The 72,089-nt window shown below is 32.2% G+C and overlaps 1 protein-coding gene and 1 long non-coding RNA gene across 3 annotated transcripts in view; one reads left to right on the top strand and one right to left on the bottom strand.

Annotated features, from left to right (window-relative positions):
• Positions 1 to 856, top strand: part of LOC127722464 (uncharacterized) — a 936-nt gene extending 80 nt beyond the window's left edge. Inside the window, exons 2-3 of one of the 2 annotated variants that reach the window (XR_007991748.1) lie at positions 323 to 475; positions 786 to 856. This is a non-coding gene — a long non-coding RNA (uncharacterized LOC127722464). Of the gene's footprint in view, positions 476 to 785 lie in introns of both variants that reach the window. The other variant, XR_007991747.1, reaches the window with a different exon arrangement.
• Positions 857 to 38,509: 37,653 nt separating this feature from the next.
• On the bottom strand, positions 38,510 to 70,430 carry LOC127721137 (ficolin-1-like). Its single transcript, XM_052227812.1, has 7 exons — positions 70,368 to 70,430; positions 69,720 to 69,849; positions 68,121 to 68,257; positions 67,144 to 67,240; positions 65,542 to 65,706; positions 63,546 to 63,716; positions 38,510 to 38,568 (listed from the first exon to the last, which is right to left on the bottom strand). The coding sequence occupies exons 1-7, from the start codon at positions 70,428 to 70,430 to the stop codon at positions 38,510 to 38,512; spliced, it is 822 nt and encodes a 273-aa protein (XP_052083772.1).
• Positions 70,431 to 72,089: the final 1,659 nt, after the last annotated feature.

Below are 72,089 nucleotides of genomic sequence, written 5' to 3'. Positions count from 1 at the left end.
TGTCCTCGGCAAAACTTTGGCAAAACAAAATCTGTATTTGAATAGTTTGTAGGAGTAAATATCACAAAAAGTTGAAGACGCTACTTCTTTAAATTATATGTATGCAGTGTTATAATTAAACATTAGGATATCATGGAAAAGTGAAAAAGATATATTTTAAACAAAATGAAATGGCATGTATATGTGAAAAAAGGGGGTAAAATGTGAAAAAAATATCATACGGAAAAAGTCTATACAAATTTGCAGACAGATTCGTGTATAAATTACTTGAAGTAGAGTTTCTTTTTAATATACATTTTTACATTCTCATATAAATTTATAGATCTGGTATTTGAGAACTACAGAAGACAAATTAAAGCAGAGTGCAAAAGGAATTTTAATAATCATTGAAAATATTCTGGCTTCAAAATGCATGGAAATGGAGATGGGACAAAATGCATTCTACCATTTGATAGCCCAGAATGAATTACTTTAAGTAAGTAACATAATAGCCAACCTTTCTGCTACATCGGATTTGAAATTCGCAGATATATATGCATAAAATGTTTAATATTACTGTCAATGCTAAGTGTCACTTTGATTTAGATTTGACTTTGTATTCTTTATTTAGTTAGAACGTTTTTTGACATAGTTCTGTTTCCTGAATCTGTATCATATTCAAAATAACGGCATACCTGTAATCTAATTATTATAATACAATTTTTTTCATAATGTTTGACTTGATATCGGCGTAAAAGCTTAAATCTCAATTGAGTTTAAACATTTATGTATTATTTCTTCTTCAGAAGGCTAACAAGAAGAGGAGGCTCGCAGTAGAAGATGCAGACTCAGAATAATTAATAAAATGTTAAAATGCTATTCAGGAAAATTCAATATTCATTGACAGTCGTCCTGTCATATGAATAAGCTATTCTATCAATGCTTTTGTGTTGGCAGTATACAATGTCATGCTTTGACTGCTCTTAATTGTTTGAAAGAGTTTGAAAAATATCAAACAAAAATTCAAATTTCCACAAGTCGGAGAAAAACAATCGCATTGCAAAACAAAATAAAAAAATAAACAGTCTACATTACACTACATGTAATGATAGAACAAGAAACAGGTGCCCTGGAGGAGAGCTGATAAATGTTAGTCTAAATATGCATGATATATTTGCAAGCTGAGAGTTGGCCTGAACATAAAACGTTTTTTGAATATTTATATAATGTTTTTTACAAACATTTAACCAAGATGTTTTAAGAATATTGGGAAGACATCCATTAAACGTTGTTGAAATATTTAATTTACATTTTCAAGAGATATTTCTACCTAAACTTGCCTCTGATATTTTAAAAACATTTGGTAGAGATCCATAAAACATATTTTAGACATGAAAAGGATATTTTTGGATAACGTTTGATATATATCGTGTCTGGATATTTTCAATTGACACTGAATGATATCAAAGTTATGTTATTTAAATATAAAATCAAAATATTTTAAAAAAAATGTTCTTTAAACATTCAGAACAAATATCAGCTGAAAATATGCTATTCACATTAGTACAGCCATACATTTCACTTCAAAACAATATTTCTGAATGATATTTTTGTGACATTTTGCAATATATTTTAAAAATATCAATAAAATGTTTTTATGCTACCTGGGATATACCTATTGGTCGTGCTAAAGCCAACCCATTTACTCCTACCCCATAGCTTAGACAACACTGGCCTCCAGGTGGTCGTGTCAGTGTTCGAACATTGGTCCGTCGACTTCATAGAGGCTTCCGAAGAGCACGTCGTGTTGTCAAAAGACGTGCCCTAACAGCCAGGCACCGTATAATCAGGTTTCAAAGGGCTAATGACCATCGACGATGGAACATGAGAACCTGGCAAAATATTCCTTGGTCAGATGAGAGTTGGTTTCTGTTACGACCAATAGACGGCAGAATACGAGTTTGGTGGGGAAATAAAACTGTCCATCACCAAAACAACAATTGCCCAACGACAGCAATCGTTGATGGTGGTGTTACAGTATTGGGTTTCTTCTCATACTGTTGTAAGCTGGGTATGCATATTTTGCAGGGTAACATGAACAGATAGACATACAGGGATTTAGTGCTTAGAAACATTGTAGTTCCTCATTTTGAGAATCCCCAACTTGCTTCAAGACCCTCGTACATAGACGACAACGCTAGACCACACTGAACCCTATCGAACATGTCTGGGATGCCCGCATGATTGGCAGAAATCTCAATCGCAGAGATCCACCTTTGCAAAATCTTGGCGATTTAAGAGGGGCAATTGTTGATGAATGGAATAAATTTGCTCAACTAAAGTTCAGAAGGCTTGTACAGAGTATGAGACGCCGTGTTATGGAACTGTACCGGAAGAGAGGTGGTTACACATCCTATTGACTTAAATATTGACATTAAATTTGCCGAACATACCAAAGATTATTTGTAGAGACTTTTAATGATTTTGGGTGATTAATTGTTGTAAAAAATTAAAATCAAAGTAAAACTTAAATTCCGTTTCTGATTTGTGTAATTTTCACTATTTCTATGAACGCAAAATTCAAATGCATAGAACCTGCATCAGTGACCAAACTTAAGTTTATGGTTTGTTTATGGCATATGTTAGCAAAATTGCTACATGAATATTTTTCTCTTTTTCGAGGATAAACTGGTTTTTTTAAATGAAAAAAAATTCAATGCAACAAAGATAGGTGGTGCTTAACTTTTGGCGGACTGTATATATTTACTGATCCGACTTAAACACGCCGGGAAAATCGCAAAATTATTACGGTACCACAGCTGCATGATACACTAACTGCAAGTTTTTCTTGACCAACTGACGTTTATCAAAAAGTTGAAGTACTTTCACTGCAGACAAAACAAATTCGTACAACTGAGTTTTATTACCCTACACCTAAGACATCGCCGGTGACACTTACCTTATATTGCATCTGAGGTTCAACTTTCACTGCAAATAATAAAACTAGCCATTTGTCAAATAAGGCTTGCGTCATTATTTTCTCTGTACACAAAAACACAAAGTTATAGTCAAGTTGACCAGAGTTTAATATTTTGAAAAACATTCAAATTGAAATATTACAAGATGTGCAACAGATTTATTTGAGGGGGGGGGTTGAACTTCTATATTTCACAGATATCCTGTAGCTTAAATATTAATATTTTAATGATCAAAAGCTGCTTTTTATCAAGATATCGATATTGCCTCTACGGATGAAGAGTACAGAACCACGTACACGGAATAATCTTGAAACTTCTCCAACAACAAAAAAGTAAAATAGTAAATAAGTTATATAAATTTGATGAAAAAAAATGAGTTCATAGGAAAACAAGAACCAATATGTATAGGTACAAAATGTAAACCAAATTAAGAACAGGATATAAACACCGGTGATTTAGAAATTACCTCCTTTCCAAGTTTTTATTATATAATCCATAACCTCGAAAAAAGTAAAAATTCAAAAAGTGTATCAGTCCCTTTTCTTGTCCTTATTTTATAATCCCACAACAATTTATGGAACAACAGTGAATATTCCGAATAAACAGAACTACAATGCCAAAATTCCGAAAATTTTCTAAATAATCAGATTCGAGACGGTCATGTTTTCAGTAAAACATATTACTTATCTAATAACAAGCTTTTTAAAAAAGCTTTAAACTTGCACTATTACCTTCAACCGCTAATTGAATATAATGATTTACGTCAGACTGTATAAAACTGCAATGCCAAAAGAAGACAATTTTTCATATCATAAGCCTTTATTTATGACGGTCTGCCCTTTAGAAAAAGAAAATGTACAACTTGTTCAGTTTTATGCTTAAAAAAATTCTGATTCCCAACTTTGAAGAAATAAATATTTTGATCAGAGAAAAGGAAAGTATAAATTTTCTGGTTGAGAGTCTATGACATTGAATTAAATGTTCAGCTCTTAAAACAATGTTGGTGCTGTGCTCGACAAAAAAAAATAATTTGATTCTTGCGTGGTACGAAAAAAAAAGTTTAAGAATGAAAAAAAGAAAAAAACCAAAACCCTTCCCCTCAAAGTTAAATTGTCGTTTGAAACGAAAGTCGGAAAATGTCGTGACTAGAAAATTGAAAAAGCCCGGACGACACTGGAAATGTCTGGGTTATGGCGGAATGAATATATGTTTAGTACGAAGATACACCAGACACTATGAAGATGTGCAAGTTTATTTCGGTGACAATATTGATTTCAATCAGCGTTATAAGTTTAAGAATACAATTAAGACATACTTTAAATCAATGCAAAATAAATGAAAAGGGACGCGTACTATAAGTAGGTCGTTTTCTTAAAAATATACATCTAGAAGTGAAAATAATCAATTTACATTTCTCTTGTAAGATAATTTATCCTTTAACTTCACTTTCCGCTTTATAGATGATATTTTCTTACTAAATAATTCAAAATTTTTTTAATATGTTGAACGCATCTTTCCCATGGAACTTGAAATAAAGGATAAAACAGATACAGTTAAGTCTACCTCGTATCTTGACTTGCATCTGGAAATTGACAATGCGGGTCGGCTGAGATTAAAACTTTAGACAAAAGAGATGATTAGAGCCTCCCAATTGTGAACTTTCCATTTCTATGTAGCAACATTCCAGCAGCGCCTGCATATGGAGTATATATCTCCCAGTTGATACGATATTCCATGGCTTTTGTTGCCTATCATGATTTCCTTGATGGAGGGTTGCAGCTCACAAGGAAGCTATTAAACCAAAAGTTCTAAGTGATGAAGTTGAAATCATCCCTTCGAAAATTTTACAGACTTCATCACGAGTTGGTTGACCGTTATGGAATATGTTTCCCAGATGACGACGGATATGTTCCAATCGTCGTAACCACAATCTTGTCCTCCTTTTCCACGAATGCGACCTACCAAATTAGACTTGTCACCAGATTTGTTCTTAAATGAACAACACGACGGGTGCCACATATGGAGCAGGACCTGATTACCCTTCCGGAGAACATGAGATCACCCCGGTTTTTGGTGGGGTTTGTGTTGCTCAGTCTTTAGTTTTTCTATTTTGTTTTTTTGTATACTGTTGTTTGTCTTTTTGTCTTTTTCTTTTTTTGACATGGCGTTGTCAGTTATAATTTTTCTACTTATTAGTTTGAATGTCCCTTTGGTATCGGTCGCCTCTCTTTTACCATATCCGAAACGTGATATTTTACTTTCAGGAACGAATTCTAAAAATCAATGTGATTTTGGCTTTTTTAAATAATTATTTTTATATTTGCTAAGATAACTGTCTTTACTGCGTTTCTTGCTGTGACTATCAATGAACCAAAAGAACAAAAAAACAAAAGCAACACTCGTCAACATATTTAAATACAAAACTATCCACTCCCCCATCCCCCATCCCAACCATCAAAGAAAACAAAACCTAAACCAAGACAAGGAAAAAGGGGTTAACATGAAGTGAAATAAATATGTAACATGAGCAAGTGATATCAACGTACACGAAAAATTATAGGGGCATACAAATTGATCATAGTTTTAACAAGATGACCATCATCCTTGTTAAGTAACTGATCTTGATCTTGGTACCAACCTGAGGAAAAGCTTTATACATGTATATTCTTTCAAATTCTAAAATGTGACATATTTCAGTGTAATTACATGCATTGACCGATATGAAAAGAATAGGTTTTATCAATACATTGAAAGTATATTGACAGAGGACACAGCACGAATCTTTTAAATGTTCATGGGTCGACGAAATATATATGGACAGATATAAACAGTAGCCATTTTTGTTAGCCCTAATTGCCACAAAGAGCTAAAATCAATGCTCAATTCTGATTTTCCTTATTAACCTAGAATGAACTGATTAGTAATTTTACAAATTCCCTGAAACAATTAAGATTTTTTTACAGGTTCACTGACTTAATTCCGGGAATTTGTAAAATAATCAACCTATTTGTGTAAATAATTCAGCCAAAAAAGACAAAATCCTACAGCATAAATACTGAATATGGTTGGGTTAAATTGTCTCATTAAATTAATACAAGTTGAGTTTTCAAATAACTGAGGGAAATTTATAATGTAGTAAATGGAAACGGGAAAAGTATGAGGATATTGTGGATAATTTTTTTCTCATATTGTTCGAAACTTGAAGGGATTAATGTTTAGTGCTGCCGTTTGTAATTGATGATAGAACATGAATAAAAGAAATTATCTATTACAAAGGCAGCACATTGAATTGAATCAGTAAGTTACCTACGTAAGAGGAGAAAAAGACACATGCAAGGAGTAAGAAATTGATTGGTTTAGGCCATGTCTTTTAGTGGCAAGTATAACAGAAATATCAGGATAGGCATATATTAATATGAACACTGTGTTGTGCTAGACCGACACGCTGAACCGGAATATTCACATGCTTGTTAACATTGTAAAAGTCTACAGGCAGAAATGTCAGCCTACATGAACGGTATATTTCTGACATAAACTCTGGACACAAGCCAAATATCATTATCGTAGATTTTTAACGATCGGTAAAAAGGAAATAAAAAAATCAAACAAGTGTTGTTTTATTAATATGCCACATATAAAAAAAGTTCTATCCACAAAAATAGAAAAGACAAAAAATAGAATGTCAACAAATACTTGGTATTGATCCAGGATTTCAATTGATAGGCAACAAACCAGGCAAAAGATGGCCATCTTTACCATTTTTCATGCTTTGTATATATTTAAGACACTGTGATATATATCCATGCTATCACATACAGATTCATAATTTTTGTTCACCCTTTAGATCAAAAGCAAATGAAAAGTAAATTTTGTTTTATTTTATAAATACTGTCATGGTATTTTTGAATATTTGGTATGCAGTTCTTCAATGTAGTCTTTATATCTGTATATCTTTCATTCATAGACACGTAAATTGTGTAAACCAGTATAATGTCTGTTAAAGAATAATGATCTATCTAAATTTAAAAAAATCAATATCAGATATTAATTTCAAACTTGTAACTAGGGATTTTGTAAAATAACAATATTTCCAGTTATTTTATTAAATTCCTAACAATTTCAGGGGTTTTACATAGTCAATAAGATTTATTAAGTTATTTAAATCACTAGTTTTCATATCTAATTAGCATACTTAATCTGAATCTATTACAAGCTTAAAACAACTAGTGGGCAGAACTCGTTAGTCCTTCAATTTGGCGCCAAATTTTTTATAAAAAAACATTAGAAATACAACGTATAGAAAAACTACGTTATTAAAGACCAATAGAACAAGAAAAATACCCACTTACTCTCATTACAAAATATAACTAAATGGTGAAAATTTTTATTAAAATTATAAGAAAAAAGTAAAATCACAAAAATACTGAACTCCGAGGAAAATTCAATCGGAAAGTCCCTAATCACATGGCAAAATCAAATGACAAAACACATCAAACGAATGGACAACAACTGTCATATTCCTGACTTGGTACAGGCATTTTCAAATGTAGAAAATGGTGGATTGAACCTGGTTTTATAGCGCTAAACCTCTCACTTGTACGACAGTCTTATCAAATTCCGTTATATTTACAACGATGCGTGAACAAAACAGACATTATAAATAAAATAGTCAAAATGGAAACATTGGAACAATCTGCAAAAAGACAAACAATGCAGTGAAATGTTTACCCAAGTGCCTATTATAGAATATAAGGGTCATTATAAAAAAAAACCATGCAAATATATGTTATTTGGTCTTTTTAAGTCACAGACATGAAAATATATCAAAATAACACTTGTATATGTTAGATATGAATGTTTTGTGATACACTACATACAGTTTATAGTATGAAATGTTATAAAAACATCCTTAATGTTTTGTGAAACCCTTGGATATAACCAGAATTAACTGTTATTTTTTTCTATAGTACGTTTCAGACCTGAAATAGGACTATTATTCATATTCTTTGTTATTAGGATTTATCAATATTATTGCATTTTGATATATATAAACATTTGTAATGATTTGGAAAGTGTACGTTGGTTTTATGATAAAAGAATTCAACAAAAAGAAGAGTCTCATTTTTTAAGTCACTGGTGTAACCAAAAGACAAATTGGTTGGGTAAGAGTTACCCTTCTCAAGATTTCAGCATTTACATAGTTTCTCCTCTAGCAATGTTACCTGTAAGCATGTAATGCAGACGACAAAAAAAATCTATGTTGGAAATTAGTGAAAAAATCTTTGAAGTAAGTAAAAGCTATATCGTAAATGAAATTAGTGTCAATGGTGTACCCTTATAAAAATCATTTTCCGAAAGATTTCCAAAAAGAGGGACGAAAGATACCAGAGGGACAGTCAAACTCATAGATCGAAAACAAACTGACAACGCCATGGCTAAAAATAAAAAGACAAACAGACAAATAATAGTACAGATGACACAACATAGAAAACTAAAGACTAAGCAACACGAACCCCACCAAAACTGGGGGTGATCTCAGGTGCTCCGGAAGGGTAAGCAGATCCTGCTCCACATGTGGCATCTGTCGTGTTGCTTATGTTATTACAAATCCGGTAAACAATCTAATTCGGTAGGTCACATTCGTGAAAAGGGAAGGGTTTTGTTGTTACGACATAAGGAACATATCCGATATCATCTGTGAAACGGTTATTCCATAATGGTCAACCAACTCGTGATGGCGTCCGTAAAATTTACGAAGGGATGATTTATGAAAAGATATTGATTGTAGAAACATGCACCAGGAACAACATATAAAATAGGGGAATGGAGCACTTATTTTGCAACTAAATCTAAAAACACACCTGTACGTCATTGGTGTTACTATCAATGATGAGACCACTTTAATAAAGTAACACCATTGACCAGTTAAGTAACACCAGTGAATATAATATGACAATCAGCAATTTTTTGTGTTTTTTTTTTTTTTTCATGTTTAACAATCGAAACATCATATTATTTATGAAATATAATACTCATTTAACAATGTTTTAACAATATAATGTATTACCTATACCAAGTTTTCACAAACTGGTGTATGCTGGTAACACCATTGACAGTGTTTAGTAAGTTAACACTATTGACATTTTTAGTTATTGATGTTATATTATATAATTTGGGATTTTTTAGCATAAGAATATTTTTTTATTTTTCTTTTGCTTAGTGTTCTTTGTTTTGTGTTCAGTACTTAATAAAAGTAAAATTTGAACTTTGTTGTCAATGGTGATACTTTTGTGTCATTGTAGTTACTGAAGGGTCAGTGGTGTTACTATATAAAAATGCAATAATTTTTATTTTTTATTAACAAATGCAAGTTTTTTTAGACCGTATACGAAGGATTAGGCATTATCTAATCCTTCAGTCTTACACATTTTACATATATTCAGTTTTAGCGTATACTTTAATATTAACAACAGCCATAATTAGGACAGCTATGTTTTTTACAACAATTTATTCTGAAATTTATGTTTAAATAGAATGCATACCTATAAAAATAATGTCAATAAGTAGTAATTTAACCCTTAAGAACAAATTGGAACAGTTGTTTGGTATTTAAAAATATTTTAAATAACTAAATGCATGTTTTTATATTGGTAACACCATTGACATGATTCTATCAAAGGATGACCTAAAATTATTAAAATTGAAGGAACTCCTAATTTTCCCCATTGCATATTTCTGAATATAGTTGCTACCATATTTCAGAATAGCAGGACATATTATAATTTTTAAAACAATGACATCAGTTTCCCGAAATTTCCCTCATCGAAATATGCATGTTTTTTTATAAATGACCCATAAATGTAACAAAAATATAAAAGATTACCTGGCAAAATCAGGGTAACAGTTGAAAGACTTTTGAAAAGGGACCCACGCTTAAATAGTTTTAAGCAAAAAATCCCGATACACTGTTAGTAACAATCTTAATTATGGGCAGTAAATTTATGAATATGAGTTTGCAAAAAACGATGTTAAATCTTGAAATTTATTACGAATGTTGGTTGAAGGAGCCGCATTTCATTATCATGACGAGAGTTCGGGAGGCCAAGATATTTATCTGTTGAATTATTCATCTCATGAATATTCACTAGTAATGTGCATATTTATCTCAGTGTGTGTTTTTGAAATCTCGGTGTGTAATTAACAATTCTCAGTAAGTGTTTTTCAATTTATTTCATCTCAGTGTTTCTTTTTAAAATCTCAGTGTGTAATTTTAAATTCTCAGTGTGTGTTTTTCTTTTTTTTAAATCTCAGTGTGTAATTTGGATTTCTCAGGGTGTTATTTTAGGTTTTTAAATCTCAGTATGGCTTTTTTAATTCTCAATGTGTAATTTTTTTCGAAAAAAAGGTTAAAACATAGTTTTGACGAGAACGGCTTGCCATAGCTTTTGTTAAATAAGTTTGGAGATAAATATTTGTACTGGGCTTTAACCAGAAAGCCACTTGGTCTTTTGAGACCTGTCTACTTCTATTTATAGAGAGGAAATGACAATTTTAGCATTTTATTAAAAGCTTACTGGTCATGCACAGACCTGACCGTTTACATTATAGAGAAGATGACATTTTTTTTTGCATTTTAATGCATCTAGACAAAATGTCACTCTTCTGATATGCATTATTATGCATCTCGACAAAGCTTAGAATGACAAATTGAATTTTGTTACTTTTATGTGAAATTTTACGTGCTTTACATTTAAATGTTTTTATCTTTACAAATAGTTGATATTTGTCAAATTATAATTCACTAATAAACTATGAAAACTTGCTAGTGTTAAGTTCTGCAAAGCCAAGTATGAAGGATCACAGACTCAGGTTCCGCGTTCGAACTCTTTAAGTAAAGAGTTGAATAAAAGATGTCGAAAATGACACAGAAAATACAAAACGTAAAAACCCCTCCTGTTACATACCAAACTATTCAGTGCCAATTAAAACGTTCTTGTTTTGTCAACCTTAATAGGCAAACTAATCATAGTATGTGTCGAAATCAAACCATGAATGGATTATTCTACGATCTAAATATAGCAAAAAGCGATTTAAAAGATTTCGTTTCTTACCGAAGAGTAATTAAGTAAGCGGCGAATACATGTATGTTAAAATCTCTCATTAAGCATGGGGATCATGTCTTTACCCAATTTCTTTTCCTAGGAAAATAGAAGATGTCATTTAGTTTACCAACATAGTGAAACGTCGTGACAAAACCACTCCAATATCTCAACTATTCTCCATGAACATAACCATTCTTTAAAACGAAATATATGGTTATATCACTCACACCTTCACAAAGTGGATACCTGGTGAAAAATTTGACAGCTGTAATGACTGGAAGACCAGCTTATGCTAAGATAAAATACTTCTTTTATACGGATTTTATGTGACAACAATTATACATTCTACAGTGCATGTACACAAGTGTTGTTAAGCATTATTAAAGCAAATATCGGTCATAATTATACATTTCTTAATTTGTAAAATGCAATTTCCTAATTTGTAACATGAATTGTTTCCATCCGTTACATGCATTTCTACCGATATTTCTTGATTTGCGAAATGTAACTTCGTATAATGTGTATACATGCAATTTTTTTAATTTATTAACGTAATTACTATTTTCTTCGTTCGTTACACGAACTTCTACAGTTCTCAATTTGTGAATTGATATTTCTTTATTGTTCAATAAAATTTCTTAATTCTAAATCGTAATTATGACATTATAAATTTCTTAATTTGTAAAATGGAATTTCTAGGTTTGTATCATGTGTATAGGACATACATTTTTTCAATCGAAACATTAAATCTCTCTATCTGTGAAATGTAAATTCTTGGTTTGATTCACGTTTTTGGAAAATGTGTCAATGTAATTGCTACCGCTGACAGCCAATAAGACGTTCCATTTCTCAAGAAAAACTACAAGTTACAAAATGGAACAGAAATGGAAAATGGAATTTAACATCAGCAAATTAAACGTGATGCAGCTAACACGATATAAAAATCCGATAATAGAACCTTATTACATGTATGGTAATTAACTAGAGGTAGTCACGGATACCAAATACCTAGGAATTACCATCAAAGATGACATAAGCTGGAAACTACAGATTAACAACATTGTAGGCAGTGCAAACCAAGAACAGTGGATGCTCAGACGAAACATAAAAACGCTCAACAGCAAACAAAAATCAATACTGTTAGCGCACTAGTAAGACCAATATAAATAAGAAGATGTGGTATGAGTGCCAATGTGACAACTCTCCATCCAAGTCACAATGAATAAAAAGTTAACAATTATAGGTCAAAGTACGTCTTCAACACGGAGCCTCGTCCCACACCAAACAGCAAGCTACATTGTGTATAAAGGGCCCAAAAATGACTAGTGTAAAACAATTCAAACAGGAAAACCAACAATCTAAACTATATAAAAAACAATACTAGAATATAGCGCAGCCATATGGGACCCCTATACGCAGGAAGAGCAGGTCGCTATATAGTCAACGAGAACAGTAAAGTATGGAGTGGCACTAGCAATATAAGCTAGCGTAACGAGATACCTCTATACCAACGAAGAGTTAACATAAGATTATGTGTAATCTACAAAATTGTTAATGAACTCGTAGCCATGCGAACAAAAACCTACTTGATCCCACTATACAGACAATCAAGACACTACAATACTATGATATACACTATCTTCAGGCCAAGACATGACTACTTCAAATTCTCATTCTTCCCAAGAACAGAAATAACCAAGAATAAATTACCAGACTCGACAGTGAAAGCTCCCACTATGGAAGCTCTCAAGACACTGAATGCGTAGATGAAGGAATGTTTTTATCCTGCACCACCCGTACAGCATGCACCATATGTTTGTTTTGATCTTTTATTGTAAATAGACATTACCAGCACCTACGCACACACAAAGTATTAAATGCTAATTTACGAGTTTAACTACTATATCAAAGAAGAAGCATATACCATTCTAAATGAATTCCTATGCGTCCAATACTTAGGTTAATTATAAATTATGCACACGTAATGTTGCAAGAACGGACGTCTCGAGTGTGTTTTATGACAGGTGAAAATCTGTTTGCTACAAGGTAATCACTTTTTGTATTGATTCGACATTAAACTCATTTGTTTGCAGTAAGATGACTTAGCCTCCTGTCCAATAGTTACTGGACATGACAAGTGTTCAATTGCGAATCTGTACCTTTGGAAACTTTCCCATCTAATCAGGAAGTAGAAAGAAAAACTATGGTGAAGATTTACTAATCGAGTACTCGTTGAATTTACCGAGCGATACTCGAGTACTCGCTCGGAAAAACATCTTCAAACTGGAAACACAAAATTATACCCATTTTACGTATTGTGGGTCGTTGTCTTATGGACGTAAAACCCTCAACATTATTACCTAGGACTAGATAATAGTCCCAGGAATTTTATACCATAATTAATAGATATAAGAAGATGTGGTATGAGTGCCAATGAGACAACTCTCCATCCAAGTCAAAATTTATAAAAGTAAACCATTATAGGTCAAAGTACGGTCTTCAACACGGAGCCTTGGCTCACACCAAACAGCAAGCTATTAAGGGCCCCAAAAAATAATAGTGTAAAACCATTCAAACGGGAAAACCAACGGTCTAATCTATATAAAAAACGAGAAACGAGAAACACTTGTGAACCACATCAACAAACGACAACTACTGAACATCAGATTCCTGACTTAAGACAGTAGCATAGCGCATTTACTTCATGTACTAATTATGTAAACTGGCAATAATCTAATCAATTAATTAATAAACATCTATAGAAAAATGATTACTGAAACAACAGTATTTTGGAATCGTAAAGAAACACATGTAATGATCAACACAGCGGTGTGGTTAGAACTTACTGATGCCTTTAACCATTCTCTGAGGGTAGACACAGGGTGCTGCGAACGAATTTGTTCTTATTTAGAAACATAATATCGTCAACGTTTTCTGGGATGAGTCGATTTCTCAACTTTGTTACGTAACTAACAGTCCTACTGATGAAAATATTTGATTTGCTCTGACGGTAAAGAGGTGGTGGAAAAACTAAGACACAATTAGCTAAAAATGTAAGCCTTGGAAAGGTGCTCTTGTTCATAGCCTACCTCTGTTCGAGGGAATTTTTACGCGCAAACATTCGAAACGTATTTTAATTTTGATTAATATTTAATTTCCCAGGAGGCACTTTTAATAAAAATATTTTTTCTTTAAGAAGGCAACAACATTCTAACAGGAAACCGATTACTCGAGTATCATTTTGGTATTCGATACTAGGTACTACCGAGCGATACTCGAGTACTCGAGTACTCGTTGACCTCTCTAATTTATATACAAACTGTATATATATACTTCGTCTCAAATTTAGCCCAACAATTTAAGATTTGCAATTTGGCTAACGCAAATTGTCGTTTTTCCCTGAGAGGGATTTGAACCCCCGCATCTGAGACATTATGGCAACACCGCCTGCACTGAGTTAAAGTAAAGGGTATGTGTATTCCTATGAAATCTCTAGTAGTGAATAAAGCATGATGCGTTATGTTATAAATATAGGTGATTATTCATGAGACAGCAAATTGTTGTATTTAATATCAAGGGTTTACTAGTATTTGAAATGCATCCATATATAATATCTTAACATCGTCAGCATGTAAAGTTCGGGGGTCACTTACTATATAATGAGTGGTAGGGATGAGTCGCTGACACAGGTCACTACTTCATGTATAACTACTATTTAAATTTCAATACCATCGCAAGGTATACTCATAAAAAGCCACCGAGTCTAAAACAAAACCAACCAATCAACAAACATACAGACAGCTTCAATGAAACAAAGACAGTTTTAGATTTCCATTCTTTAGCGAAAACAATCAAAGACTGGAATAAATTACTACCCGAAATCGGAAACCAAAATTCGACAGACAACTTCACTCATGAAGTCCTCCTTAAAACATTCTCTCGCCTAAACTACAGTGAGGTTTATATTTAAAAAAAAACATACAAATTGAAATATTACAATATGTGCAACAGATTTTTTTGGGGGGGTTTAACTTATATTTCAAAGATAAACCCTGTAGCTTAAATGTTATTATCTTAATGATCAAACTCCATTGCTTTTTATCAAGATATCGATATTGACTCTACGGATGCAGATTACAGAACCAGGTACATGGAATAATCTTGAAACTTTTTCAACAACAAAAAAGTAAATCAGTTATACATATTTGATACAAAAAAGTTCATAGGAAAAGGATAAAAACACCGGTGATTTAGAAATAGCACCCTTTCCACGTTTTTATTATATAATCCATAACCTCGAAAAAATTATAACCTCAAAAAGTGTATCAGTCCCTTTTCTTGTCCTCATTTTGTAATCCCACTACAATTTATGGAACAACAGTGAATATTCCGAATAGATAAAACTATACAATGGCCAAAATTCCGAAATTTTTCTAAATGATCAGATTTGAGAACGGTCATCTTTTCAGTAAAACACATTACTTATCTTATAACAAGATTTAAAAAAAAAAAGCTTTAAACTTGCACTATTACCTTCGACCGCTAATTGAATCTAATGATTTACGCCAGACTACATGAAACTGCAATGCCAAAAGAAGACAATTGTTCATATCATAAGCTTTTAGACTGTCTGCCCTTTAGAAAAAGAAAACCTACTACTTATTCATTTACATGCTTTTTATAAAAGCTACTAGGTTTCTAGTTGCAATTAAGCTACTTACAAAAGCTTTTATTTTTAATTGGGTACTTTTACTTTACCCACTATCAGCGCTACCCACATTACAAGGCATTGCATGCTACTATATACAAGAAAACGACGATTCTGAGTTCGGGGAGGGGAGGGGGGGTAATGGTTTTATGCTTAAAAAAATTTCTGATTCCCAACTTTGAAGAAATAAATATTTTGATCAGGGAGAAGGAAAGTATAAATTTTCTGGTTGAGGGCCTATGCCATTAAGTCAAATGTTAAGTTCTTAAAACATTGTTGGTGCTGTGCTCGACAAAAAAAAAATTCTTGTGTGGTACTTAAAAATGGAAAAAAGGAAAAAAGGAAAAAACCACAACCCTTCACCTCAAAGTTCAATTGTCGTTTGAAACGAAAGTCGGAAAATGTCATGACTAGGAAATTGAAAAAAACTAGGACGAAACTGGAAATGTCTGGGTTATGGCGGAATGGATATGTGTTTAATACGAAGATATACCAGACACTGAAGATTTGCAAGTTTATTAGGTAGATAGTAATGATTTCAATCAGCGTTATAAGTTGAAGACATACTTTAAATGAATGCAAAATGAATGAAAATGGATGCGTAATAAGAAGGTTGTTTTCTTAAAATATACATCTAGCAGTTAAAATAACCAATTAACATTTCTATTGAAAGATAATTTATCCTTTAACTTCACATTCTAAAATTAATTTGCTTTCACTATATTTGCATGCTTTTTCATTTATATTTATTAGTATTTGCATGATGCTGCATGACTTTTATGTGATAGTCGGTTAAAGAGCTCACCAGAGCTCATGTTTTGTCTGTTATTATGTATATATATGCCGACTCTAAATAAAATTTACTTACTACATACTTACTTACTTACTATATATAGATGATGTCCTCTCACTAAATAATTCAAAGCTTGACAAAGGTGACTATGTCGAACGCATCAATCCAATCTAACTTGAAATTAAGGATACAACAGATACAGTTAAGTCTACCTCGTATCTTGACTTTCATCTAGAAATTGACAATGACGGTCGGTTGAAAACAAAACTTTACGACAAAAGAGATGATTAGAGCTTCTCAATTGTGAACTTTGCATTTCTATGCAGCAACATTCCAGCAGCGCCTGTATATCGAATATATATCTCCCAGTTGCTACGATATTCAAGGGCTTTTGTTGCCTATCAATGCATCATGATTTCCTTGATGGAGGGTTGCAGCTCACAAGGAAGCTATTTAACCAAAAGTTTTAAGTGATGAAGTTAAAATCATCCCTTCAAATATTTTACCGTTAGGGAATATCTGTTTCCCAGATGAAGACGGATATGTTCCAATCGTCGTAACCACAATCCCGTTCTCCTTTTCCACGAATGTGACCTACCGAATTAGACTTATCACCGGGTTTTTAATTGAACGAGCAACACGACGGGTGCCACATGTAGAGCAGGATCTGCTTACCCTTTCGGAGCACCTGAGATCATCCCCGGTTTTCGGTGAGGTTCGTATTACTCAGTCTTAAGTTTTCTATTTTGTCTTTTTCTTTTTTTGCCATGGCGTTGTCAGTTATAATTTTCGACTTGCTTGAATGTAACTTTGGTATCTTTCGCTTTTCTTTTACTATATCCGAAACGTGATATTAAAATTTCTGGAAACGAATTCTAAAAAATCAATATGATTTTGGCTGTGTAAAATAATTTTTTTTACATTTGCTATTTGTATTTACTGCGTTTCTTGTTATTTCTATAAATGAACCAATGAAAAAAATAAAAAAAATAACCCAACAAAAGAAACACTCATAAACATATTTATCATAAAACCAGTTGTTGGCATGACACGGGTTATGTTCTTCTCATATATTTTATGATGGTATAATACTAAACCCCTAACAGGATGGATTGTGCCTGATATTCATATGATGAAGACATAATCTTTCAATCAGTTAAATTGAGGTCTGGAGCTAGCATGTCAGTAACTGCTAGTAGTCTGTTGTTATTTATGTATTATTGTCATTTTGTTTATTTTCTTTTGTTTCCTATTCTGACATCGGACTCTTCTACATTGGCTAGAGGTATAGGGGGAGGGTTGAGATCTCAAAAAACATGTTTAACCCCGCCGTATTTTTGCGCCTGTCCCAAGCCAGGAGCCTCTGGCCTTTGTTAGTCTTGTATCATTTTTAATTTTAGTTTCTTGTGTATAATTTGGAGTTTAGTATGACGTCCATTATCACTGAACTAGTATACATATTTGTTTAGGGGCTAGCTGAAGGACGCCTCCGGGTGCGGGAGTTTCTCGCTGCATTGAAGACCCATTGGTGGCCTTCGGCTGTTGTCTGCTCTATGGTCGGGTTGTTGTCTCTTTGACACATTCCCCATTTCCATTCTCAATTTTATGAAATACAAAACTATCCACTCACCCCAACCCCAACCCACCCATAAAAAAAAAAAACAAAACAAATTAAGACAAGGCAAAAGGGGTAAACATGAAGCGAAATAGATATGTAACATGAACAAATGACATAAAATTACACGAAAAATTAAAGGGGCATACAAATTGATCATAAGTTTCAACAAGATGATCATCATCCTTGTTAAGTAACCTATCTTGATCTTGGCACCATTTTAAGGAATAGATTTATATATTCTTTCAAATTTTAAAATGTGACACATTTCAGTGTAATAACATGCATTGGTCGATATAAAAAGGCTAGGTTTTATTAACACATTCAAAGTACATTGACAGAGGACACACCACGAATCTTTTATATGTTCATGGGTCGAAGAAATATGTATGGACCGATATATGAACAGTTGCCATTTTTTGTTAGCCCAGATTGCCTCAAAGAGCCAAAATCAATGCTCAATTCTGATTGGCTAAATATTCTTATTAAACTACAATGAACTGATTAGTAATTTATAAAAGCCCCGAAATAATTAAGACTTTTTTACAGGTTTACTGACTTAATTAAGGAAATTTGTAAAATAATCAACCTTTTTGTGTAAATATCTAAAAAAAAAAAAAACAAAGACAAAAGCCTACAGCAGAAATATTGAATATGGTTGGGTTAAATAGTCTCATTAAATTAATAAAAGTTGAGCAGTATCTTTACCTTTAAAAACTTTCCCATCAGAGATACCATTAAAACCACAATCGTAACGTCACAGTATCCAAGTTGCACCCATTTATAAAAAAAAGCAGCAGAAATCTTACCATGTACAAGTTTTGTCAGAGACTAATCAATTTGTATTTTTATAAATTGTCACGAAGCACGTCTTTAAACAATAGCTAAATATATTTATATATACACAAAACTGTCACATCTTATATCAAAAGATGAAGTATCAAGTGAAAAAGAAAAATATACGGAAACATCGCATGCGACGCCAACAAAACGTCAACTCTTAAAAACATATGTCACAGGCATGTATTTCGTACAATGAATAGTAAGCATGTACTTTATATATATGTGGTAAAATTGTTGTAAATATTTAGAGAAATAAAACAAAACATCAGTTATTCGATATGTAAGGATGTGAATAATAAGCATGGATAGAATTTAAAATTTTTTGTTATTTGGAGGTCGGTTCAACTAATTTTTCTATAATTCAGTATGAATTCAAAATAAAATTTGTGGAACTATATAGAAAATAAGGATACATCGGGGTTATACTAAGCTATGCCACTTTTAATAAAATAAAATCTGTAAAGTATGACAATAGCATTACGGACGTTTAATGGAATGAGTCGGACGTGATTTTGATAGGAAGCAACAGACGGTTTACGTCCGTGGTACTATAAATCATACAAGTGGGAAGTTTAGCTAGCTATAAAATCAGGTTAGCTGACCAGTTTCTTCGGAAAATACATGTACCGCGTGCGGAATATGACAGTAGTTTTACTTTCGTTCCGTTGCTTGATAAAGTTCAACATTCGATTTTGTCAGTTTTACAGACTTCCCCTTTTAAAATTTACCTTGGAGTTCGGTATTTTGTTAAACTTTTAAGTCATCGGTCATAAATTAATGATTTACCGCACTAGATAAGACAGAAAATTGACTGAATAATTGAACATTTCTGGATAATGTATTGTTTTATCTTTTAAGAGATTTGAAATTCAAAATGACAGTTTCAGTTCAAAAGGAGTCTTCTATGGTTTATTCTATATACGAATAGAGTAGTGTAACTTATTTTATGAAAATATTTGCAACAAGTTAATTGATTTCCCTCTCCTGTTTTGCAAATGCAAAGAAACACAACACATAAAGCGATTACTTTAATAGAGATCGAAGCAAGTTCCTAAATGTTTACAATAGTTAGAAATAATGCATTAAAGAAATTAGTTAGAAAATGCATGTAATATCAAATAGGAATTTGATGGATAAAACATTTACTTTAAATAAAATTTTAAAGAATGTTAAGGCTTTAAATGAGACAATCCAAACATATTTAGTATTATTTCGATAGATTTGACATTCCCTTTTTTGACTGTCAACGTTAAAAATGAGTACATTTAATTGGCAAAAATTACTAGGATTTACTTGTTTTCCGAAATTTCCAGTGGTCTCTAAATCTTCTGTAGCTTTTGATTGACTTTTAGTTATAAATAGTGTCTCATAATTCATTTCATCGTTGTCGCTGCTATCAGCGACAATATCTTTCGGAATATCTACAATTTCCCATTTTTCGCAGTAATTCTCAAATAATTGTTTAAGTTCTTCGAATAGTAAAAAATGATCGCTTTTAAAGTCAAATATGTCGTCGGATTTAAACAAATATCGTCGCAGAAGAAGAGGTATTAATCCACCCACTAACGTTGCAATGGCTTGATAAGTTCCAGAAATTCATTGTGTTTTACCAAAAGCTAATACAATTATTACCACAAATATTAAAAAAAAAGGATGATAAGAAAATTAAAAGCAGCCTTTTTGTAATTTTCCAATAAGGATCTAGGCGCTCGCAGTACCTTCATAAAACACATTCTGAAGAATGCCTTTTCGTTCAAATATGGCTTACTACTTTCATCAAAGAACAAACAAGGGTAATTTGATTTTAGTAACAGTCTGTTGCATGTTTCGTCAAATTCAATTTGTATATGTGAGTTAATTGAACCTTCATTTAATATTTTGAATTGAAATGCAGAGTATTTTATTTCTTTTTTATTCTTAAAGGTTTCCATAACTTGTTTCTGCATGTCAAATACGGAAAAATCAATGACAGCTTGACTAAATGCATTATACTTTTTCTTCACATTACGTAGAGTATCATAAACATAAAATAAAAGCATACCCCCAAAAGTAACATATGTTAAAACACTAGATGCATTCAATAGTATACATATCGTGAAATACATACATATCTGGAGAAAAAAGATTACAACCTCCAAGGAAATAACCATTGACGACCCAACGGCCATGAACACCATAATTAAAAAAACTGAACGGACAAAAAGCCACAATGCATCTATACACTTCCATGTTTTTCGATTTATCTTTAAACATCTTCCAAAAGGCTTTCGTTATGCCATACAACAAGGTCCACTAGAGGTGAAATCAACATGAAGTAGAAAGGACTTATTAAACATCCAACCAAACCTAGTTTTCTACATGGTAGGACAAGGAACTGAATCAATTTCATTGATTCTGAACTTGATTGTCTATTGTCATTTAAACCTGATCTTTGCATCGCCCATTTTACAAATATTTTACAAAAAGGAACAAAGGCAATAAACCCATAAATGCATATAAAAAATAAATGATTTGGTTTAAGCGAATATGTTAAACTCCATTGTAAATAATTTAGATATTCCAAATTTATTTTTTGTGCGAATCTCTCCCTGTTTGTTCTATCTTCTGACTCAAATACATAATAAAATATTATTCTGACAACCCATGGTATAAGGAGAAACAACAGAAGTATATGCTGCATAAGCGGTAGCAAACATTTATGCCAAACAAGACAATTACAAAATCGAAATTTGCAAATGTCTGTATGACAGCAATCTTTCACATATTCGTGTTCTTTCACATGGCATTTTATAAAAGTTCTATATAGATAATGGAATATCCCTGCGGGTACGTAGTCCGTTGAAACTGTGTTCATTTCTAGAACTTTAAGGTTTATTTCTTTTACTTTCAAAGGAGAATTGCATTGGCTTCTTAATAATTGAACCGTTTTTTGCTCTGTTTCTATTTGATTTTCTTTATAAAACTCATCACTCAGCTTTAAATTGAAGGTACGTTCGATTCTAAGTGTTATTCCATGAATATCCGCCTTATACCATGATGTTGGTATCAACAAAGGTGAATATAAGAATACAATTACATAACAAATGTTCATACCAACAAGAAGGACATCCACAGATTTGTCTCTAATCTGTTGCAAACGAACTCGTCATTGTTTTCTACGGTACAACAGTTGTAGTTTGCAATTTTTAAGAAGCGTATGCTGGAGTTCCATTTGTTTGAAACATTCTAACGCCATTACTCGTAATGGAATATTGACGTGTTCTACTCCGAACATCAACGTCCTTATCGGAAATTGTTCAAATTGAGGATGCATTGCTAAAAGTTCATTTCCAAATCCACCCGCTGTACTATTTACTTACCACCTGTCACAGATTTACCTAACAGTAATTTTCGTATATTGTTTTATAATGAATGATCTACCACTGATTGTCCATCCATGTTGTGATTCGAGTGTTACTGATTATTCTTGTTTAGATGCTACTTGTCGTCTGAGTTTTTTATACACTTGACATGTAGCTGACTTTTTACAATTATAATGTAATGATTTTTCATTATCATTTTTCCATATATCCGTTGTAACATTGTAAAGATTTAGCAACTAGATTGGAAATCTATTAAAACTTATTTTTATTTTTGTGTTGCTTATTTCTGTAAGATAATAAACTATGATAATTAATGTAGAAAGAAAAGCCATCATCAACATCGTCAAAAACCATCAATGGAATTTCGTTGAATCAATCTACCATGGAACACGAATTGCTCATAAATAGAAAGAAAAATCAATATTCCAGTAGCGTTAAAATCACGTGGTCTTTTTCAGAATATTTATTCGTGTCATTTATAAACACCAATCAACAAATACAAATAAAACAAAAACAATCGGTAAATGCCAGTGACTTAATAGCACACGACGAAAGCCTAATGTTCACAAGATATTTAATACATAATAAGGAATAAAGAACAGGCATACAATTTGTGTATATAAATTGTCATCACTTTCACTGTAATAAACTAAAATAACACATTCGATTCATAATCACTTTCATCGTCGTTGGTATGACATTCGCTTTTAGTCAGGAACTCGTCCTCTTTAACTAAGTCATCAATAAGTGATTTGCCATCCAACAACAATCCGGGATAATTGACCGTATCAGAGCATTGGGTGGTGCAGTGTTAGACGTCTTACAGATTTCAATCTGAACATTTGTCCTCTTATGTTTTAGGCAAGAAATACTTGTTACAAGGAGGAAATATACTTACACCAATATTTTGGTGGAATCAATTTTTTTTCTTGGTGTAGAGCAACCATTGTCTTTTTTATTTCATTTTCACCGATTAAGTGTTTCCTATAACACATTAAAGAGGTGATGTAATCAAGCTGTTATAGAAAAAAGTAAAATTACAAAAATACCGAACTCCAAGTGAAATTCAAAGTACTTTAAAAAATGGCAAAAGCAAAAGCACAAACACCTCTTAATGTCATATTCCTGACTTGGTACCAGATCCTCTGAACAATCTCATTTCATTCACAAATTCAATAAATGCATGGGAACCCAGTAAGATAGTGGAGTATTCACGACCATATTTTACAAGTTTAATTACTAGTGAAGCAGTTGTTTTGTTTTGTTTCGTAATCCGCTTTCACTGATCAATAATCCATAATACAATGAATAAAACAGATGCTTCTATCTGCATTTTGACCCTGCCGACATTTTCCCAGGACATTTTAATAGTCAATCGTCAACATGTAAGCATACTGAAATCCAAATCATCCCTCGGAGAATTTTGTTTTTACATTATCCCAGAGGCAACGTAAGATTTGTATTAACTGTCCCCCCTCCTTCCCCCCCTTTCCAATGTTTTTTAGTACTCCGGTCACTTCTTTGTTTTATTTTAACTTCATTGCCTTCACTTATCGATCAATATCTAATTTTTTGTGTAGTGTTTTAACAGTCCACACCAGCTCATGTTGACTTCGTTTTTTCACAACCTATCAAAAGTACTAGTAGTCAAAGAAGTGCTCCGTAACAATCTGTTGAGTTAGGCCATTTGCAAATGTTTTTTTTACAGTTTGTTCTTGTGTTGTGTTGTTAAAGCACTATTTAAGTTAAGAGAGTTATGTGCTCACACATATGTTGAACTCCGCCACATTCTTTTCGTGCATGTCATAAGTGAAAGAATAAGGCCATGAGTTTTTGTGATTGTCATTTTGGACCTTTACTAGCTGACTATACGGTATTGGTTTTGCTTATTGTTGAAGGACGTAACGTACGATGACCTGTATTTGCTTTCATACATGTTATTTGGAATTTGGTGGATAGTTTACAATCAAACCACACCTTTCTAATATTTAAAGTAAGTAATTATGTCGGGAAATTTAAAACTCATTACTCTACAATATTGAAATAATGTTGGTTCAAACTTATTTGTGTTTCAAACAAACAGTGAAGATAGTAATCTTTATGAAATTAAAGATCATTAAAAGAGCAGAAACACTTACAAAGATAGAAAAACGAATATTATGCAATATTCATTGAATCTTAAAACAAAGGTATTATTGTGAAATGAAAAAGATATGTAAATGATTTTCTTTTGAAAAAAAAAAAAAAAACACTGCAGTTTTTGTAACTTTTGTAACCACATAATTTTTTAAGATTAAATTCACATATTGATATCGTGTTCATACGTAAAAAATGATGGATAAATTTGAATCATTGTTTGTTTTTTTAATTATTTCACATTAATGACAGCATAATCTAAAAATGTATTGTCTAGTGAAAAAGCTTTACAGAATGACCAGAAAACGATGACATACAATCAAAGGATTGTTAAGAAAACTGGTATGATTCTTCGTTATCAGACCAGACATGTATCCTCAACAAAATAAAACTGTCGTCTAGTAAAAATAACTTCGGTGGCAGTAATTACCATATCATACAATGAATAATGAATAATTTCAATACCAATACACTAGCCAAAATGCTAGTTTCACTTAAAGAATATCAGAATTCAAACATATCAATAGTACCCCTTCTCTCCTTTCAAATCATGTCATGGAGGCATCTACCAACACGACATCATTAAGAACATGAAAATCCTAGTGACTGGGATAGTGGCAAGCGAGAAGTTCGGGAATGTTTCTTGATAAAAGAATTAAATTTACTCCATCCAAATAGCATCAGCAGGAAGATCTAGCCGTTTTCGTTGATAGAGTTGTTTTATATACATTTACATTAACTACTACATGTTGACATTTTGGGATGTATATGTGCCCAGCCAAGTCGTCATTATATTGAGTTTTGTTTTGCTTTAAATGAGGTATATGATTTCATATTAAATCAATAGTTTAAAATATACCTGTACAAGTGAAAATACATCACCTATTATATTGCATTTCATAAAAATTTTGGCACTGAAGAAGGCCATTTGTTGAGCCGAAATCTTGTTTATACGATTTTTGTTTACATCTTGTTCGTATATTAGTATCATATGTCAGTATCGTTGCAAACAATTAAAACTTGTATATAGTCTTTTATGTTACAAAAAGTTTATTTTGTTATGGACAACAAAAATGTATTTGATTTATTTGATTTTCAAACATATTTCAAACTAAAAACAAGTCTTCTTCAATCACTTGTTTTATATGCTCATACTATGTTATATTTACGTAAAGCCTATACACACAAGTATATACACACATAAGAATACAAAAAGACAAGTGCAGAATATTAATGAACGAAAACACAAAGGTTTTGCAAATTTGTGATTTTTTTATACTAGTAATTGAACTTAGTATTGAAAGTACACACGCAAACCGCATTTTAAATGGCCAAAATAAAAATGTAACGTTATAGTACTTATTTGACCACTTATGTAAACACATGACCTGGTTATGGAATATTTGGTACTTAATTCAATACAACAACAATAGATGCAACATTAAAGATTTTCATAGTTTGAGTACCTGGTAGCAAGATTTTTTCCATCTATACAACTTCACAATGGTTTTGTTCGTCACAAGTGTCTGAGTAGAATTAAAGTTGACGACCCAAGGTTATGCCAAAGAACGTCTCGTCCTTTTTCTACAAATGTTCATTGGAAGATACCAAGACCTTGTTGATATATATTCCGTATCAACTTCACAAATTATACATGATGGTCCTGAAGTATATATTCTAGGTACTGACGTTTTATCATCGTAATTACGTGGTAAAGTTCCCCTTTTTTGTCCTTGTATATTTTCCCTCTTTACTGAGAAGTCCATATTTGATTATACTTATGACATGGCTCGGTACTTATAAATCTTGCCATTGTGTTATTGTGCTATGGTCAATTTTGAATTCTTGTCTTTCATTTTTGCTTAATATGTACTTTGTCTACTAGTATATGCCATTTTGTGTTTCTTTGTTGAAACAGTTATTTGTTTTTATAGTGATTAAGATTATATTACAATGTTGACTGTTGTACCCAAATTTTTGACTTTTTTACCTATCATTTTTTTTTTTTTTTGCTTACACATTGTTGTCAATATAATGGAATTCACTGAAACTGTCTTACAAGTGAGAAGTTTAGCTAGCTATTAATCCAGGTTTAATCAACCATTTTACTACGTAAGGAAATGCCTGTACCAAATTAGGAATATGACAGTTGTTTTCCATTTGTTAGATGTGTTTGAGCTTTTGATTTTGCCTTTTTATAAGGGACTTTTCGTATTGAGTTTCCCTTGGAGTTTGGTATTGTTGTTATTTTACTTTTTGTGTAAATGTATGGTCCTATACAGTCTTGGAATGTAATTTATAAAGTGTTCTAATTTTTTTCCATTGCTATGCTTTGCTAAGTAATACATAATAGATTCATTCTTTGAATATGTGAGTACAATTAGTATGAATACATCAGCAAAATGTACGACATAATTCCCCTTGAGTATTAATAGTTTTATTTTATCCAAGGCGGCTTTGACAATAATGATCATGTGATTAAAAGTATCACGTATGAAATTTAATTTTCACTTACGGTGTCATCGAAAGTGATTAAAAAGAACAAATATAACGTAGCCATATTGCATCAATTGACACAATGTCATAATCAAAACTTCAACATGTTCATTACTTATCAATTATTCCGAAGTCTATACGCTATATATGGACCTGTTCAGATTATATTGACCGGGGACGAAGTCCGAGTGTTGATATATTCTGACAGGTCCATATATGATAATAACGTATTGACTGAGTGACATGATGGCGAAAGATACCAAAGGGACATTCAAACTCATAAGTCGAAAATAAACTGACAACGCCATGGCTAAAAAAAGTAAAGGATGAACAGACAAACAACAGTACACAAAACATAACATAGAAATCTAAAAACTGAGCAACCCTACCAAAACCTTGGGGTAATATCAGGTGTTTCGGAAGGGTAAGAATATCCTGCTAAATAGGTGGGACCATCGTATTGCTCATGTTAGTACACACCCGGTGATCAGTCTATTTCGGAAGGTTACATTCGGTTTTAAAGCGACGGGGTTATCGTTACGACAATTGAAACATATCCGTTGTCATCTGTGAAACGGATATTCCATAACACTCAAACAACTCGTGATGGCGTCCGTAAAATTAACGAAGGGATGAATTAAACTTCACCACTTGAAACCCTAAGCTTGTGAGCAGCAATCCTCCATTTAAGAAATCATGAAAGGAAATACAAGCCCTGGAATACTGGAATATAGTATCAACTGGGGATATATACTCCGTATGCAGGCGCTACCAGAATGTTGCTACATAGAAATGGAAACTTCACAATTGGGAAGCTGAAATCATCTATTTTGTCGTAAAGGTTTGATTTCAACCGACCTTCATATTATATTTCTAGATGAAAGTCAAGATATGAGGCAGACTTGACTGTATCTGTTGTATCCTTTATCTCAAGTTTGATAGGATAGATGCGTTCAACATAGTCAATACATTTTGCATTATTTAGGGAGAGAACATCATCTATATAGCGGAAAGGATACTGTTTACTTCTTTTTTTTCTTCCTCAGAAGTTCCTGTATGAAGTCAGCTTCATATGAATCAAGGAATAAGTCGGCAAAAAGAGGAGCACAGTTTGTTCCCATGGAAATGCCTATTATTTGTTGAAAAAAAAGCCCTCAAAACGTAACAAATATGTTGTCCATCAAGAAATCAATCATCTTGATAATATCAGTTTCAGAAAATTTGTTTTTGAGTCAGAGTGATTTTTATTACAAAATACGATTTATCCCTCCCTAAGAAAGTCAATAATTTAGATACATGCATTACATAATGCAAATAGTGTGTTATAGAAATGTGATTTTCTGTCTGTGTATCTTACATTGTATTTTGCGAGACCCTAGATAAAGTCTACGGGGAAATGCATTACATCGGCCATCGACGAAAGCTATATTTTTTATGTAGCCTAGGTGGTCGAGTGGTCTAGGGCGCTGGACACTGTGCAAGTGGTGTAGCCACGATGTCACAGAAGCAATTTGAAGATCTAACATTGTTTGGCTAAATTTGAGACGAATTATATTTTTTTTATTATGGTGTTAGCCCTGTATAACCACGTGTAATTCGATGGAGAGAATGGCTGTCATAAAGTTGTCACATGTTATGTGGCGGCATGGTATTTAACGTTATCAGCCTTCAAGGCAGACCAAAATAGCTGATCTGAAAGGTACACCATCTGCTTGCCACTATACATCATGTACTGTGTTACAACCCTAGATAAATCCGATAAGGAAAGGCATTACATCGACCACCGAAAGCTATACTTTTATGTAGCACAGGTAGTCGAGTGGTCTAAGGCGCTTGACACGGTGCAGGCAGTGTTGCCACGATGTCACAGAAGCAAGGGTTTGAATCCCGATGAGGGAAGAACATATATATATTTATATACAAATATTAAAAAGAGATGTGGTTGTTGTTTTAATGCTGTAATTTAATTCTAATGAAGAATGCCATAATGGCAGAAACGTATCGAATCTTGTGTTATATTTTTTAAATTAATACCAGAAGATACCCGCGAAATCGTGGTACAATTGGGCAAGTGTTGAAACAAAGAGTGTCAAGGGTGCTTGTGTTTTAAACTTAAAAAGGGGGAGGGGTCTAGACGTCGGGTGCCTGTGTTTACACATAAAAAGGAGAGAGGATAACTTCGACACGTTCAACGCCCATTTCATTTTTGGACAGTTCTGCACCTAAGTAAAAAGGGTGGATGTTGTTTAATTTAGCAAAATGATACACTTACGATACAATGCAGGATCCTTATAGGCCTGACTATGCTATTTTCTATCCTTTTTTCTTACTTTTACTTGGATTTCGCGGGCAGTACGTCGACTGAGCATGCGCGACAGCATATAAGACACTGATCGATAACGGTCTCCGAATTTGATTATTTTCTAAAAAATTGGCGTTTTCTGTGGAAAAAAAGGATGTTTCAAAGACAAATTTAGGAAGTACGCAATACTAAATTTATACGTCATATCACAAATACTCCCGACTTTGTATGGTTTCAGAGGAGTTGCGGCTCAATGAAATCGGTCTCTTCTTTTAGTAGTATAGATATCATACCACCAGGCACCGTGATACTGAAAAAGAAACATAGCGTCCATATACTTGAAAATAGCTTTAGATATACGGAATACCCTTTGAATCACGTGATCGTAATAACCAATTAAAAAAGAAGAATGCTACACCATATGTAATAATTGTTCATGTCCTCTTCGTTTGGTTTCTGGCGAACAGTTGTCTCATATGCAATCATACTAAGCATCCGTATGTTTACAGTCAATGTGTATGTGTAAAGGAGGAAGGAAAATGCAACTAACAAAATATCATGGTTATTTTCATTCTTGAATATCTCAAGCCCTTCGTATCATCATCGTTGTTGATTTAAGTGAGTAGTAATAGCTGCTGTGGAAAGTGTACCAAATGATGCCTAAACCATATGGACAGTCAGCTGTAAGGAAATACTTCCCATTTAGGTTTGAGTCATGACATATTTCATACCACCAGACACCGTGATACAGATTGGCACAATTCGCGTGGCCGTTAGGGTTATTATCTCTGTCATATGTCGTGAATTTTCGTCCGTTATGCCTGGTAAGAGAATCACCTGAAATGAAAAATCAACATTATTTTCAATCGGTAAGCTCATAGCTATTGTCAAAATATTGTGTTAATCTATGGCTGAATTGGTCAGTATTTAATTTTTAGTTTTTTGAAACCCAAATGTTGTCTTTTATCACTGTACAAGAATTGAATCATGCTTGATCAATATTCAGGCAATAAACGTACTACCAATTTCAATATACTTCTTTTCTTTTGACTATAGAGATTTCCCTGCGTTAAATATAGCTATAAATATTCAGACTGGTTAGAGAAGTTGTAAAACGGGTTATTGTTATTTTTGATTTAGATGTATTGAATATAGAGGCACATGAAATACTTTGGCGGTTTAAAGGGTAGGGTTACGTTATATTATATATAGAAATTGTTGAGTTGTCAGTTCATCGAATGTGCTTACAGTAACTAAAACGTACAGTTTACCGTTTATTGTCATATTTATGAATATGGATCATATAGAGTTTAAGTTCATTTACATATAATGATGTGCTGGATAATTTTGTTGTATGCAAATGATAATTTGAAGATCGTTATTAAGTTATATCAGATTATTATGTTTTCCCTTTAAAAATTTAATATAGGTGATATGTTGAATAAATATATGCACCATTAATCATAGAGAACTAAAGTTTGTTGATATGAAGTCTTTGGTCCATTTGGAGGATATTGAGGTCAAGGTCCAAGGTCAAGGTCATATTCTTAATTTTGAACTTTGCTTGTTATCTTTATTCCAAAGAAACCGTATAAGTTAATGATACAATGCGTTTGCCAATTGATTGATTACGACATGAAAAAGCTTTAACGCATTTGAGTTGAAGTGTTTTGGTGACGCTATATAGGAGTTTTCTCCCCTTATATATTAGAAATCAGTAAAACTCCTCAACCATACAAGTGGATGACCTGGGATCTTTCAATGTGAGATCACTTACCTGTGATCTTGAAATTGAGATCAAGGTCAAAGGTCAATTTGACGTTCTAGATTTAGACCTTTGCTAAACTTATACTGGTTCATTATAAAACCATTAGGTCTTTAGCATTTGGTTGGTAAACGTGACCTTCATAAAAGATTAACCGGAAGTAACATTATTTTAACCGGAAGTAGACATTTTTACACTTTTTTTAATGAAAAACTACCTAGAAACCTTATTTTATTAGAATCAGTTTGTAGTCACCAATCATATGAACCCGAAGTGACATCTTCTAACAATGTTTTTTAATCTAATGCTTTATAATCGAAAGTTGAGTTTGTTTTTTAAGTATTATTTTTGTTTCTTCCGAACCTTTTAATTTTTGAAAGAAAATTTTGTTTCGCAAGATGTTGCTAAGATAATTGGTATATGAAACTTGTTAGTTACGATATGTCGCAACATATATACTTTGGTTGAGAGGGTACGTTGACATTTAATAGGAGTTTTCTTTCCTCTTATATTTAAAATTAGTTGTATGGTAATATAACTCATTAACAATACAAGGGAGGGACCAACGGTCATTTGTTTTGATGTCCCTGATGTCCCTGAAATTAAAGTCAAGGTCAAACGTAAATTTGATGTTCTAGATTTTGACCTTTGCTATAATTTCATATTTATACATGATATGTTTAATTTTGATCGAAACGTTATTGATATTCCACATGATAGTTATTTCCCCTTATGTATTTAATATAAGTGAAATATATTTGTTACTGGCAAACAATATGTAGTAGAGATCAAAGGTATTTTGATTTGAGGTCATTGGATAAGATTACAATCCAAACCAATAAAAAAGTAGTAGTTGAACGTACCTGTCACGAGCGGGATTCGAGCTAACAACCGTAACGTTGAAAGAATAGTGATGCAGTAGATGAAATGCTTAGACAATTTGGCCACGTAGACCTCAACATTATTAATAAACAGCTGCTCCGTGAGCGCATGATAGGCCTGTCGCTCTTTTAGCGCGTCTTTATGCTTAAAATGAATTTATATGATCCACTAGAAATACAGTGAGCACTGCTCAAATAGACCCCCCCCCCCAAAAAAAAAAAACTAACATGCACACACACAGTGGTACCATACACACAAAACATAAATAATTCGACACTAGTATTAAGACTACCTCAAGTTTAACTAAGATTGTGGCCTCGTTTTTTTTAAGAAAAAAAATCGATAACCGTCAAAAGTTTCATGAATACTGCTCAAAGCATTTTCCGAAAATGGAAAATCCCCCTTTTATGAATAAAGTCCCCAAACGCTTAAGTCAATGGATATAAACAATTAATCAAACTTTCTTGAAACTAGGTAAAAATGCTTCCAAGTTATTGTCCGAAGTGTTGACTACGAACGGACAACGGTATATAATAATACATTCCGTTAACTGGCGTATAAAAGATGTGCCTTGCAATCGTATACATAGCTGAAAGCAGTACATGATTTTTGTATGAATTATTCTCAACTTGCAATAAGAGTGAAAACGTTTACTATAATGTCATCGACATTTCCAGCATTTTAATATTTTAAACAATCTAAATATTTGAAAAACAAAATAGTTGTTACATTCAATATCGATCATCTCCAATTTGGTCACTTGACTAAAGACCCCTCGTCACTTTTATCCTCTCATTCTATGACAGCCTGACGGTGCAGTGAATATAAAAACACTGACAGGGTGTATAAGCCCATATCTGACACCTGTGGAATCCAGAATAACATATAATATATATGGCAAATGAATCTCTTAATCAAATAACAGATGTATAACATATGTATTAATAAGGTACCTGCATCTCCACTGTAACGTCCAAGAGAAAGTTTATAGCCATTTGTCTCATTTGATATACTGAAACTGTCATAGTTTGCGTGTTTCGTAACGCTTGAAAAATCTGTCATCATAATCTGCAATATGTGGTTTCCATTTGATGTTATCTGATGTATTATATCGTTTCCTAATAAAACAGTTCTTAAACCATCAATCTACTATCATTGCTTGTGTCAAAATAGTTACTGATATAGTTTACAAAAATTAAGCACGACTTTGAATTGAGCAGTTTTACGGTAAATGAGTAATCCATTTAATTAACAATACGTAGATGCTAGAACAAAATAAATAAAAAATAAAACAAAACAAATAGTTATTATTCTTATATGATTTGCATATCTACAAATAATTGAATTGGATTGATCCGTTATCATATTGTCCCTTGGTTTACACTTCGATAGACCATGTTGCCGAAACTATTTTCGTATCTTCATTGTGATCTATTCATGCGCTATACAGATGCATAGGATCAAGGGGTTCAAGCAAATTGAGATTGAAAAAATAAATACATAACTGTTATTTCTATTCAAATGAATTTATAAAAGAAATAATGAAGTAAAGCTTGGAAAATGTATAAACTTACAATAAAATAGAATTTTGCAAAATTTCATGTGTGAGCTTGTCTCATTAACGTCATGGGAAAGCTTGACGTCATACGAATGGAAACTCTCAAAATGAAGAATATTCCGCTTCTTGTACGCTTCAACTTTAAATAATATCTCATTAAAATGAAGTTTTTGAGGCAGGTGTTTTTTTTTTCATTTTAGATTCTATTTCAGTAATCGAACATTAAGGATTTAAGAAAGTAAATATGGCGGCTTACTCGTTAGTTACGAAATGTCAATTGTGCATTTGGTGGTAAATAGTAGCCAATGAACCAAAAATTGTTAATCAAAAATTGCAAATGTTTTAGTTAAGAATTATAAGGATTAAACATATTCTTTCTATTGATGTGTAAACTGGGTCGCTGAATCACAAACTTTACATAAAACTTTTATTCAGTTAGTGAGTTAATCGCCCCAGTTTACACATTAATCACCTATAGAAAAAATGTATTTAATCCTATAATCACTGTTCTAATTAATGCACAATATATCTAAACGTAAGTTCTAACAAATATCGAAAAATCCCGTATTTTTTAAGAAATTCTTGAGACGTTTAGCCAGTCAATGCATCCGTTCTCACTCCATTTTGGGCGTTCATACGACTCCTTCTGATTTTGTGGTATTGCTTTATATAGTCTGATAAGATTTCTACAATTTGCTTATGCGTTATGATTTATGCTTTTTCATAATTAAAGGTGGTCTTTTGCCACTTATTGACCATTTGTACGAAATAATTTAACCCGAGATAAGTGGAAACATTTTGTTTAATATACAAATAAGGAGATGTGGTATGATTGCCAATGAAACAACTATCCACCACAGTTCAAATGAAGTAGCTGTAAGAAATTATAGGCAACTGTACGGCCTTCGACAATGAGAAAAACCCATACCGTATGGTCGGCTATAAAGTAAATTTTACTTCTTTACTTGTACTATTAATAAATTTTTGTAGCTTTCAGAAATACATACCAATCCAATATTCGCCTTGTGCATTACCAAAACCATTTTTGTAGTCAGTCCAGTTTCTAAAAAAATCAACGGTTCCATCGATTCTTCTGTGTATATCCTTGCAATGGACGGTGTAATTAATAGTACACATATATCATGTATATACACTTTTTCTAAAAGGTAACCAATTCAACACTGTATTAAGATCTTTGAATATTGTTTTAATGTGTAAAAATATTCATTTTGCTATAAGAAAATTGAAATCATACTAAATACAGAAATACTTTTGTTAAACACATATGCACTTTCACGGTACTAAAATCTGTCGATACCTTTATTTGGCATTGCGCAAGGTCATGTTTTTCTCTGATTGTTAATGACGTCTTTACACTAAATCCATTGGATGTGTGTACTGATTGATATTTTAGTCTTAGATACAGTTTTTTATTAGTTGTTATTGGCTGTGAACGAGCTGTCAGTTACTACGACTACTCTCAGATCTGTACTTTTTTGTTAGGGATTAGGGATTAATAAATACCTGGCACGTCCTGTCTGTGTTTATGTTTGATGTTTTTCTGCTTTGTATAGATCTGATGAGTTAAGTCTTTTTCAACTGATTTTTATAGTTTTTCTTATGTTGTACTGTTGCACCGCTGTCCTAGGTTAGAGGAGGGTTGAGCACTCACAAACATGTTCAACCCCGCCACATCCTTTATGTGCCTGTCCCAAGTCAGGAGCCTGTAGGTCAGTGGTTGTCGTTGGTTCATGTCTGTCATATTTGTTTTTCGTTAATTGTGTTGTTATAAATTAGGCCGTTAGTTTTCTCAAATTGAATTGTTTTATATTTTTCATGCGGGGGCCTTTTATAGCCGACTTTACGGTATGGGGTTTTTCTCATTGTTGAAGGCCGTGTGATTGCCTATAATTGCTAACATCCACTTTATTTGAACTTTGGTGAATAGTTGTCATATTGGCAATCATACCTCATCTTCTTTTTTTTATATTGTAAAAAAAAGAAGTTATAGAAAAAAAAGAAATGCAATAACTAAAAGGTAGATTGTCAGTTTTTATTTTGGATGATGCAATGACCAAAGCGGTGATATTCATTAATTATTAACTCGTCACTGTTATTGCGATATAGAACACGAATATAAATTTTGTGCATACGAATCGCTTTTCTGGATTAATCTTTATCAAGAACACTGAAACCCAAATATTTGTGAACCCAAGGATAAATATATAATTATCTAAAAACGTGAGGAGCAATATAATCGAAGGGATAAAGCACAATTCATCTAATATCAACTTTTTCTTAGGGTGTTAATCTAGTTTTCTTAATGATTTTTAATTTGACGATTGCAATAATAAGGTATTTAAATACATGAAACAATTTCAGCTTTAAGCAATTGTCATATTAAGCAATAACACGTACATTATTTTAAGGAATGTTCGGTATATTTCATTTTTTTAAAATTCTATCGATCAATGATTACGTTTGACTTTTGCAATCTCCAGAAGTACATCGCTATTTTCGCATGGCGGTAAATCATTTAAAATGTTGAAAAAACTAAAAAAAAACAATGATTTAAAGTCAAATTCCATGTCTTATGATCAAATACCAGTAATTATGGTGCAAGAACTCAATCCAGAAATCTTGAAATTTTATAATTCTACAATATCAGTACTTTTATCAGGATCTGCTTACCCTTACGGAGCACCTCAGTTCACCCCAATTTTATGTAAGGTTGGTGTTGCTCAGTTTTATTTTTTGTGTTTTGTGAACTGTTGTTTGTCTTTTCTTTTTTTTATCCATTACGTTGTAAGTTTATTTTCGACTTATGAGTTTGAAAGTCCCTTTGGTATCTTTCGTCTCTCTTTTAAAGCATCCTTGTGTATAATATATAAAGCTCACCGTCCAGATATTTCCATTCCCATCCACTTCACAGAATACAGAAATAAAAAATGTTGGTTTTCCAAATGGATAAATAGTATATACTCCACTTTTTAAGATCCTGTTAATGTCCGAACATTCTCTTGGAAATGATGAATCTAAAAACAAATAAACAAAATACAATAATTATCAAATTGGGTTTTAAAATTGATTGAAAAAAAAAATCAAAAGCTTGGAAAGGCAAGACGCAAATTACTAATCATCTGATTAAAAACAATAAGTACTTTATTAAAATAACTAATATTGCGAAAGAATAAACTTTAAGGTGATTTAATCTTAGTTTTAGCATAGTTGAAGAATTTAGAAACTGATAATTTATAATCACCATGTATCATTACAAAAATAAACCTGATAATAATTACTGGCAATTAATTGATTGACCCTTTACCAGCATCTATAACATTGCAGTAATATAAAAGTATTAAAAGCATCACTGATGAATCTAGTGTAGTCTATATGCACGTCTGACTTACCAAATTCTAAGCCATATATCTTTGATGAGTTTTTTACAACCACTTATTTTAATGCCACTGCTGGTGGGTAAAACGTACAATAACAAAAATACCACACTCCAAGGAAAATTCAAAACGGAAAGTCCCTTATCAAATGGCAAAATCAAAAGCTCAAATACATCAAACTAAAGGAAAACAAGAGTCATATTCCTGGCTTGATGTTTTGTCCCCCAGAGTATCACCACCCCAGTAGTCAGCATTCCGTGTTAATATGAAATCTTCTGCGAATTAATTATTTATGAAATATGGAACTATTTCAATCCTAACGTTTTCAACGACGTTTGCATTGTTTGACTTTCAATTCATTTTATCTTCTTATTTGATTTAAAGTCTTATGTTCAAATGTATACGTAACACGTGTCTGGCTTGCTAAAAAGACTGTTTCTTTGATGTGTTTTACATAATGATCTTAAATACACGGTAAATGATAAAACATGCTATTTCGGGTAAATACTTTTTCAGTATTTTAGAAATACTCTATAGAGCCATGAGTATGAATGTTGGAACATAATATTTGAAGAAGTACACTAGAGAAAAAAAAGCGGAAGTTCGTGGATGTCTGCCTTAACAATAGACGAACTAAAAGAATTGAGTTCCTACCACAAAAGATTAATGTTTATCATCATTCATATAGTACTAAATCATTGAAACAAAGTAGTGATGTGTTTAATTAGAACACGGACTGTCATTTGAATATTTAAAGCTACTTCGACAAATCTAAATATGAGTATCAGCAACGAAAGATTAAACATTTGGCATTGTAATATACAAGTAACGTGTGTATGTGCTTGTTTATTCTCAATTGGCTAGAAGTATAGGGGGAGGGTTAAGATCTCACAAAACATGTTTAAACCGACTGCATTTTTGCGCCTGTCCCAACTCAGGAACCCTTCGTTAGTCTTGTATGTTTTTTTTATAGTTTTGGTTCATCTATATTTTTCCGAGTTTAGTGTGACTTTTATTTTCTCTGAAATTGTACACATTTTTGTTTAGAGGCCAGGTAAAGTCCTCCTCCAGGTGCGGGTTTTTCTTGCTGTGTTGAAGAACCATCGGTGGCATCGGGCTGATTTCTGCTCTTTGGTCGGGTTGTTGTCTTTTTGACACATACCTCGTTTCCATTCTCAATTTTATTGTTGATACATCAGAAGCGTTATATAAAATGTTTCGATGACTAGTGAAATCCTTATAAGATGAACGATTTGTATTGAAACGAAAGAGATATGTTAAAAGCCTAGTCATAAAAATAAGGAAACGTTGTATGATTGCCAATCAAACATCTATCCACCAATGCTCAAATGACCAAACGATGTAAGCAAACATAGGTAACCGTACAGACGTCAATAGTTAGGACATATTACAATATTCCTTGTTCTTCAATGATAAGAGACTCAATAAGCATGATAAGACAATTGACTTATTAACCAAAGAGAGTGTATTTCATAATCGAGTGCATCATTAAAATAAACGTACTTTGTAGACTATTCTGGTTACAAGTCAGATTTCGATTACATGAGATTGTGTCATTACAACACACGGCACATTTAACGTGATGACCTTCTGATCTTCTTCCAAAAATAGAACCAATGCCTTGTAGACATATCTAAAAAGACAAAAGAAATTAAATTACATTATTATACAAACATTCAGTGTTCATAATAAAATTGAAGACAGAATGCCTTTATAATTCTCAATTAGTTTTCAGTTTTAAAAAACTGGTTTTTGACATCATAAGTTGTAAAAAAAATAATAGTGTAGTTAATGCCTAACCAACATGACCAATAGTTACGATATTTCATTTCATCTTGGTAAAATTGAATGCATTTGATTGATAAAAGTGAAAGTAATCTTTTTTGTTCTGGGGATATTTTAGATTAAATAGGTTTTACATTTTTGAAGGACAATTCATGACAGAAAAAAAGCCAATATAACCAATTGGTTTTTCAGCTAACAAAAGAAGGCTGCCATATGTTTGACAGCATACTTGTTATTGAGAATGGGGGAATAGTGTTGGAACACTGTTAGTTTAACTCGTGTACCTGTTATGTTAACTGGTTTGTTTATTTCTGTATGGTTGATTTATAAAGCAACTTCTAAAGAATAATATAAAGTTGATAACATTACGCTTTAACCTCCTATTCTACTTTAAACATGATGTGCATTTGCTTTTGGATTTTTAGATTACAAACTGGACCAATACATTTCACTTTAAGCACATAACTTAACCAGTTTACACTTAAACCGATCGGTCTTTGTATCATAAACAAGAAGTAATAAAATGCAATTCAATAATATACAAAGCAAATGTTATCGTTTCTTATGTGAAAATTTGTATTGCTTTCAAATGTTAATTGAATAAAATGATATTCATTTTGATTGTAAATCAAACAGTCTTCAAACGACACAAAAAAAACTAACGTAAAGTAAACCACACTGTCGTCTTGATTCTGAATTCTAACCAAAACAAATCTCAACAGAGACTCAAACATAATATATCCCTTGACACTGATTTTCTCAATGATCAAACGGTTATTTTTATCATTTAGGAGATTTCATGTAAAGGCTAGAATCAATGAAAACGTGTTGGAAGTAAAATAGTATTTTCAGACCACAATCTTCCCCTTTTTAATGAAGGGTACGTTAAACAAATATACAAAAGAAATAAAGTATATAGATTACAATACCTGTGGAACAGCACATCCATAATCAAACAGGGATTTACCAGATTCCGTGACGTAATAATGCATGGAACACACCTTTGATAAATGTAAAGTTTATCCTTAACATTGTTATCTTTTAGTATTCCTGGATATCAATATATGTGTGTGTCAACTAGAGTGTTTGTTTTATCTGTATTGGATCTACATTGATATTTATTAGGACACACATTCTTTAGTCGTTAATGAATACAGCTGAAGAAATAAAAACGAAAATGTGGACATTTGCCATAGCCAAAAGTAAAATAATAAAAATACAGAACTCCAATGAAAATTCAAAACGGAAAGTCCCTTATCAAATGGCAATATCAAAAGATAAAACACATCAAACGAATGGAAAACAACTAACATATTCCTATTTTGGTACATGCAATTCCTTATGTAGAAAAAGGTGCCATAAGCTTCCCTTAATGACATAACAGAATTCGACTTCTCAACACATTTTACACTTTTTATTGGCAACACGATGATTCAAAATTCAAGTGTTATCATTTTAAAAAGGCAGTTTTAATTTCAAACATTTCGTTCTTTTTTCAATTTGTAATGTCGAATAATCCTTCATGGCTATCATATGTTCAATACATGATCATACATTCTAGATATCATGATAAAAGTGTATGTTATCAAATGAAGTTACAATATGTGCATGAAGGCTACAGTCGAATATGTGTTCACATAAGTGTAAAGCATATTAAAATAAAATATAGAAATAACAAATATGGTTTAAAAGTTCGAATAAGTGACATTCTAAGTGCCTTTATTTGTTTAAGGTAAAACAAGGCATTAACAATCATATCTAAGAAACAATACATTAGTACTCACCTCATTGTGATCACATCTGATAGTGTGTTTACATTCATTAGAGGTTTCTACTCCTGAACATGAGCACATGTTTGTCCATATATCTCCTCATCTGAATAAATAAACCCATGCAAACAACACTTAATAACCCGGGTGTTAAAATCAAGTTAAAGCAACTGCAAAACAATCCTCTAGAAAAGTGACCATTTTTAGATTATTTGTGTGCATAACAATTGTTAATTACTGAAAACTGGATGATAAAATAATGACCTGCAGATGTCTTTTGGGAAGTTGCACCGTTTAGTTGTTGTCTCATTGGCATATACATGTAGGGATAATATTTCCTTTATTTATCTGATTTACAGAAGCCAATAGAAATTGCTTACCTTTACTAGCATTAAAATAGATGGTCCTATGAGCGTATCAAATGAAAGAGTTTTCCATTTATGTATCCTCTCAAATTAATAAACAAACGTTTGTGGATTTTCTCCGTCGTACTTTTATTTTATATATACCTGTTTGAAATAATAATATAACGGAAACACAGCAACACCAACGCTGTAAATATTATAATGTATTTTAATAAACTTCATTATGCTTCAATTTCTAATGTTCTTCTTATACTAGTACATATTAACTCTTAAACTTATACTTTTTCATCATTAATCAAACAAATAAACTTACCTCCAAAATTTGCTTCTGACACAAAGCCCTTACTGAAAATAGAAAGTGTAACAAAAATAATCAGGCGATTCATTTTTTCCAGATTGGTCCGTGTTGTATAACTTCTTTTGTGTATCTTATCTACTGCAATATCTCGTCCAACGCAGTATGTCAGAAATAAAAGGTCAATGTCAGTAGAATTACCTGAATGTTCTGCTTTATATAACAATTATTAAAGTACAAAATTGTTAGTTCGCTAGTACAAACACAAAACGATCAACAGTTTATCTATAGATGGAATTTCAAAGTTCATAAGTTGAACGGTTCCCAAGAAAGTGGTAACATAATTTAAGCCGAAAAAAAGGAAAACATGATATTAACAAAAGACGTTGTTTATATTTTGTTTAAAAGTTGTTCAAGATCACACGTTAGTATATAATGACTTATTTAAACATAAAGTGACATAATATTATTTGTTGTAGAGTGTGTGAGGCCCCCTTTAGATAAAAGGTTAAACATTATCATATTAAAAAGTAAAATCACAAAAATACTGAACTCCGAGGAAAATTCAAAAAGGAAAGTCCCCAATCAAATGCCAAAATAAAAAAAAAACAAACACATCAAACGTATGGATAAAAACTGTCATATTCCTGACTTGGTACAGGCATTTTCTTTTGTAGAAAATGGTGGATTGAACCTGGTTTTAAAGCTAGCTTAATCTCTCACTTGTATGACAGTCGCATCAAATTCCATTATATTGACAACGATGCGTGAACAAAAATAAAACAGACACAAAAGGTAAAAATGTCAAAAATAGGGGTACAGCAGTCAACATTGTGTTATCATCTTAATCACTTTAAAAACAAACAAATGTAACGAAGAAGCACAAAAAGGCATACATCAAATTTAACATCCTCATTTTGCTTATATTATACGTTTTTATTTATCTACGTAAAATCCACCCATAAAGGATGGAAGGTTTTAAGTACTTTAAAATTAAATTAAAGAGGAGATAGTTTTTGGAACGATTTGCTAATGCTTCCTGTATGCATTACAAATGCAAATAAATGTACTGACTGATTTTGTCCAGCAACATTCCCTATTTAATAATGAAAAAGAATTTAATATAAATTACCAACCCAATAGTCAGCACTTCTATGTTTAATATCATTGATATCTTTATTTGTTGTAAATTTACATTTTTATATTATTTACCTGTTATAAAAATGTTGAATTATTCGAAACACCAATGTTAACGACTCCCTCCCCACGGTCGATCTTTCATTTGACCAATCATGACATTACTCTTATACGACAGGAAAAACCTTAAAAAATGTGCATTATCTACAGCATAATTCACAGAGATTATACCATAATTTATAATTTTCTTTTAGATTTTAAGTCATAAGCAGAATCTAGATTATAAGTAATAAACATAGTAAAGATTATGAATCATAAACAGTGTTTAGATATAAGTTATAAACAAATTCATTGAGGATGAGAAAAGGAATGAAATTTGGTTTATTCATTCATTGAATTAAGCAAGTTTAGAAATAGAAAAGAATTATAAAAAAGGTTAAAAGTTCTGATTTAAAAAAAAAGGAGATTGGAATTTTTTTATTGTTCGAGGTTTGCAACCACGACATTTACGTTGGTTCAGATCTTTTCTTTTCTTACAAATGTATTGTTTAATCAATATAAACACATATAAAATACCAAGAGAATTTCTATAAATTTCTTGAATTCAAATAGAAGAAAAAATTATATGAATGAACTATTATAGATTATGCCATCCAGCACATACAAAGAAAAATATTCCCTTCAATCTGCCCTGACGCGTATTCACTATAGTAACCAACGAATCACCGCAAAGCAAAGACTAACAAAGTTAAAACACTATCTTCGAAAGCAAGATTAACAAGAAAATTTCATCAATACAGCAATAACAAAAGCAGTCAGCTTTACTATATGACCGGAGGGAAAGAATCGTCCGTAAAGAGTATAAATACACCGGAATAATTATATGTAGGTATGTACGTATTGAAATTGTTTTACATGCTATTAAAAATGAAATGTGGTTATATTGTTATGATATTGTAATTATCCTGTTTATTTATCCTGGACTAATTTGTTTTGTGTGGTCTTATGGTTGTTTACAAAATAATGTTATATTTGTGCAGTTTAGAAATCACTGGAACAATCATAGATACTGATGGAACGATTGAAACTTTCTATTTGACTTACATAATAATTCTGGAATGATCATAATCTATGATGCGTAATTTAAACTTCTACAATATTCTAGAAGTTTCCCTTCCACAGTTTTCGAGGAGCTTCCCTTCTACAGTGTTCTAGAAATTTCCATGACAACTATATATACAGACACCAAAATTAGACAGATCAGACATTAATATACTTGGATTCTCAGAAGTTCTCTGGAGTTGTTGGATTGACACTTTTATTTACGTTAACTACAGCATACTCGATTGTTAAATTATTGGACATATTCCGTTACAGTTAAGAAAAAAATTCCGGATAAAGAAAAGACAAAGGTTCGGACATATATTTTAACAGTTGATTTGACATTTTAATTTGTATAATATTTCTTGTATACTTTTGTATAATATATCTTGTTAAAATTTATTATTGATTTGTGTCTTTTGTTGGCTACGATTTAAAGGTGATTTCTAGTCGTAACAGAAATTGGGAGCTCTGCCGGGAGAACGTTAATATTAGATTAAGAATTTGTCTGAATTTATTGAATTAAAATTAGCCAACAATATTCTACAAAATGACATTTGATGCTGGTAAATTTTTGAAAACGCCAGACCTGAAAGGGTCTGAAAAACAAAAGAAAGAAGAATTAGTGTTGCTTGCTAAACATCTACAAATAGATTTTAGAGTATCTATGAGAAAACAAATTATAAAAAAATTGGTAATTGACAATTTAGTTGACGTAGAAATTTTTGGTGAAGAGGCTCAACTCAAGGTCGAAAATGTTGATGCTATCAAATTAAAACAGCTTGAATTAGAACAGGAACTTAAAATTAAAACAATTAGAAAAGGAAGATGTATTTAAATTAAAACAATTGGAAAAACAATTTAAAAACGAAGTTAAATTAAAACAATTGGAAAAAGAAAAAGAAAAAAGACAGGCAGAACTTGAAGTGAAGGAAAGGTTAGAGATGGAAAAGATGGAAGAAAAAGAAGATGAATTTTAATTAAAACAGACAGAACTTGAAATGAGGGAAAGGTTAGAGATGGAGAAAATAAAAATAGAAATTGTCAAAGTATACACTAAATATGAGTAAAAATCAGAACATTTTGAGGCAGAAAAGGTACGTTTGGTTCCAAGATTTTCTGAAAAAACAGTTGATAATATTTTCAACAGTTTGAGAAAATTGCTCAAAATTTTAAAAGGCCAAAGCCTTATTGGACTACAATGCTGCAAAGTTTTTTGAGGGCAAGGCCGCTGAAATTTACTCAGTACTTTCTTCAGAAAACGGTCTGATTATGACACTGTAAAACAGAAAGTTTTGAAAGCTTATGAAAAGCTTTAATCACAAACCTATGTTGACTTTGCTAAGGAAAAAGAAGATCTATTTGATAATTGGCTTACGTCAAGGAAAAAAGATAACAATTTTGATAAAATAAGACAGTTAATGTTATTAGAAGAGTTCAAGCAGTGTGTTCATTTAGACTTAAAAACACATTTAGATGACAAAACTGTTGAGACATTGCAAGATGCAGCTGTTGTTACCGATAAGTATACCCTTTCACTTACAAGAAGTTTCAAAAGGTCAAAAGTTAAGTACGAGCTGAAATTACAAACATCAAAGTACTGAGCGTACTGATAGTAAGCATGTTGAACAGAATAAGAGTGAATCTAGTTATAATATGTCTAATCCAAAATTTTAGCCTTTTGAGACGAAATCACTTACTTGTGCTCATTGTGAGAAAAATGGTCACCTGATGGCTGATTGTTTTAGACTCCAGAAGAAGAATCAAAGAGATAATAAACCCAAATAAAGTGTTTGTACGACACCCCGTGTTACCAATAAGTTGGAATGTCCTGCGAGTCAGGTTTTTAACTCCAGTTTTTGTGATTACATGGAGGATTATAAACCCTTTATGTCTGATGGGTTTGTTTCTATTGTTGATAATACTACTGCTCATCCTATTAAGATTTTACGGGACACTGGAGCATCTCAGACTTTGTTTTTAGAAGGTGTGTAGCCTTTGTCCGAGGAGACTTTCGTTGGTGCCTCCGTTTTGTTACAAGGTGTGAAGCTAGGTTGTACAGATGTTCCCCTCCATCGTATTTATTTGAAGTCAGATTTGATTACTGGAACAGTTATAGTGGGTGTTCGTCCTAATCTCCCTGTTGAGGGTGTTTCATTATTGCTAGGAAATGATCTAGCTAGGAACAAAGTGGTTGCTGAACCAATTGTTACCAGTGAACCGGTGGTGGATGTTAAATCACCTGAAGATGATGCTCAACTGTATCCAGCTTATGTTGTTACTAGGGCGATAGCAAGAAAACAACAAACTGAGGATTTACAAGAAGACCATGATGATTATATGGACCTTTCTGAAACTCTCCTTGTCGACATTGACGGTTCCTGTGGCTCAGAAAAGGTCATAGTAAGACCACTTAGTACTAACAAGCATTTAATTATGCTCAACCACAGGAGGAAGCAGACAAAGTGGCCGAATGTTACAACCATCAAGACGGCATTTTAATGAGGAAGTGGAGGTCCCCGTATGCTATCCTAGAGAAGGAATGGAGAGTGGTATACAAAGTGATTGTGCCTAAAGTCTATAGGCAAGACATTATTGGTCTTAACCATGACACCCCTTTGGTTGGTATACGGAAGACTTACCTTAAGATGGTGCAGCATTTCTACTGGCCCAGACTTAAATATGATGGCACAGAATACTGCAAATCATGCCATATATGCCAGTTTGTTAGTAAGCCTATTCAGAAAATACTTCCAGCACCACTTCTGCCAATTCCAGCCTTTAAAGAACCTTCAGTCGAGTACTCACTGATTGCGTTGGACCTTTACCGAAAACCAAGACTGGAAACGCGTATTTATTGACAATCATGTGTACATCCACTCGCTTTCCTGAGGCTATTCCATTAAGGAATATGAAGACACCAACTATTGTCAAAGCTCTTATCAAATTGTTCACGTCAGTAGGACTTCCTAAGTCTTTACAGTCCGACCAGGGTTCAAATTTCATATCAGGTTTATTTTTCAGCAAATCGTTTACAATGTGATGTCCTGTGGTGTCTGTCGTCGTTGATGAAAGATGTTCGTTGTTGTTCTGCGGTTTGCATGTTATGTCGTGTGTTTGTGCTGTATTTTGTCACGTAGTGTTGTCATTTTAGCGATAATGTTTAGCATTGTCATATAAGCGGGAGGTTTGGCTAGCCATAAAACCGGGTTCAACACACCATTTTTTCTTCAAATGTCCTGTACCAAGTCAGAAATATGGCAGTTGTTATCAAAAAGTTCGTTTCTATGTATGTTGACGTTTGTTTTTGTTGCACTTCAGTGTTCCTGATGCTTCTTTGTTTTTCTCTTATAGATGACGTGTTTCCCTCGGTTTTAGTTTGTAACCCGGATTTGTTTTCTCTCAATCGATTTATGACTTTTGAACACCGGTATACTACTGTGGCCTTTATTTTTTTCGGCAGGTCGTTTACAAGTTAGGGATTGCTCGGAATAGGTCAAGTGCTTATCATCCAGAATCTGCCTTAGAACGTTTTCATCAAACATTGAATAACATGATTAGAACTGTTTGTCTCAACTTGATAGGGACTGGGATGATAGTGTTCACTTTCTACACTTTGCGGTCCGAGAGGCTGTTCAAGAATCCCTTGGTTTTAGTCCCTTTGAGTTGATGTTTGATCATACTGTAAGAGGACCTCTGAAATTGGTTAAGGAAACAATGGCTAATGAACACACTGAATTGAATCTTCTAGACTATGTATCTAGATTTAAAGACAAAATTGCTCAGAAAAACTTTAAAACTGTTCAGAAATAGTAAAAAAATATGGTATGATAAAGATGCCAGGGACAGAGTTTTGTCAGTCCACTGTTGAATATTTAGGACATACAGTTGGCCAAGGTCAAGTGTATACCTATTATGGCTAAAGTGGATGCAATTACCAAATGTCCTCCTCCTACGAATAAAAAACAACTTATTATAAAATTGGCAATAATATCAAATTATTTTTCAGCACAAATACAAATATTTCGGATAATATGTTTTACATTTGGTAGACTCTTTTTACACAACGGCATAGATCGCATCTCTGGATCTTAAATTGATATACTTTGATATCCCTGAACCATGGGCGGATCCAGGACTTTTGAAACGTCTCATAATTCCAAACGACGAAATAAATACTGTTCAGCGATTTTATTCTAGAAAATCATATAAATCGTGAAAAACATAATATTTATTTTTTGTGATTAAAGAGGCACCACACACACATTACGACCTATTGATCGCAACTGAGAACTACGCCCTCGTTTATTCGTCGATTATAATTCGAATGTTTTACCTTTGACCTTACTTATGCTTAAATATGGTTAAGTGTGGGCATTGTAGCTGATTTGTTCTCTGACTGGTCGAAAATGTCATTGCTGAAAAAAGTAAAATCACAAAAATACTGAACTCCGAGGAAAATTCAATCGGAAAGTCCCTAATCACATGGCAAAATCAAATGACAAAACACATCAAACGAATGGACAACAACTGTCATATTCCTGACTTGGTACAGGCATTTTCAAATGTAGAAAATGGTGGATTGAACCTGGTTTTATAGCGCTAAACCTCTCACTTGTACGACAGTCTAACATACGTCTATTTAATATTATGTTATGTATCTTTAAATATGGATATCTGAATTAACAATTATTTTAAAACAATGGCACAAATATTATATTCATGATAAATAACTGTTTCCTCCAATAAACAATATTCACTTGGGGAAATTTCGAATTTCAATACAACTATGCTAGAAGGCACTCATCCAAGCTGTATTTTTCGCGGGATTCTAGAGAACGTAAACATTCAAACCACTGAAAAAGATACGCACACGCTACATACAAAAGACTAATTTATAGACGGAAAATCTCACATCTTACAGATGGAAATATTTCGATTAACAAAATGAAGGTATTGAATTGGTCATAAATTCCAATCCGAAATTATTTCCAGGCTGGCATGTTTTCAGTTCACTGCCATCACGATCATCAATCAGTTAATTATATCTATCAATACCGTATGTACAGGTAAATCTTGGTTTTCAACCAGGTTCAGTTAATATACAATTGAATCTTTACTGGATTGAATGCTATAAAAATATCTTTCCTTGGCTCTTTTCAAAGGAAATTTCAGTTTTCGCATTAATCATCTACATGCCAATTTTGTGTACGTGCAAGTGCAATCAAAATTTGATAGACATAATTAAGAATCGATATACGAATATTTATGGATACAAAATATAATATTTATGCTGCAAGCAAAAATTAACTTGATGTAGAGCATTCTATCAAGTATCTTTAATACTGAATATCCAGAGGAAATATTTAGTAAAACTTGTTTCATGTTAAACATAGTCATTCTATTACAGTTCTAAAATGTTGTTAATCTATAATGACTATAATCATAATACCATATAAAAATAAAGATGTTAAACACGCTTTATCGTGAAATTTGCGGACAATATTTGTACTTCATTGTTATTGGTTCGTTTACTAATATTGTAAGAGAGGCTAAAGATATCGAAGGGACATTCAAACGCATAAGTCGAAAACAAACTGACAATACCATGGTAAAAACGGAAAACTACGAAAATACTGACAACAGTACACAAAACCCAACATAGAAAACTAAAGACTGAGCAACACGAACCGAACCAAAAACCGGGGTGATCTCAGATGCTCCGGAAAGGTGAGGAGATTCTGCTTCACTTGTAGAACCCGTCTGTTACGATTTATTGAATGATAGTATTGTGAAAAAACATGGATGATACCAGCGGGATTTGAACCGTGAATCTCGGGATCTAAAGGTCGCGCTCTAACCGTGTGGTGTTTTTTTTTTCGATTAAGAACTATCTTATAAATATCTTTAGAATTAATACCAAGTATATCATCATTAATTCCAAGTTTAATTTTTGTTTCGGTTCATAATGACTATAGCTTTGATTGATCCATCAGATATTTGCTTCTCAACCCAGTGATTTGACATGGATGTTTTAAGTTAAGATAATTCTTATATTTAAATTCATTATTTCTTCTAATACATGCTCTCTAATAACAATTATGTCGTTTATGAATGAAATATCACTCTCAATCTATTTGTACAGAAGTACAGACATTTTCTTTTAAATATTATAAATCTATTGTCCCACATTATTTCCTTTTTGATTACTTTCAGAATCATTGAAATTTACCCATGATTTTATTAATTCTTGATAGAAAGGTGGTGTATTGTTTATTGTTTCTTTTCCTGAAGTCGTTTTATTGTGCATTGATTTATCTTGAAAATTAGTAAATGTTTGCCAAACTTATTGAGATTTAATTTAGAGAACACAGATCTGTTAGCCTTTCCTGCTTGTATTATTTTTCGCATCCATGTTACATATGTATGGACATTATATAAGACTCCAAATCAATATTTTTTAAGTCTCCTTCAGCAAAGGTTTTAGTTAATATTGACCTCTTTATCCTATCTTTTCATTAATTCCAAATGAATCTAACATAAATTATCTTGTTCATGATGTGTAACTCATCTTTAGTAATAATACTACTGGTAGCAACATAGGTTAAATTGGTTGCAGAAGAGCTTTTACAATCGAAATTTTTTCCAAGCAATGTTAAATTTCATTTTGACCCTCTGTCTACAAGCTTTTTAATCGAACACTTTTTCTATGTTTAATATTTGGACTTCCTAACTATCATTACCGACGTAAATACCAAGACTTTTGACAGGTTAATTTGTCCAATTAAAGTTTTTTATATATTTATCTTTACTGCTTTTTTTGATATCCCTATAATGTTGTTTCATCAACCAATTGACATTTTTTTAGATTACAAGATTCTTCATCTAATTTTATTGTTATTTCCTTTAGACCGTTATCATTTTTCAATATAATTGCCATTTATTCCACTGCATACCCACTTTAAAATTGTCATACATACATATAGTTTCAACCCATCTAATAAATCCACATTTAAAGCCATCAATGACATTCCTTCCCTGTTCTAAAAATAATTTCAAGTTGTTATGTGTTAAATTGTATATATCTTATCTTACCTCCATTTCTCAGGATCTTGTCTGTAGGAAAATATCCCCAATACCTTAAAAAGTTAATTAACGGTTTATATGTATATTTGTTAAAAGTACTACTTATGATCCTAAAAAAAAAAATCTGCATAATAAACAAGTCAAATGCACCGGAATAACACACGGCTAAAAATTGTTTAAAATAATAGAATAATATCTAGTTATTTTAATTTGCGTCTTGTCGTCAAAATTTTCTTTGGTTACATTTTTGTTTGTTAACCCTTTAACGATGTACCCTCACTCAATGCATGGTTCTCTGTAGTCTCTTGAAATAAAAAAAAATGTTCTGCTCATTTTCAGTCTCTATAAAAATAAGGAGATGATGTATGCTTGCCAATGCGACAACTATCCACCAAAGTTCAAATAAAGTGGATGTAAGCTATTATAGGCAACTGTACGACCTTCAACAATGAGAAAAATCTATACCGTATAGTCGGCTATAAAAGACCTCAACTTGAATAATATGTTCTTATGATTTTCGATGTAAATATCACCAAGGGTCAACGGAATACTGAAGCCATCAATGAATATTTTTTTTTTTATTATTATATATGTTAAAGACATTTTCTAAATATACACATTTTCTAAAATGCCTGTAAGATTCAGGCAATTTTATATATCGAATAATTTTTTCAGGCATTTTATAAGATGCCTGCAAAAATTGAAAGGAATTTTACAACATTCTTGAAATTATTTTATATAATAAAACATTCACAAAAATGAGCAACTGAAAGCATCGAACAGAAGAGAAGTTTTATCTATGATCATAAGGGAATTTTAAAGCTTTCATATAAAAAGCTTTAATATTTAAAAGTGAATTTTACTGAATTATTTAAAATTTCCACAAGCACCGAGCTCGACAATCATTTTTGTTTTCATATAATGTTTTGAAGGCAGGATCTGTTACACAAGCGTCATGATTTTTTGCATGCGTTTGGCTATTTGGTACTGGCAAAAGTAGAATTAATAATAATAATAACTATGTTTATAAGTACTTCAAGTTTACGGATGTTTAACGTATTTTCGGCAGTAACATTACATATATTTTGACATCTGTACAAACTACATGTACTATAATTGTACTAAATGTACAATAATTTCTATTATGATTACAATAAATTCATTGTCGATTAACGTTATATCCTAATCTTCAACAAAATGTACTTCCAACAGTCGTGTTTATACCCTTTGTTTTTTTGTTTGTTTTGGTTTTGAATTTACTTTGTGCTTTTTTACCAAAAGGTATTACGATCAAGATATGCGTTTTGTGAAGCGGTTCATGCTTATTTTAAATGAATTTGTTTTGATTAGTTTTTATGCTGATAGTGTTTGACTTTACTGATGAACCTTCCGGAACACCTGAGTTAACCAATGGATATCGATGGGATTTGTCTATCTTTAGTTCTCTTTGTATTTTTTTTGTCTATCCGTCGATATTCTTTTTTACCGTGATTGATTTGTCTGTTTCTTTAAGACTTCATATTCCTGATTGCCCCTTTGTACTTTTAAAATCGTTTTACTGATATTCATTTATTAATAAACAAAGGTACAAAATAGGGTTCGACTGAATAAAAAGGAATCAGGTGGAAACAATCGGTTATGTATCGTACATACAAACAGTCTGCGTTAAGGTTCAAATGTATCCCTTGTTAGAATATGATAAAAAAATGTATCCCGAACACACTAAAAATAAAACCAACTGTTTACATGTTAAATACTTTAATACCAATTATCATTAGTGCATATATTCTTTTAAAGATCCTTAGAATTCAAACAAATTAACAGCAAAACGTCATAATAATAAATATGACTTCTGAAAATGCAGTTTGAAGAGGTTTTCCGAAACTCTCTGTACAATGTATTAAATAGATACCACGTAAAAGGTTAACCCTTTTATTATGGGATAGACATATGTGTCTTCCCTAGGCTTAATGCGGGAAGGATATTTATCCTTTGTGTATAGAACAACAATTGTGTTTGAACATTTCCTAATATTTTCTAAACACATCCCTGCCTTTATTTATTGCATATATTTCATATGCATGATACAATAATAATAATAAGATGGTCATTATTTTTGATTGTTTTTCCTCTTTGTCCCATATGGAAATTTACGGACGCCTTCACGAGTTAGTCATGGAATATCTGTTTCACAGATTACGAACGTCGAATATGTTTCAGTTGTCGTAACTACAATCTAATTCTCTTTTCCTCGAATATATCCTACCGAATTAGACTTATCACCGGGTTTGTACTTATATAAGCTGGTGCCACATGTGGAGCAGGATCTGATTATCCTTCCTTGGTACCTGAGATCACTCTGGCTGTTGTTGGTGTTTGTGTATATCACTCTTTAGTTTTCTATGTTGTGATTTGTATATTATTGTTTGTATTAAGGTCGTTTTTTTTATTCTTTTCTTTTTTACCATGGCATTGTCAATATAAAAGTAAGATGTGGTATGATTGCCAATGAGATCGTCTTTGACCTATTGGTTTGATTATCCCTTTGTACCTTTCGCTCTCTTTTACTCTTATTTTATGTAAAACGGCATAACCAATGGTTCGGTAAAATTGAGTCCTTTCTTCATAAACCAGCGGGCAAAGTTTGTATTCTTTTTATTGAAACTACGTTAAAGTATGTACATACTGTGTATTTCAGATAGTAATTGTATTAAATATTTGTCATGATGGCAGAAGGACAAATTATTCTAGAAATAGAAAGTTTACAAACACATTTTTAGAAAATCTAAATTTAAAACAGACGCGTGTAAAGCAGAGAAAAGGAATCATGTTTTGTTTTTATTGACTGATTGTTGGTTGTTTGCATTCAGGGGCAAATATTTCATGCATATCTAAGACGAGAACAAATTGATAATAAATCAAAGAGGTAAATTCTGCAATGAATTGACCCGGATGAAGAAAAAAAAACTTCCGCTTGAAATGATGGTATATTTATGCTCCCTGCAAATCCAAACGGATTACCCTCTATATATAGCATGGGTATCACAATACAAGGCCGTGTTTGGTTGTGATGCAAAGATATGAGTATCTTCATCTTCATTGCCTTAAGTAAATTCCTTGGTCTTTACAATCTGATGAATTAATGCAACGGTAGTTTATCTTTGTTGAAATCTCGAAAATCTACCAAGAAGAGACAAATAAAGGTGCATCGACAGGGTAAGCGTCTCCTGCTAAGGCTGCATCACCGGGCATGCGTATATCTGTTGTAGCTGATGTTATGATAAGCAAAAAGATATCAGTCAATCTAATCATGCTCATGTGACTTTGAATCTGTTGGGAACATAAAAAAAGAAGATATTCATGTGCGTGCATTTGTAAAACCCAGTGTTGGTTGAACGTTAAGTGTTTTATCAAAAAAAGTATTGACAAAGCTGAATGTGTAATGGTACGAATTTCACCAAAATTAATTTGGTTGTCGTACTAAAATCAGATTTTACGCCAAACAGTATGCGGTATAGAACAAAAACAAATGTTGCAAATAATGAAAAAGTTTTACTTTCGAAGTTCCCACTTTAAACTCTTTGTTTCATCTGTTCCGACTTAGTTTAATGTGTGTGGTAAATTAAAAGTAACAATGAAAGAGTGAGTAGAGAAAATTGTTATCCAAATATTAACCTACATGATGTTATGATAGGCCTCTATGGAACATATTTTTTTTACTGATATTCGTATTAATTATAGAAGCAATCTGTTGAAAGTCATTTCATTCATGCTTGAAAATTTCATTATCAAAATCCTCACTCACGTCGTCAAAGTTTACATCTGTATTAAAAATGACATTCTCTGAACCCCAATTCAGATTGGAGATTGTCACCGACTATTAGGTGATCTATTGATTTCCTGTTAAAATTGTGACGTCATAACCATAATAATCTTAGAACATGTAGAAGACAGATGACTTTATGATATCAAGCTAAAATAGAAATTTTACTTTCATTTTCTCAATCAAAACAATGAAGAATTTCTCTTTATAATTTATGTGTATCTTCGAAATAGGTAAACATACACTTTACTATTTAAAAGTGCATGTATCTGTTTGACAAGACTACCAGCTAGTTTTAAGAGTGTTTCCATTTCTACCGATAATTACTGATCCGATGCATGGTCAGTGAGTCATGCCTTTGCTTCAGTCTTTTGTTACCAGGCGAAATTAGCAAATATGTATTTGTTTATTTGTGTATTTGTTTATATAAAAAATGGAGATGTGGTATGACTGCCAATGAGACTATCCACATGAGTTTAAATGAAGTGGATGTTAGCAATTATAGGCAAACGTACGGCTTTCAACAATAAGAAAAACCCATACCGTATAGTCGGCTATAAAAGGCCCCGACATGAAAAATATGAAGCAATTGAATTGAGAAAACTAATGGCCTAATTTATAACAAAAACCAATTTTCAAAAACAAATATGACAACAATCACAGAACTACAGGCTCCTGACTTGGGACAGGCACATGAAGAAAGTGGCGTGGTTAAAAATGTTGTAAGGCACTAACCACATAAAACGTGTACAGTTGTGTAACAGTACAGCATAAGAACAAACTATAAAAATGGATTGAAAAACGTTTAACTCATCAGATCGACACAAGGCAGAAAAAACATCAAACAAAAACACACACCGGACGTGTTAGGATATTTGTACATCCCTCACAACAAAAAACACATGGTAGAGATCTGAGAGTACTCTTGATTACTAACAGCTATTTCAAAGAAAATAAAGAAAAATCATATATCTAAGACTATAATATCAATTAGTACACATCCAACATGTCCAACATGTAATAAATTTAATGATAAGACGCCATTAACAGTCCGGACCACCTGAGATCCCCCGGTTTTTGGTGGGGTTCGTGTTGCCCAGTTTAAGGTTTTCGATGTTGTGTTTTGGGTACTGTTGTTTTTCGATTTTTGCTAAGGCATGGTCAGTTTGTGTTTGACTTATGAGTTTGAATGTCCCTTTGTATATTTCGCCTGTCTTTTATAGCCATTCTATAAAAAGATAAAGTTCATCCTATCATTTATAGTAGCATAAAAACTGGCCTACTCATGCAAACTTAACATTGTTCAATGATAGATACATAGATAAATTTAATTCGATACTAGTCAACATCAAGCATAACAGATAATGAATACAAACACAATTTTCACAATTGCATCCCTACAAGCCTGTAGAATGCTAGTTCATATCTGTATTACTAACATAATGAGGTCCAATGTGTTAGTCGGTATGAAGTAAAAACGACCAATCGAAAAAAATCAACTTTATGTATTACTAATATAGGACAATGGTATTGATTGAAAATTACAACATTCCAGGCCCTTTTGTTTTCCGCATAATTAATATTACCAATAATTAACAAGTCCTGGGTCGACTATCAAAGAAAAATCTTGCACATATAATGAAAGCAAATTATTTTTTATTTTTGTGTCCCCAAGGTCAATGCTCATGCGGCATACACCTATACTTGCATTGAATGGGGGAACCAGCAATCACTGAAATATCATAAAATACTAACAAACTAAAGAGCGTACATAAATAAACAAATTAAGCTCTGTATGTTGCAGTAAGAAAGCCAGGACGGTTTCAAACAGAAAGATTTTGAAAGCAGAGAAAACTTTGCACTTTATAATCAGCATGACTTTATCAGATGGCAATACGAATACTAAAAATCAAGACAGCAAAATAAAAAGCGTAGGTACTTTAATTCAATCACGGACCCGCGGGTGTGTTCTAGTAAGTTTAAATCAAATAGGATTAAAAAAATGTATACTGGTCATGTTTAATTTCAAATTTTGATATGTAATACCAGATAAATATTTATTCTAATGTCGTAGGCTTCAATCCTTCTAATATTCAAAGGGGGATACATTAAAGATACGTCTAACAAATTACTTTTAACAAAAAAGTCTCTAAAATAGAAATACAACACGTGAACCTGATATACTGTTTGGTTTAGATGATTAAAGAAAATGACAGTAAATTAGATAAAAGCATGATTTAACGTCTGTCCTTATAGAAGATGTAAAAAAAAACGACACGAATTTTTACTGTTAAATTTTATGTATAATTCATGTTAAAGTAAATCCTTTCCAAATGATATATTTACAACAAGTAAAATAGAAAGCAATCACTGGATGTTTCACTTGCATTTGCTGTTTTGGAAACTGTTTCCTGACTTATTTCGAAATGTTAATGTGAAAACAATTTTTCTTTTAAAAAATATTATTGAAATGTTTAGTAGTTTTCGTATTTCAAAACTAAAACCTGTATTTCAAACTTCGACTGGACGTTTAATACGAATTTTAATTTTAAGAACTAAAGTGTCCCTTTTTTTGGCTTCTGAATACAACGTTTTTGTTTCGCCTTATTTGTTATGAAGGTGACCTATTTTCGCCAAATTACCAATGGCCTTTGTCAACGGTAACCTCTTAGTTCCCTGTAAATACAGATTGTTTATTTTTTTGTAGCCTGATTGCAAAGCTGTAGTGTCGCATAGGTAAAACCTCTGTCGTCGTTTGCGTAACACTGTAAAGTCGCGACTCCTTGCAAACAAATTGATGTAAGTTCGGGAAACTTGCACTGATTCTTCGTCAAGACATGCTTTTATCCTCGTCATTTGAACTCTGGCGGATAGTTGTCTCATTGGGAATAATACCATTTATCCTTATTTTTATAATTAAGTTGTCCACCTGATATCTTAGCTTTTTATCTGAGGTATTTTGGTGGTTTCATATACAAAAAACAGAAAAGAATTGGCTTTGCCATTAATAAATATATTTTTGGGAAACTGTAGTCACACTTCATTTTTGGAACATTAAAAAAAATTTTAACATACGTATCTCTGATTTTAATAAATAATGATCAACTTATTATCGAATATATTTGTCTTCTTGTTTTATTTACTTTGACAATTGCTTATTTATTCTCGCAAACCAATTACCGGTAATCATTGATAAATATTTACAATGACAAACATCATGGCGTGTATTAAATCTCAATTGATTTTAAATTCATTTACTACCAAGTTTAAATTAACGGAAAGTCATCGCCCCAACGCCAAATGATAGCAATCAGTCTCTGAGAATCGTTATCACATCTTTAGAATTATTTTATAGACTCAGACGCATATTCATTAATAAACTGTTTAGATATGACATCTATTTTTGAATTTTACACATCTAATAAGTGCATATAAATTTTATCCAAATTTCCAGGGTTTACAGGATTTTGTTCTATTTTAATCAGTATGTTTTTCTTTTCCTTTCTACTTTGATAACAGTTAAGGAGATTTTGTTCCGATATTTTCCTATTGAAACAACTATGGACATCCCATTAGACTAAAAGTTATTCCGTTTACAATTTTTATTTACAGAAGAAGAATTATTTCATTATAAATATTAACTTTTTTTTTCTATACGAACTTTTTTTATTTAGTTATGAATTTTCCCGTTTTCTAGCATCTTCTTTCCGTAGCATCTTAGGTCACCCTAAGTTTTTAGTGTTATAGATCTGTCGTTAATTTTGAATGTAGCATTTTAGTGACTTGTTTGCCTTTCTTTGTCCTCCATGATTTGCCATAGTGTTGTCAATTTCTCTTCGAGTTATGAACTTTGTATTTCCACTTGATACTTTCCGCTCCTTTGAATGTTTTTTTCTAAATTGTCGCTCCAAGGACTCAAAGAATAATGCCCTACTCATTTTCATTTAACCAGATTTTTAAAGCAAACTCTCTCCTTTTTCGCTTAAAATATCCTTCACGATCAGTAGGTCCGTTAACCTCGTATCCAAACAGACCTTTTCTTTCTTAATACATGTATATGTGTCTCCATTTTAATGAGTAGTGGTATAGTATATTAATGAGTCTCAACTAATAGAGGAATCTAATCTAATCTCTACAACTATTTTAAGAACCCTAGTTGCATTTTCATTTGCCCAGTTTATTACAGCGAAGATGAACTTCGAATGAAGTCGTATTGCGAATGACATTGTCCTTGTTGACAACAGAACGTAAATATGTATTCCAAAAACAGTCGATATTCTAAATATTGCACAAGCGTTCGGAGCTTACATACATATTTTGTTTCGAAAGATTCAGCTCAGTCCTTATGTCAAGAAATCGATAACAGGGATGTGCTCCTTACACAAAAACTGCTCCAACAGAACTATGAGGAAGACCGAATGCAATCGATATTACTTTAGTTTTACGATATCTCGAATTGAATTTAATTAATTAAAAGAATGTTAAGTTAAGTAAACATTGATTTGAGATTTTATGTTGGTGAATGGTAAAATGAGGATATCTCAATCTCTCAAATTGGAAGTGACAAACATTTACTGATACTTATCTTTATCTTTAGATACCAGAATGGTTGCATGTCTGATCTGTAATTTTGATAGGCTGGTCCTCTCCCTTGCATCATACGGGTATCTCAGACAGTTATATCTGTCAGATTCAAACAGATAAAAGACAGGGAAACAGTCTATAATTGTTACCGATCTTGTCCTATTCCAAATTTTTGTATTTTGACTGAGTGAATTTGCATGGCGGTGCTCATTTGACCATTTATGTATATACAAAACTATTCAATCACGTGTTCAAATTACAAACTATTTTTCCCGCCGTCATTCCATATTTCATAATTAAATTCAAAAGGGTACAAAAGAATGGAAAATTGCAAGATTTTCATCAGTTTGAGGATCCGTTATTAAGATTGTTTTTACATGTTTACAACTTGCGAATGTACATTGGTATGTCCTATTCAGTTTGTGAAGTTAACTGCTTTCATATTTCTTACTGGATGTGTATTAAAGTCCACACTTTTACATATCGACTTTAAAATTGCAGAAACACACAGTTATGGAATTCATGTTGGTGCAATGACCTTAAATGTATATATTTTCTTATAACAAAATTCCAATCGTATATGGTTTTCGTACTGATAAACCTAATAACATATTGAAATATGTAAGGAATTAGATCCAGTAATAAAGGAGAGGAGAAAGATACCAATGGGACATTCACACTCATAAGTCAAAGATAAACTGACAACGAAATGACAGATAAAGAAGAACCCCAATAGACAAACAACAGTACACAAAACAGAACATAGAAAACTAATGACATAATATGTGTTCCATTGATATGCTATTTTTTAGTATAAAATGATTGGTTCATGCTTTTTCTTTAGATAGCTGGTTTGAATACATCTGCATAATGCATGATATGATTTGACCTGAGTTCTCGTAGTATGAGTTTTATCCAAGGCGCCTATAATCACCCCGTATAACCCCGATACAAATGAATCTGGACGTTGACGCGTTCGAATCGAACACATCGTGTACCACGGAGTTCAGACAGAGAAGAATTTATACTTTTAAGGAAATTCCAATATTCATTCTTCGGATATTTTGCGTCAATATTCTTTGCTGTATTACTCATCTCTTACTGCAAGGTTTTTTAAATAGTTTATATCTTTATAGATAAATAAAAAAAAAAACGCACGATCTTGCCACTGATAAAAGCATGCTGACTATCTTTAATAGTTGTAAATTTCAGGTATCCCGTGCCTCATATGTTTTAAAACATACATTTTTGATAATATTGTAGTTAAGACTTATCAAACTTGTAAAGACTGTAGGTTTATGTGTTATCTAGAATACAAAGATTTGGTTTGCAAGTTTGGGTGTACCTGAAAAAAACTTATTTCAGACGGAATAGCACATTCTAAATTTTACGGTTATGTTGTTTAACGAGACCGGAAATTTATATACGATCCGGGAAATCAATCCTTTAAAAAAATTATTCTAAAAAGTTACCAATTCAACACTGCAATTAGATCTTTGAATATTATTTTTATTAGTATGAATATTGATTTTGTTATCAGTAAATTAAAATCATACTTATAGTTTTGTTACATATGCACTTTAACGGTACCACCATCTGTCGAGTCTTTTATTTGGCATTGGACAAGGTCATGTTTTTTTCTGACTATTAATGACGTCTTTACACTAAATCAATTGGATGTTGGATGTGTACTGATTGATATTTTAGTCTTAGATACATGATTTTTTTATTAGTTGTTATTGGCTTTGAACTAGAAGTCAGTAACTGCGAGTACTCTCAGATCTGTACGTATCTGATGTATGTAACGATCTGATGAGTTAAGCCTTTTTCAACTGATTTTTATGGTTTGTTTTTATGTTGTGCTGTAACACTACTGTCCCATGTTAGGGGGAGAGTTGAGCGTTCACAAACATGTTTAACCCCGCCACATTCTTTATGTGTCTGTCCCAAGTCAGGAGCCTGTAGTTCAGTGGTTGTCGTTGGTTCAAGTCTATCATATTTGGTTTTCGTTAATTGTTTTATTATAAATTAGGCCGTTAGTTTTCTCAATTGAATTATTTCATATTTTTCATGTCGGGTCCTTTTATAGCCAGTATGAGTTTTACTCATTGTTGAAGGTCGAACTGTTGCCTATAATTGCTTACATCTACATTATTTGAACTTTGGTTGATAGTTGTCTCATTGGCAATCATACCTCATCTCCTTACTTTTATACCCCGCGTCACATTGTTGCGCCTGTCCCAAGTCATGAACTAGCCTTTGTTAGTATCATAAAGTGGTTGATAAGAAAGAAAGACGTCTTCACTATTTGATAGATGTATTTGAAAGCCATAGTAAAACGTCAAGGTGACGTGACGTTACATAAATCGCGGTACACAGTGAACGTCATGTGTGCGGTATTTACGACAGTTAGTCTTGTGTTCATTTGTTCATTTGTATGTTTCGGACTTTAGTGTGGCGTTCATTTCGCTGAACTAGTATAAATTATTGTTAAGGGAACCAGCGGAAGTCCGCCTCAAGGTGCGAGATTTTCCCGCTGTGTGAAGACACGTTGGTGGCTGTGGGCTGTGTTCAGCTCTATAATCGGATTGCTGTCTCTTTGACACAATACCTGTTTCCATTCTCTATTCTAATTGCGAATATTGTATTCTGTTTTCTAATTTTACTGAATATAAATAAAGTCATTGTGTGAAGTTGCGTCAACGCACATCTTACAAAATATGAATATTATATGAACGATTAATTTTTTGTGTGTCTGTTCCAAGCCAGGAGCCTGTAGTACAGTGGTTGTCGTTGTCATATATGTTTTTTTCGTAAATTGGTTTGTTATAAATAAGGCCGTTAGTTTTCTCGTTTGAATTGTTTCATATTTTTTATGTCGGGGACTTTTATAGCCGACTGTACGGTATGGGTTTTTCTCATGGTCGAAGACCGTACGGTGGCCAATAATAGTTTACAACCACTTCATTTTAACTCTGGAGGATACTTCTCTCATTTGCATCACAACATTTCCTCATATATATATATTTGCCTTCGGGTTTATACGATCCGTTCATTCTATTTTGACTCCTCAAAATTCAAGTCTATCCTAAATTGAGGTAAATTATATGGCCTTCCAAATATTGCTTCAATTCCTAACATCACTGAAGAGACATTAATTGTCGAAATCCGGATATGGTGTACAAAAAATCTTTGCACCTTTGTTTGCGGTATACCATCTTAGCCGCAAGTTTATTGTTTTCTGTTTGGTATTAAATTTATAGTTAAGATCCATTTATTACACCTTGTGATCCGTTTATTTGGCAATCGCCAATGGCAGTCAGCAGGGTTTAAGAACATTTGTTTTTCGACCTGTTAGTCAAATGCGTTTTGTTAAAATATACTTTTTCACTTTTTTGTCTATTTTAACAAAACGCATTTGACTAACAGGTCGAACAACTGATGTTCTTAAACCCTGCTGACTGCCATTGGCGATTGCCAAATAAATTGATCACCAGATCTAACGAAATGGATCTTAATATTAATTTAATACCAAACAGAAAACAATACACTTGTGGAAAAGAAGAGGTGCAAAAATTTGTACACCATATATATATATATTTAACTTTATTTCGTCTGGAATAACGTGGAAATTCCTAGTCTTCAATAAAAAATTACCTTTAGATGTTTGCTGGATAAAACATTTCAATTATGGCTTTGGATGACTGATAATTTCATGGTTGACTACTTCGACAAGAGTTACAACTGCAAATTGACAATAAAACACAAAAAAAAAGGTGCCGATGCCATCACGAATACATAAAAAAGACAGGGATTTGTGACGGTTTTTGTCAACGAATTGTACAGTGATTAATTGAACGAACTTGATATATTTGGTGAAAAGAACTATACAGTAAAAGATGAACTTATTTAGAACGATATCGTGTTTATTTGGATTTCTAGGGAACATTTGAAGGCTCCTGGTAATGTAACGTGTAGTTGTTTACCATTGCTTGAAGTATTACTACACAAAAGTTTAAGTAAGAGAAGATATTGAACAATGTTTACCTCATACAATGTAGAAAATTGCACCATGCTTGTGCGTTTTGCATCTAGCATTTTTATCTAACTTTCTTTTGCAAAAACTTAAAACATCTTTATAAGATTAGATTAAATAAACTACCATGTTCATGTACACATTGATATACTCACGTAAGTTCTAGAAAGGCATTCGATATTGTTGTCATCCCAAATGTTGTCCTGATTATCGATTAACGCGTCAACGTCCGAATTCATTTGTATCGAGGTTATACGGGGTGACAATAATGATGATCATTTGATTAAGTATTACGTATATAAAGCCCATTAAAACTTTAAACGTCATCAAACGTAATTTAAAGTACAATTATAATGTAGCGATATTGCATAAATTGACACCAACAAAACTTCAATACTTGTTCACATTATCTTCCTTTGGTCTCTGGTGGATAGCTGTCTTATTGGCAGTCATACCAATCATTCTTAATTTATATTCAATGTATGTGCATCAAGGAAGGTGGAAAGCTAATGAAATATCAAGGTTTATTTTTCATTCTTGAATATCTCAATTCCTTCGTATCATCATGGTTGTTGATTTAAGGCAGTAGTAATAGCTGCTGTGAAATGCGCGCCAAATGATGCCTGTACCATATGGGCAATGAGATGTAAGGGAATATTTTCCATTTAGGTTTGAGTCATGACATGCCTGATACCACCAGGCTCCATGATAATGTGTGGCACAATTCCATCCACCGTAAGGGTCATTATCTCTGTCATATGTCGTAAACTTTTGTCCGTTATGTCTGGTTAGAGAATCACCTGAAATATATAATCAACATCATTGTATTATTTAAATCGGTAAGCTCATTGTTATTGTCACATTATTGTGTTAATCGCTGGCTGAATTAGTGGGTATTTAATTTCTGTGTTTTTTCAAAAACCCATATGTTATCTTTTATAATTGTGCAAGACTTGTACCATGCTTGATCAAAATTCAGGCAATAAAAGTAATACAAATTTCAATAATCTTTCTGTTAATATTTAAAATGTTTGAACATATTCACCAAAAAGGGTAAGTTATTCAAATCCAAATCAAGTAGAATTTTATACATTAAACACAAATAAAAGATATAACAAGATGTGCATAATATTGTTTGAAAAGCTTAGATATTTTTTATCCATTATGATCTGATGATGAATTTCGAAAGAGGCATAATTTAGGTTCCTTTCCGGCTACAGAGCACTACGTGTATGCAAATATTTATACATTTTGGTTTTTTTAATTTTTTTTCAGTGTTTCTGATAAACGTCAATCCAGATAAAGCGGTTTGACTGCATCAACAATTATAAAGTGTTGTTTTTTTTCTAGCGCGGGGTAGATACCTTCTGCTATCTCTCAGTAGTCTACTATTCTGTAATGACAATATTTCAAAAAAAAAAAACTTTTCTAAATTATTGGTTAACAAATAGTAAGATACAAAATAAGGTTCGACATATGTAAGGCAAAACATATCGTAGGTGGATTTGGAATTCACAGTAGGTCACTTTCCGGCCGCATTACTCCTCATACATATGGCATTGGCTTTTAAATTGATGGATTGAAGGTTAATCTAGAAAAGTGATTGGAACGAACCAACGTTATTAAGATTGAATAAACGATTGTTTGTGCTTAACGGCATTTTCAGCACTATTTGATATATTGAGCGATCAGTTGTTTTCAATTGCAGGAGGGACCCGGAGAGAGAACCACCGACCTTCGGCAGAAAAACTTACAATTTCAGCCAGAAAAGGTAGCAGTCGAACGCTCCTGCTACGTGCGGGATTTAAACTATCAACCCTAACGTTGCAAGAATAATGATACAGTAGATGAAGTACTTAGACAACTCGGTCACGTAGACCCAAACATTACTAAAAAGATGTACCCTGCAAACGTATACACAGCTGAAAGCAGTACATAATTTTGGTATTATGTTTACACTCTGCAATTAAAGTTAAAAAGTTAACTATAGTGTCATCGATAACTCCAGCATTTTGATATTTCAAACAAGCTAAATATCTGTAAATATAATAGTTGTTTCATGCAATACCATCTCCAGTTTGAATGCTTCATTTAAGATCCCTCGTCTCTTTCGTCCTTTCTTTCTATAAGAGCTTGACGGAGACAGGGGATATAAAACCACTGACAGGGAATATAATTATGCCAATATCCCCTGTAGAATCCCGAATAATATGTATATATATATAACATAATTACTCTAAATATCAGCACAACAATGTTAAATCTGCAAATTTGCGGAAGCAAATTTTTGTTCTTTGTTCTTTCCTCGCCGGGATTAGAACTCATGCTATGGGGATATCGAGACAACAGCGCCTGCACTGTGTCCAGCGCTCTAAATAATAGTGCTCTGAACTAAATAATTCAGCTTTCGGTGGCTTAGTGTTACCGTTCCTCGTCAGTAGAATCTAGAGTTGTAACACAGTACATGATATATTAGGCATGAAGATGGAATTGATTGCAGATTTGCTAAATATCTATCGTAAAGGATCGTAAGATACAGTCGCATAAATATATATATATATATATATGGCTAAATGAATCTATTTATCAAATAACAGATGTTGAATATACGTATTAATAAGGTACCTGCGTCTCCACTGTAACGCCCAAGAGAAAGTTTATAGCCATTTGTCTCATTCGACACACTGAAACTGTCATAGCTTGCGTGTTTCGTAACACTTGAAAAGTCTGTCATTATAATCTGCAATCTGTGGTTTCCATTAGATGTTATCTGATGTATTATATCGTTTCCTAATAAAACAAGTTCTTAAAGCATGGATCTAACCCTCACTGCTTGTGTTCAAATAGTTACTGCATATAGTTTACAAAAATAAAGCATGACCTTCAATTGAGCATTGTTAAAGGGGATTAGCTGTCAAATTCATGTTCACCGAATTGACTCATATTCTCATATTTGATTTATAACATACTAAAAAGCATATCCAAATTATATAAAGGCTGATATAAACACTTTACGATGCATGGGCTCGATAATATGCATCAGAATTTCGTGTGTATTTTAGTCTAGACGCCATCTAGTTAACCACCGAGGTGACCTGCAAAGACTACCGACGGTCATATAACCCGATATATACATAACATGAATAAATAAAGATATAAATAGATAGCGAACCCGTGCAATTGGATTTTTCTAGGGCTGTTCGATTTCATATTATAGGTTAAATATATATGTTAATCATCACGTTTACCTGTATCAGAATTAGTTTTTGTGGATCGAATCAGTCAATCAAATGATTTACCCATGTTTCATTTTCAATGTTGAAATTCTTTTCCTTTTAATAACTGAACACGCCTAATTCATGCGTAACTCATCTCTAGCTAAGGGGTTAAATTGAAGGTTACATGAATACAGATTCAATGAGGTCGAAATATTCACTTGCAAGTGAATAATTCATCAGTGATGTTTCTTTGCATATTTTGACAAAATTGAACCAAAACTGGCTGCTAAGGCGAATTATTATTTCACTATTTTACTTTCATTAATGATTGAAAAAAAAATCATATCTTTTTTAATATCTCGTAGCTAATGCCCCTTTAAGTTAAATGAGTAGCCCATTTAATAAACAATACGTAAATGCTAGAACAATAAAAATTAAAAAAAACAAGACAAATAGTTATCACTGCTCTTATTAATGCACAATATATTTAAACTTAAGTTTTAACAAATATCAAAAATACGTTATATTCTAAGAGATTCTTGAGACGTTTAGCCGGTCGACACATCCGATCTCACTCCATTTTGGGAGTTCATGGGATTCCCTCTATATTCCTTTTGGTATTGCTTCATGTAGTCTGGCTAGATTTCTAGTGGTCATGAAGATGCATGTAAACGAGCTGACAACGCGTAAAAATGTATAATTCTTTTATTTATAATTTCAAAAAAGTTAATGCATTCAAAAGAATAATCACAATCAAATTAAAATATTAAAATTATATGATCTAACAATAATGATAACTGACTTAATATACGCTAAGCCTATTCATAATTAAAGGTGGTCCTTTGCCACTCATTGACTATTTGTCGATGAAACGTCCAAAAATTAGTTTTTACGAGATAATTTAACACCGAGATAAGTGGAAATATTTCGTTTACGTAAATTTTACTTCTACACTTTTTCTATAAATAACATTTTTTTTTCATATGCATAAGCTTTAAAAAATACAAACCAATCCAATATTCGCCTTGTGCATTACCAAAACCATGTTTGTAGTCAGTCCAGTTTCTAAAGAAATCAACGGTGCCATCGATTCTCCTCTGTATATCCTTGTAATGGACGGTGTAATTAATAGTAAACATATATACACTGTATTATAAAAGGAAAAACAATTGAAAAAGTAAAATAATAAAAATACCGAACACCAAGGAATATTCAAATCGGAAAGTCTTTTATCAAAAGGCAAAATCAAAAGCTCAAACACAAGATAAAAATGCAATGACCAGAAAGCTAGATTGTCAGTGTTTATTCCGGATGATGCAATGATCAAAGCGTTGATTTTCAGTGATTATTGACTCGTCATTGCTATTGAGATCTAGAACACGAAAATAAATTTTGTGCATACGAAGCGCTTTAATCAGGATTATGAGGAACACTGATACAAAAACATTTGAAAGGCAAAGGATGTATATATACCTTAAAACATGATGAGCTATATCACCAAAAGAGACCCAAAAGTATAAGCAAAAATTATCTAATATTTGATTTAGGGAGTAAGCCTAAGTTTCTTAATAATTTCTTAATTTAGCGATTACCATCAGTAGGTATTCACATACGTTAAACAATATAAACTTTAAGAAATTCTCATAAGGGTATAAAACGTGCAATATTTTATGGAATTTACGGTATATTTCATTTTTTTAAAAATCATATCTTTTAATGATAACGTTTGTCTTTTGCAAACTTAAAAAATTATAACGTTTCTGTACATTCATAGTTTCACATGGCGGTGAATCATCTAAAATAGGAACAAACTAAATAAAATACAACGATTGAAAGTCAAATTACATGTCTTTGGTACGAACAATAACACTGATATTCCAACAAGGAGATTATGGCACTAGCACTTAATCTAGAAAGTTTGTAATGTTATAATTCTACAATATCAGTTATTTTAAAGCATTCTTGCGTATAATATGTAAAGCTCACCGTCCAGACATTTCCATTCCCATCAACTTCACAGAATACAGACATAAGCGGTGTAGGTTTTCCAAATGGATAAATTGTATATACGCCATTTTTTAAGATACCTTTAATGTCCGAGCATTCTCTTGGAAATGATGAATCTAAAAACAAAAAAACAAAATAAAACTATGATTTCAAATTGGCTTTTAAAATTGAGTGAACAATCAAAATCTTGGAAAAGCAAGACGTGAATCACTTATCATGCTGCTGATGTAGTACAAAAAGCAATAAGTACTTTGTATAATATTTATTATTGTGAGAGAATAAAGGAGCTGTAACATTAGATTTAGCAAAGTTAAAAAAATTTAGAAACTGATAATTTATAATCATCATGCATCTTTAAAAACATATCTGATAATAATTACTGGTAAATAGGTGGCAGATACCCTTTATTAATTTACCCTTAACCAGCATCAATAAAATTACAGTTATATGAAAGTATCAAAAGCATTAATGATGAATCTAGTTTAGTCTAAAGGCACGTCTGACGTATTAAATTTAAGCCTTCTTTATTTGATGAGGTTTTTTTTTACAGCCACTTGTGTTAATGCCAATGCCGGTGGACGTTTCGTCCACCAGAGTATCACCACCCCAGTGGTCAGTATTTTCGTGTTGACATGAGTTATCAACAATACGGTCATCTTCTGCGAATCTACAATTTATGAAATACGGAACTATTTCAATCCAAACGGTTTTTTAAATCCAAGAATAGATAGCACAACTTTAGCAAATTTTTGGCTTTTACTTCTTATATGATATGAAGTTAATTCAAGTGCCATTGGCGGGACTTGTGTTTACGTAATGCGTGTCTGGCTTACCAAAACGACTTGTGTCTTTGATTTATTTTATCATATTGATTGAAAAATACAAAGTAAAACATGCTATTGGATTATATTGCTTTTGAGTGAATACTTTTTCAGTATTTTAGAAAAAAAAACTCCATAGAGCCATAAGTATGAATTTGGAACACAATATTTAATGAAATACATTAGAGAAATAACAAAGCAGAAGTTCGTGGATATGTGCCCTTACAATAGTCGAAATAAAAAAGAAATTGAGTACCTATCTCAAACGATTAATGACTGTCATCATTCATATACATTGTAGTACTACATCATTAAAACAAATTAATGATTTGTTTAATTAGAACACAGACAGTCATTTGAATTTTTAAAGCTACTTAGACAAATCAAATATGTATCAGTAACGAAAGATTAAATTTTTGGCATTGCAATAAATAAGTAACGTGTGTTGATACATCAGAAGCGTCATATATTATAATGTTTCGATGACCAGTCTTATCCTTATTGGATGAACATTTTGTATTGAAACTTAAGTGATATGTTTAAAAGTGTAGATATAAAAATAAGGAGACGTGATATGATTGCCTATGAGACAGCTACCCACCACGCTCAAATGACCACGATGTAAGAAAACATATGTGACCGTACAGACGTCAATATTCAGGAAATATTATAATATTCCTTGTTCATCCACTATAAGAGACTCAATAAGCATGATAAGAAAGCATATTTCATGAGAGCATTATTAAAATAAACGTACTTTGTAAACTATTCTGGTTACATGTCAGATTTCGATTACATGAGATTGTGTCATTACAGCACACGACACATTTTACGTGATGACCTTCTGATCGTCTTCCAAAAATAGGACCGATGCCTTGTAGACATGTCTGGAAAGACAAAACAAATTAAATTGCATTGTTATACAAAAATTCAGTGTTCACAATAAATTAAGACAGATTGCACGAATAATACTCAAATAAGTTTCCAGTTTTAAATTACTGGTTTTGAAATCGTAATTTGTAAAAAAAAGAAAAATCTTATCTTGTAGTAAATGACTAACAACTAATTACGACATCTTTGTAAAATTGAATGCATTAATTTGATAAAAAGCAAAAACAATCTATTTTGTATTAATGCGAGCGTGTAAAGGCAAGAACCAATTAAAACGTGTCGGGAGTAAACTAGTATTTTGAGACCACATTCACCCCCTTTTTAGTAAAAGATTCAATATAAAAAAAAAATCAAGCGTAAATATTTAATCCAAAATAAATTATTACATCTGATTTTTGTCTTCTACTACAGCAACATAATAAAATTGATATACATGATCGCAAAGCAATGTTTTTTTCATTGAACCGAATTTGAAAATGACGTATACGGCTTTAAAGTATAAAGATTATAATACCTGTGGAACAGCGCATCCATAATCAAACAGAGCCTTTCCAGATTCTGTGACGTAATAATGCATGGAACACACCTTTAATAAATGTAAAGTTTATCTTACACATTGTCATCTTTTAATTTTCCTGGTAATCAAAATACGTGAGTGTCAATTGATTGTTATATCTTCTTATCAATTTGTGCATGAACGCTACCGTCAAATATGTGTTCACATGTGTGAAAAGCATATTATGTTAAATAAAATATAGAAATATTTTCTTTATTTGTTTAAGGTGAAGCAAGGCATTCATAGTAGTATCTAAGCAAAAATAAATTAGTACTCACCTCATTGTGATCACATCTAATAGTGTGTTCACATTCATTAGAGGTTTCTACTGCTGAACACGAAGCACATGTTTGTCCATATCTTTCCTCATCTGAATAAATAAACCCATGAAAACAACACTTAAAAACCTAGCTGTGAAAAAGCAAGTTAAAGCAAGTGCAAAACAATCATATAGAAAAGTGACCATTTTTAGTTTACATTTTGGCATAACAATTGTTTATTACAGAAAATTGGATGATAATATGATGACCTCCAGGTGTCTTTTGACAATTTGCATCGTTTAGATGTTGTCTCATTGGCATAAAGGGATAATGATTCCTTAATTTATCTGATTTACAGAGGTCAATTGAAATTGCCTACCTTTTCTAGCATTTAAATATTAGATGGTCCTATAAGCGTATCAAATGAAAGAGTCATTTCCATTTATGTATCCTCTCAAATTACAAAACAAACTTTTGTGGCTTCTATCCGTGCTTTTATTTTATGCATACCTGTTTGAAATAATAATATAACGAAAACACACTAGCACCAACGCACACTAACACCTTCAGAATCACACCCAAATAGACACACGCACATTAATTTTTCGCTTATGTTCAGATTTCTGTAAAAATTATAATGTATTTTAAAAAATTCCATTATGCTTCAATTTTTATTGTTCTTTTTATACTAGTACATATTGACTCTTAAACTTATACTATTTCATCATTAAACAAACAAATAAACTTACCTCCTAAGGTCGCTTCTGAAACAAAGCCTTTAATGAAAATAAAAAGTGTAACAAAAAAAAACAGGCGATTCATTTTTCCAGATTGGTCCGTGTTGTAGAATTTCTCTGGTGCATCTAGTCTGCTGCACTGTCTCGTCACGCAATATGTCAGATCTAAAAGGTTAATGTCAGCAGATTAGAACGTACTTGAATGTTCTGCCTTACATTATATACAATAAAGTACATAATGGGTATTTCGCTAATACAAAACGATCAACTGTATTTAAGCCTACAATACGTTGGGTATAAAAAAGAAATGCGATTTATATGATCTTAAATCTAAAGATGGAAATTCAATATACATCTGTTATACAGCTCCCACAAAATGTGTTCAACAACTTCAGCCGAATCAAAAGGGGGAAATAAACTCTTTATAGATATCAGGATTACAATTTTCTATGCCAGACGCTTGTTTCGTCTACAAAAGACTCAACAGATGATGCTTCGGCAATAGAATAAGTGATTGTAACAATAAGTGGTCTAACTTTGCAATTTTCAAGGAGTAGTTGAGGGACTTTTAGGGTAAAAGGTTAAATCATAATGTTAGATAAAAAATGAGATAATTTCAGGAACAATTGTAAAAAAAAAAAAATAGGTTGAAAATTTACAAATGCAAAGTTGACAAAATAGGT

The sequence above is a fragment of the Mytilus californianus genome, unplaced genomic scaffold (assembly GCF_021869535.1).
Source record: "Mytilus californianus isolate M0D057914Y unplaced genomic scaffold, xbMytCali1.0.p SCAF_12, whole genome shotgun sequence".
In the NCBI taxonomy this organism is placed as follows: domain Eukaryota; kingdom Metazoa; phylum Mollusca; class Bivalvia; order Mytilida; family Mytilidae; genus Mytilus; species Mytilus californianus.
Note: the sequence above shows the minus strand (reverse complement) of the source record. Positions and strands in the feature narration are given on the sequence as shown.

Excerpts from the sequence above, each read along its gene's own strand:
- LOC127721137 (XM_052227812.1), bottom strand. The coding sequence starts at position 70,430 with ATGCATTATTACGTCACAGAATCTGGAAAGGCTCTGTTTGATTATGGA. Across the intron at positions 68,258-69,719 it reads TAACCAGAATAGTTTACAAA|ATTCATCATTTCCAAGAGAA; the intron begins GTACGTTTATTT and ends TTTTGTTTTTAG. Across the intron at positions 63,717-65,541 it reads GCGTTACAGTGGAGACGCAG|GTGATTCTCTAACCAGACAT; the intron begins GTACCTTATTAA and ends TATATATTTCAG.